The sequence below is a fragment of the Micromys minutus genome, assembly GCF_963924665.1.
Source record: "Micromys minutus genome assembly, chromosome: 7".
Classification (NCBI taxonomy): domain Eukaryota; kingdom Metazoa; phylum Chordata; class Mammalia; order Rodentia; family Muridae; genus Micromys; species Micromys minutus.
In genome coordinates, this window is record NC_137976.1 from 38043844 (window position 1) to 38115359 (window position 71516).

At 40.6% G+C, this 71516-nt stretch overlaps 4 protein-coding genes and 1 pseudogene across 9 annotated transcripts; 3 read left to right on the plus strand and 2 right to left on the minus strand.

Annotated features, from left to right (window-relative positions):
* Window positions 1-214: 214 nt before the first annotated feature.
* TRMT10C (tRNA methyltransferase 10C, mitochondrial RNase P subunit) lies at window positions 215-4000 on the plus strand. Of its 2 annotated transcripts, none has more exons than XM_080919659.1 (2): window positions 215-504; window positions 2464-4000. In XM_080919659.1, the coding sequence occupies exon 2, from the start codon at window positions 2485-2487 to the stop codon at window positions 3715-3717; it is 1233 nt and encodes a 410-aa protein (XP_080775785.1). In that variant the 5' UTR covers window positions 215-504; window positions 2464-2484; the 3' UTR covers window positions 3718-4000. The 2 variants fall into 2 exon arrangements, with proteins under 2 accessions (XP_080775785.1, XP_080775786.1); XM_080919660.1 differs by having other exon boundaries at window positions 215-435.
* Window positions 4001-7883: 3883 nt separating this feature from the next.
* PCNP (PEST proteolytic signal containing nuclear protein) lies at window positions 7884-21491 on the plus strand (the record flags this gene model as incomplete). 4 transcript variants are annotated; one of them, XM_080919318.1, is made up of 6 exons in its annotated part: window positions 7884-7968; window positions 13212-13426; window positions 15332-15406; window positions 18187-18269; window positions 18531-18586; window positions 19655-19793. In XM_080919318.1, 5 exons carry the CDS (start codon window positions 7905-7907, stop codon window positions 18565-18567), a joined length of 474 nt encoding a protein of 157 aa, XP_080775444.1. In that variant the 3' UTR covers window positions 18568-18586; window positions 19655-19793. The 4 variants fall into 4 exon arrangements, with proteins under 4 accessions (XP_080775444.1, XP_080775442.1, XP_080775443.1 ...); XM_080919316.1 differs by lacking the exon at window positions 18187-18269 and having other exon boundaries at window positions 19655-21491; XM_080919317.1 differs by lacking the exon at window positions 18187-18269 and having other exon boundaries at window positions 15335-15406; window positions 19655-21491.
* A 7443-nt stretch (window positions 21492-28934) lies between these two features.
* Window positions 28935-55576, minus strand: ZBTB11 (zinc finger and BTB domain containing 11). The gene is made up of 11 exons (XM_080919315.1): window positions 55011-55576; window positions 49960-50195; window positions 48384-48615; window positions 41303-42144; window positions 40779-40955; window positions 38578-38823; window positions 36442-36586; window positions 35084-35201; window positions 31730-31888; window positions 31460-31635; window positions 28935-30974 (listed from the first exon to the last, which is right to left on the minus strand). The coding sequence occupies exons 1-11, from the start codon at window positions 55318-55320 to the stop codon at window positions 30457-30459; spliced, it is 3159 nt and encodes a 1052-aa protein (XP_080775441.1). The 5' UTR covers window positions 55321-55576; the 3' UTR covers window positions 28935-30456.
* A 2475-nt stretch (window positions 55577-58051) lies between these two features.
* RPL24 (ribosomal protein L24) lies at window positions 58052-63174 on the minus strand. The gene is made up of 6 exons (XM_080919449.1): window positions 63124-63174; window positions 62940-63015; window positions 62406-62516; window positions 59875-60011; window positions 59266-59329; window positions 58052-58176 (listed from the first exon to the last, which is right to left on the minus strand). The coding sequence occupies exons 1-6, from the start codon at window positions 63126-63128 to the stop codon at window positions 58096-58098; spliced, it is 474 nt and encodes a 157-aa protein (XP_080775575.1). The 5' UTR covers window positions 63129-63174; the 3' UTR covers window positions 58052-58095.
* Window positions 63175-69539: 6365 nt separating this feature from the next.
* LOC308422515 (large ribosomal subunit protein uL3-like) lies at window positions 69540-70749 on the plus strand (annotated as a pseudogene). Its single transcript has one exon. The product of its transcript is annotated as a large ribosomal subunit protein uL3-like (transcript).
* The last annotated feature ends 767 nt before the right edge of the window (window positions 70750-71516 follow it).

The following is a 71516-nucleotide window of genomic DNA, read 5'->3' on the forward strand; positions in this document are numbered from 1 at the left end:
AGCAATAAATAGGGTGGCAGGCCATCGGTGACGTGCCCACAAGTCGACTCATAACGTCATTTTCACAGGGACTCACAGACAGCCAATGAGCGAGAGGCGCGGTGGGGGTGGGGAAACAAACTGCAAATCCAAGCTAGACGTCAGAGGCAATGCCCTGAGAGGCGGGACATCCGGTGGTGCCGGACTTCCGGCGGCTGCAGCGGAAGCCCTTCTCTTGTCTAGGTCTCGTGCGGTGGAGGACATGGTGTGCTCGCGGATCCCTGCAGCCCTCCAGTTCCGACGTCCTGCTGTTCCATCCGGGGCCGCTCTGGGTACCTGTGGGCTTCTCTCTGCCGGTGCTCTGTGGTTGGGTAGATTCGCTGGCTTTCCAGGATGCAGGTTGTGGGACATGTGCACTAAGAACTACAGGCGAGAGGAAGCTGTGATGTTTAAGTCGTAAGTACTTCAATACCTCAAGCAGAAGCCGCGATAACCAAAATCGTCTCCAGTATCGCGCTTTACAGTGTAAGTTTTCGGGGGCTGCAGAGGTGGTTCAACGTGCTCTTGCACGGGATTTCACTATGGTTTTCAACACCCTCGTAGGACAGCTTATGAGAGATACAGCCTGCCTGAGTCTCTGGTCCCATGCCTTGATCTCTCCGGGCACCGGCGTGGCCTCGCACACAATTAACCCCATTCACATACGCACACACAGAACTTTAAAACTTTTTAAAATGTTGGTTGTTATAATGAGTATGGTGGGGTAGCACTATAATTCTAGACCTCGGGAGGCAGAGGCAGGAGATCTATCTGGAATTTGCCAGCCTGCGTTGAAGAGTGGAGAACGTATAAAAAATTATTTTTAGGTTTTAATTTCTATGGTATTGTAAAAGTTCCTTTCTACTAGTTACAAAGGCAATTCTTAACTATTATTTTATGCTTGCAAGGTCTCATGGGATGAAAAGGCCTACAGTCATGCCTGACCCAAGATAACTTTGTCAAATTCAGGGCCTGAGGATTTTAAGTTAAATAAGATTTCTAAAAAGTCTGATACCAGTTTTTATTTTTAATTTTTTTAAATATTTAACGTCTGAATGGTTTTGTTTTTTGAGACAAGGTCTAACAGTATCTCTGGCTGTCATAGAACTTAATATGTAGACCGGGCTGGCCACGTTTAACTGTATAGGCACAGTCGTTATGCTAATAGAATATAATCTTTAGTTTCTAGTGGAGAAAACAAGCAAGTATTATCATGGGGACAGGGTGTTACAAAAAAAAAAATAGGACTCTGCTCTAAAGTGGAAAACGATGTACATCTGAGAAGGCAGGCAAGTAAAGGGTTATATTGCAAAAAACCTGCTTACCCCACATCAGTGAACTTGGCTCTGAATGGAACACAAAGTTATGACTGTATTGGGTGGGAAGGAGTGGGGCTATCTGTTTTAATCTGCTGCTTTGTGTTTCTGTGTTGGAAGCACAGAGGTTTGTGTGGCTGCCCTTTAGGTTTGTTTTGTTTTGTTGTTTTTAAATCAGGTACCATCTTATGCAACCTTGCATTTTACCTCCATTGTTGCTTTCAATAAAGGATCTCAAGATTGGATGTGCGTCTGAAGGTTATAGCATCTTGTTCTCAGCCCTATAATTGCCATATAACTTTGCTGTGTAGTTACATTGGTCATCTAGGCCTGTTAGTACAACAGAGCTAAAAAGGGTATTTGAGTCAACCTTCTGTTTAAAAATATGTTGAACTTACTATATGAAATACTGTGGAGCAGGCTGTAGTGGTGCATAGCTATAGGGCCGGTTATTCAGAGGCTGAGGCAGCTCACCCAAATCAATGATGAGTTTGACACCACCCTGGTCAGCATAACAAGACCCTTGTCTCACACATTAAAAAAATTTTTTTTGACCGGTAAGTGATCACAAGCTTAGGAGTTGAATTAGTGGTGTGCAACATCTAAGGTTTTCAAAGGTTTCCCTCTGCACTTCAGAAATCAGTTGCTCAGTTGTCTTCTGCAGCCAATTAAGCCGACCAGGTTCCTTTCCTCATGGAATTCTGGTGTGCAATGGTTGCAGACAGCATCCTCCTTGGTAGTGTATGCAGCCTGTTGAATGTGCAGGTTGCCCAAAGGGACCTTGGAGACAGTTTTCAGGTGCATAGTCATGAGTCATTTCAATGCTGTTTCCAACCTAGGCTCTACACAAGTATTTGGGCTTTCTGGGAAGTCCCAGGGCACAGTGGGCAGTGGAACATTGGTCAGGTCATCAGTCTATACACACCAATCTGTGACCCTGTTAGAGCCACCTTCAGCTTTTCTGACAGCCAGAAGATACACAACCTAGACAAATGGGGCTTCTCCAAGTTTAGTGCAGATAAATTTAAAGTCATGGTAGCTGACAAGCGGCTTGTCCCTGATGGATGTAGGATCAAAATATCCCTAATTGTGTTAAAATCTTTAACTTAGTTTTATTTTTCTTTTATAGGATTCCTCACATTTCTTGAAAATGAATGTAACTGTTCGTTTCTTAAGACCTTTTGCCAGATGTCTGGCCCCATATACCTTTCATAGGAAGAGAAGTGATTTATATTCAAGAGTTCTGCAGCGATGTATGTCTTCCAAAGTACCTTCTTTGTCCTGTCATAATAAGGACAGTACATCGCCTCCTGAGCAACTAGAATTGGATGGGTGGAAAATTACAATGAAATCTAGCATTCAAGAAGATGGTGTTTCAATTGTCTCAGACAAGGATGAAGATTCTCTAGCTGCAACCAGAGAATTAATTGAGATGTGGAGATTGCTTGGCAAAGAAGTACCAGAACATATTACTGAAGAAGAACTCAACACCCTTATGGAATGTGCTTCTAAATCAGCAAAAAAGAAATACTTAAAGTATTTGTTTGGTAAGGAAAAGATGAAAAAAGCTAAACAAATAAAGAAGGAAATGAAAGCAGCAGCCAGGGAAGAAGCAAAAAGGGCCAGGTTGCTAGAGACCATGGGAGAAGAACAACAGGACTTCATGTTTCTTCGACTCTGGGATAGGCAGATCAATATTGCTCAGGGTTGGAAGGGTGTCCAGGCTATGCAGTTTGGACAGCCTTTGGTTTTTGACATGTCTTACGATAATTACATGAAACCAGCTGAACTGCACAATACTGTTTCTCAGCTTTTAGAAAGTGAAGGATGGAACAGAAAGGATGTTGATCCTTTTCACATTTATTTCTGCAATCTTAAAATAGATAGTGCTTATCATAGAGAGCTAGTTAAACGTTATAGAGAAAAATGGGACAAATTGCTCTTAACAGCAACAGAAAAGTCTCCTGTCGATTTATTTCCAAAGGACAGTATTATATATTTAACTGCTGACTCTCCCAATGTTATGACTACCTTCAAGCATGATAAAATTTACATAATTGGATCGTTTGTTGATAAAAATACACAGACGGGAACATCCCTAGCCAAGGCTAAACGGCTGAAACTAGCAACAGAATGCCTTCCATTAGATAAATATTTACAATGGGACGTTGGTAACAAAAATCTCACCTTGGATCAAATGATCCGAATTTTGCTCTGCCTGAAAAACACTGGTAACTGGGAAGAGGCTCTCAAATTTGTTCCCAGGAGAAAGCATACTGGCTATTTAGAGGTTTCTGAGCAGTCTCAGGAAGCTTTTAGGAAACTGAAGAAAACAACTTCATTTGGAAAAAGCTCCTTAAATGCACACAAGTGGAAAAGGTGACCTAAGTGAGAAAGCAGTAAGAAGTAAACATGGGGGAAGTACTGTTAAGGGATGTACTTATTCCTAAATGGAATTATCTCTTAAAGGCAGTTTTTTTAGATAAACAGAGGTTTGCCTTTTGTTGTTTGCTTTTTTGAGACAGGATTTCTGTGTAGCCTAGTCTGTACTGTAACAAAGCCAGACTAGGTCTATCATTAAAGATTTGAAAATACATTGTTTTATTTGTTGTAAAAACAACCAGAAGTTTATAGATTAACCTAGAACTGAACACAATAAAAGTTAATAGCAGTTATTTTTAATCAATTCTTTGAATATCAGACTTTATTGTCCTTTTTGGTTTGAGGGTTGATTTGGGTTTTTTGTGAGTTTTTCTTTGGGGGGAGGGAAGGCATGTATCTAACCTATGCCAGCTTCAACCCTGATTTTCTCCTTCCATTTCCCAAATGATAGGATTACAGGCATTATTACCAGTACTGTCTCCATTATACATACTCTTTTTCAATGTTAGAAATGGTTCTTTAATGAGAAAATAGATGAAAACTTTCTAAATTTGAAGTTGTAATTATGAAATTAAAGCCTTTATACAATACATATTACAGGCACCAAGTTAAGTTATATTGCCTAACAATCTTGATTGTCCAAAAATTGGCTTGTTAGGTGATTTCCTAATACTATCAAAATTGAGTTTGGAGGTAAAACACATTTTTTAGGACAAATTTGTGTCCAGACTGGGATGATGTATCAGTGGTCTCTTGCAGAGAACTTTAAGTTCCTAGCAACATTTTGGGTGGCTTACAACCACCTGAAACTCCAGTTCCAGTGAACCTGACACCTTCTGGCCTCAAAGGGCACCTGTACAAAATGTAAACAACTCATGCAGGCATATACCCACATGAATATGCTGAAAAAAATACTTGGTTAATACATAGAACTTACTGTATGGATAGCATTTCTAGGAAATACTGTTTCTCCAGCCACAAACTGTTTAAGCATGTCTTAGAAGTTGTTTGAATAAAAATGACACCCACAGATAGGTCCTTGGGAGTGGCGCTCTTAGGTATGGCCTTGTTGGAGTAGGTATGGCTTGTTAGAGGAAGTGCATCACGGAGGAGGTAGGCTTTGAAGTTTCAGATCTCAAGCCATGAAAACGTGGCAGTCCTGTTTGTGGATCCAGATATAGAACTCCATGCTTCTTCCCCAGCACCATATCTGCCTGCATGCCAACATGCTTCCTGCTATGACAACAGACTAACCCTTTGAAACTGTAAGCTAGCCCCAATGAAATGTTTTCCTTTGTACGAGTTGCGGTGGTCATGGAGTCACAGCAATAGAAACCCTCGTAAGACGGTTACATTTTCACTTTTTATTTACTTGATGTGTATTTGTGTGAATATATTATGTGTGTCTGTGTACCCTGCCCCAGAAGAAAACTTATCCCTTGCTGTAGTTACAGGTAAATTGTAAGTTGTCCAACATGGTTTATGGGAACTGAACCTGGATTCTGATGGCTCAGCTATTTTTCTGGTCTCAACCACATGGTTTGGATTTGGGGTCTTACTGGGAACCAAGGCTTCAGGTTAACAACACATTGAAGGCCAGCCAAGTTTACATGAGAAAACAGCAATCTAGGGTAATATATAACCTCCCCCCTCCCTGAGAAAGGGTATATGTTTGGCTTTGAGTTCACTGGCATCCACCTGCCTCCGCCTCCCAAGTGCCAGGTATTAATGGCTCAAGAAATGTGAGAATCTTAAATAATATCCTGTAAAGCCATATAGGAGAAATGGTGACCCAAACAGGAATTAAATACTGCTATAGGATAGTTTCCTGGTTACTTACATATGATTGTGTGCTAAATTAGTGAGAACTTCAATTTAGATTACAATGTCCTTACTAAACTAGCACATCCTCTACTTGAAGCTTGAGTTACTCATTCACAAAGACTGAACAGCTTTTCTTTAGGTAACTTCCAGTACAAGGTGCTATGAACAGTGGTTGCTTTTTAATTTTTTTCTGTGCATATATGTACATGCAGGTATGCATATGTGTGTAGATTAGCTGTTTTATTTTGAGATGTCCTCACTAAAGCTCAAGGTGCCTTTGAAATCAACCTGCCTATGCCTCCTGAGTATGGGATTAAAAGCATGGGCCACCATCCCTGGTGCCAATTTAGTTTTTGAAATGGTGTCATTGAACCTGGAGATGGCTCTTTTGGCTGGACTGGCTGGCCAGCAAACCCCAGAGGTCCTGTCTCAGCCTCTCCAGCACTAGGATTGTAGGCATCCCAGCTTTATGGGAATACCAGGATCCAGACTCTGATCTTAAAATAACAGGATGATTCAATATAGCAACTACCTTACCAACATCCACGTTGTTCTGTTTTAGTTTGGGGGGCAGGCCCTCATGTAGCTCAGGCTGGCTTTGAAGTGGCTGTATAGCTAAGGATGGTATCTTTATCCCATGATCACCCGTTGAAAAGGTACTAGTATTGTTTGTTTGGATACAGGTTCTCATGCACCCAGGTTGATCCTACCTCCACTTCCCAAGTACTGGAATTAGACATTGTCACCACTTCATTTATGCAGTGTTTTGCATGTCAGGTAAGCATTTGGCCCACTGAGGTACACACCCACAGCCCATTGATACTTTACAGAGAAGTAAAAGCAGGTCTGTGGACAACTAACTCTGTTGCTTGGAAGACAGATTAAGCTATATTCTCTAACACTGAGTATCTATTACAGGTAGTAATTGGCCAAGTTTGGACAGAAGGCTGAGTAAGTACAGAGAAAAAGAAGGAACAGATGAGGCTGTAACATACACATAATCCATGGATTTCATTCCATGCTAAATGAATCTACTAGTGTCTAGGAGGGGCAGGACTTAACAGGAGTTTCCAACCTGAAAGAGAAGTGGCCTGGAGTGGTTACTGTTAAGTAAAAGACAAATGAAGGTGCTAGCAAAATGGCAGGGAAAGCTACAAGACAGTTCTTGTTCTATTGTTTGTGCCTGTGTGGGTTAAGAAACAAGACTGGCACTCCCTTTTACAAAACTCTCACAGTGGGATACTTTTACCTTGAAAGAATAGGATGATTTAACCAGTAGACAGTTATGGGACTAAAGAAAATTCCTCGAAAAGTACCCAGAAGTGAATTAACTTCTAGTTCAAAGCAATTCTGAACGTTGGAGCTGGGCTGGAGCCTATTTTAAACGTGGAGAAAGGATGAATAGAGTAGATCCAAGGCCCACTGACCTCCAAACTGCAGTAGACCAAACCACCTTTTTCCCTCGGAAGGACAGCTCCTGCCCTTGAGAGTGTAGCAGGGATTTTTTTTTTTTTTTTTTTTTTTTTACACGAATGTGAATATATGCAAGTGAGTGTAAATGAACTCTTAAAGACTTCAAGAGGGTGTCGGGTTTCCAGGAACTGGGGGAGGGGGCAGCTATAGAACCCAACTAGGAATTGAACTTATGTCCTCTGGAAGATCAGTAAGCGCCCTGGACTGCCATGTATACTTATTTCTGCTTTTAATAATGTTTGCTTGCTTGCTACAACTCTCACGCTTTTCTTTTTTTCTTATTTACTATATACACTAGCTGTCTTCAGACACACCAGAAGAGGGCATCAAATCTCATTACAGATGGTTGTGAGCCACCATGTGGTTGCTGGGATCTGAACCACTGAGCCATCTCTCTAGCCCTGAATTCTTCATGAGTGCAAAAACCGCAAAAATTTCCGCTACAATTTTCATACGTGATCTTCCATAAATTGCTTTTCGGTGTCATTACACAAATGAAAACGATAATTTCACATTGGATTGGACTGGAGATTAAACGATAGTGCATGAACGAATGGTGTCAACACTAGACGGCGCCCGATAACTGCTGTTTTCTCCGTAAGAGCACAACCCCGTCCCATAAAATGAAGGACCAGCCACGACCACCCCTGAGCATATAAAAACTTGGGATTCCGCGGCCACCAAGTCCGCACTAACCCGGACGCACCACCGCACAGCACAGTCCCACCCCACTCCTGCGCGCGGCAAGCCAGTGGCGTCACATCCGCTTCTGCCGCCTGTTTCAGGACCGCTCTAGGCTGCGGCCTTGTTGGCCCGCCCGAAGCTTTGTGGTTACTGGGCGGAGACGTGACGTTCTTGCCCGGGCTGCAGGGGGAGGCCGCGGCGGGGAAGATGGCGGACGGGAAGGCGGGAGAGGAGAAGCCTGAGAAGCCGCAGCGAGCCGCAGCCGCCGGAGGTGAACACAACCCCAGCGTCGCGGGCTGCGGGGGCTACTCCGGCCTTTCTTTGGGTTTCCCGGGGTGGGGGGGGGCTCCACGGCATCTCCGGAGCGGGCGGAGCTGACGCTCGCCCGGCCAGGGGCTGGGCCCTGGTGAGTGCCGGGCACGCCCGGTGTGGCCCGCGGGGGGGATCGAGGGCCGCGCCGAGAGGCCGCCAGTTATCACCGGGCCGTGAGAAGGGAGGTGGGAGACTGAGCTTGGGCTGGTTACAAACAGCAGAGAGCTCAGGGCCCGCTGCGCATCAGGCCCCGCGCGAGCGCCGAGCCGCCGCCGCGGGCACTGGCAGCATGCCGGCTTTCCGAGGGCTCCGGCCTCTCGGTTACACGTAGTTAATTAGGTTCGATGCTTTCTTTTCGCGGAGGAGGTGGACGACCCCAGCCCACTCTTTGCTATATTTTCAGACACAACATTTATAAACCCTGCGATGGCAAAAGTCGAGGCGATGCGGCGGGGGTTGGGGGTGGGGGAGATCTAGCTTAAGCAGCAAAAGCTTGAAATTAGGGTTTGATTCGCTTTCTTTACAGTATCTTTCTTAGCCTGCTAACGGTGCAGTCTATGTCAGATTAAAAAATAATGTCATGGTAGAAAGGTGTGATCTTCCTGTAATTTGTCGCGAAATTAAACTCAGATTATAGCTATCTTTTCGTTTCTCCTATCACCGTAGTTTTTGATGGTGTGCATAAAGGAAAAGAAATACGTAGTCTCTTTTCTCCCACGCCCTTTTGTCGTAAGGATAATTAACACACGTGAGCGGATAATAATGTCGTGTTTAGAATGTTTTAGCCTTTCGCTGGTCTAGCTTTTCTTCGGTCTTATCCCTGAAATACTTAAATGTGAGAACATATAGACTCAGGATCGCATAAAGGCAAAAAGTAGGGTCTCCCAAGTTTAATTGCCGAAGACCCTCATCCCGTTTGAGCTAGGATCTCATTTAGCTTAGGTTTCCCAAGTACTGGAATTACAGGTCGTGGCCACTTTGTCAGGTCTCTTTCTCATTTTGCTTTTTAAATAAACTAGTAAAATAGCTAATGAAAGTATTTTAATTCTTACTTTAGACCTCCTCCATTATTGTTGAAAGTAGTTTGAGGAAAAACTAGCCTGAAGTATCTTGGGTGGCCTTGACTTTAAGATCCCTACGATTTGACTGAGAAAATTGTTTTAAGGTACTGCTAAAATGTACCTTAAGTGTCTAAATAAATCCATGTGTAATGTACTTCCCACCCTTTCAGTTGAGGAACATTCTGTCTTGTGAATGATGTTTCCATTTTAACAGTGTTAGGGGTTGTATAGGTTATTTTGTTATGTTGGTAACTTAAAATAGCAGTCCTTTTCTACATACTGTGCCTCATTTTGTATAGCTCACTTTCATGTCAGACATAATGGGATTATACAGAGGAATCTTAACGGAAACATTCTGCCCATAGATAGGATTAAATCGATAAGCTTGAGGCACGTATTCAGCTCTCTTGGAAAACTTTGTCTTGAGTTGGCAACTTTTCTTCTGTCACACAGTCCACAGTGTTGGAAATATGAGTAGTTTTCCTACCCATTTAATCTTGTTATTGATGCTGGAGATTGAACCCAAGGCCTCATTTATGTTAAGGATGAAATCCACTGCTGTGCTCTATTTTAGTAAACAGACTACCTCCATAATTAAACTTAACCTGTCTCCACTACCTCTTTCATGTCAGTCTACTTGGGGAGACTCTTTTTCGTATTTTTTGGTTAAGGTTATGTAGCTCTTTAACTTAAGTAGCAGTTTAGAGAGATTAGAGACAAGCAACTTAATGTGTGATCATAGCCATTTCAAGCTATCAAGGGTTATGCAAGAGAGACTTCAGTGATATGTATATTTCCTGTGTCAAGATAGCTCATGGACTACCTGTTCTGTCAGAGCTGTTTGAGTCCTTGTTTTGGTTTTGGTTTTGGTTTTTTCTTTCTCCCCAGATAAGCTACCAGAGTTCACATGGCTCATGAATGGTACCTTTGTGGCATTGTCCCATCAAAGCTAGTCAGAAAAAGAGAAAAATTACATGGTTTAGTTGGTATTAGCTTACACGCTTAGAGTGAATACAATGTAGACAGAAGTCTTCACTAAAGTATTCTTTCATCTAAAAGCTAGCATTTTGTATAATGCTGGCTTACAGATTGAAAGGACTTAAGCTGGAGAGATGGCTCACTGGTTAAGAGCAGCGAATGCCCTTCCAGAGGACCTGGGTTCAATTTCCAACACCCATATGGTAGCTCATAAATGTATGTGACTTCAAGAGCTGACATGTCCTTACAGACATACATGCAGGCAAACACCATTGCATATAAAATAAAAATAACTTATTTTTAAAAATCAAAGGGGATTTTAAAATGCTTGTTTATTCATTGTAGTTCACAGTACTAAAGATATTCACAGTATTTATCAGTAGTCATTGAACATTTGTTTTCCATAGTTTTAAAATACAAAATGTCTTAATAAGCTAAATGCTGAATTCCAGCAGTTGGAATTCGGAGGTAGGAGTATCCCTCAGAGTTCAAAATAGAGGTTTGAAGTACTCTTGAACAACATTAATTACACAGTGAGTTTCAGTCCAGCCAGCATTGCATGGTGACACTCATTCTCACAAAACAAACACAAACAAAATGTCTCAGTAGAGATCCTTGATTAGAAGTTCCAAATGCTAAACGAGTTTGAGTTTAAAGAACATTCAGTACTTAATGAATTAAGTGTTGATATTCAGTGATAAATTTCAACACTCATATTTGCTTGAAATAATTTTCTAATGATCCATATTACAAATATTTAATTACAAATGACAAATTACAGATATTTTAATAACAGTCAGTAATATATTTTGTCTGCTGTTTTCCCATTTTAGTCCATTGTTTTGTTTGCTTTTTGCTTTGTGTATTTTGCTACATAATTGCTAAGGTTATATGAAGACAAAACACCAACCTATGTGCCTCATCGAACCTGTTCATACTAAGAAATGAGAGCCAGTCATACTGTTCACCTTCCTCACTCCCTGCTCTCCATATCTCTGTGAACAGAAGATGCTATTTAAATACATTATTTTAAAGATTGCTTACAATTATTTTTGTTGTTTTTGAGACAGGATCTCATTGTGTAATTCTGGCTAACCTGAAACTCCGGGAAATCCTCCTGGCCTCTGCCTCTCAGGTGCTGGGATTAAAAGCATATGCCACCACATCTGGTACACAGAATTATTTTTAATCACATGTCTGTGTGTAGGTGTGAGCACATAAATCCAGGTGGACAGGAAGGCCAGAAGAGTTGGATCCCCCAGAGCTGGAGTTACGGGAATTGTGAGCTTCCTTTGTGTGGGTGCTGGGATTCTAACTAGGGTCCTCTGGAAGATGAGTAAACTCTCAACTGCTGAGCCAGCTGCTGATAAATTTTTATGTCTTCATATAAGAGTACAGAATACAATGGTAGATGCCAGTTCCTGCTTAAATATATTTAAGATTGCAAGTAAAATGCACAGGACAGAGTCTCTAGTCCAAGCTGTCTAGAATGTCCTTTAGTCTATGGTGACCTTAGACGAGTCTCCTGGCTTGTCTTGAGTGCTGGGATTACAAGTCTAGGCCCACTACCAGTTTAAGAAATTATGTTTTAAGTTGGGTTCTCAGTTACTCTTTCATTCTTTTAATTCAGATACTCATGTGTAAACAAATGAATGGCACCTCAGGACTATTCAGTGCTGCTTTTGCCTCCTGGAAATCCCCAAACTAAAGCCCTAATCCAAAGAAAGTAGTTTATCTATTTATTTAATCTTTAGCAAATCAGATACTCTATTCAGAGTGATTGTTATTGATTTAACATGGTGATACAAGCCCATGGTTCCTGGTACCATGGAGATGGAACAGGATGTGTACAAGTTACAGAAATGCCTGGCCTTGGGCAATATAGCTAGACTTTGTTTAGAAATGAATGAGAAAACTATTCAGGCATATAGGCCACTTATAGTACTTAATAGTTTATACAAGGCCCTGTGTTCAATCCTTTGTGCATGAATTTCTAACTAACCTAAAGATGTGTCATTACCAAACTGCATAGATTTAGACTTGAAGTCTTGAGTCTTTGATTCTTTTACTTGTCAGTCACTGTGTTTGACACTCCCCCAACCTCCATTCTAGCTTTGCCCCATTTCTTATTGAACTTACCAAGGCAGTCACTTACAGGGTGTTCTGTTTCTCTACAAGTAAGTTTGAATTGTCTCAGAATGTATCCTGTAGGGTAGAGCTGGAGAGGGAAAAAAATGGAACAGTCCTTTCAGTCTTTTCAGTATGTTCTTAAATAGTCTTATTTATGAACAAACCTAAGATACTCAAGACATGAAGTCATTATTGACTTAAACACAAACAAGCAAAATTGTTGAAGACATCTTGATTTTTACATGTGTATATATCTGTGTATTTTCTTGGAAGTGAAGATTAGGTCTTGATTCATGAGAAAATATGTAAGTGAAAGTCTGACTTTGAATATCTCTTATAGGTAGCTTAGAGCAGGTGCTAGACCAGCTTTCAGAGTAGGGTTAACTCTCAAAAGATTACCTTGAAGTCGAACATAATTTAGCTACGGATTAGCCAGGGATCTAGCTCAGTGTAGAATGTTTGTCTTGTATACACAAAGCCCTGGGAATTATTCAGTATGGTGAAGGAGGGAAGAAAAGACTGTATAGACTGAATGAATTCTCGGTGTAGTTTATCAGTAGTTATGTTCATGACTAGAAGTTTTGTGTGATTAGCACTACATTACTGAAAATATTATAATTTATTAGTCAATTCTAGATGTTTTGTATTGCCATATAATTATGTATAAATTAGTTTATATAATATAATTTGTTGGTTTTGGTTTCTGAACATCAAAATTCCATAGATGTAACCAAGATTAATGTACAATTAATAAGGTAATGTTTAGCTGGCGGGTATTTACTTTTTGTGAACTCTGTGTTTATAATTTTAAATTGCTCTGTATTTTATGCTAGTTAATTCATGGGAGACTCTTGTACTGCCACACAATCTCAGTTCCTGCTGTACACTCTAACAAGCAGTGAAGAGACTGTTGGGTCAGTAGGTGACAGCTGCAGAGGTATCTTCCTTGTAAAGATGGTTTTTGAGGTTGCTGCTCCCATCAATCTGCTCAGTAAAAATAGCTCATCTTGGTAAGTTGTTTCGACTTCACCAGGACCTGAAGAAGAAGCAGAAAAACCTGTGAAAACTAAGACTGTTTCTTCCAGTAATGGAGGGGAAAGTTCCAGTCGCAGCGCTGAAAAGCGATCAGCTGAAGATGAAGTTGCAGACCTCCCAACAAAGCCTACAAAGATGTCCAAGTTTGGATTTGCCATAGGTAGTCAGACGGCAAGGAAAGCATCCGCCATCTCCATTAGACTCGGAGCAAGTGTGAGTTGTTTTGTTTGCTTTTGTAATGCTTCTTAAAGATTGGCTTCATCAGTCTGTTCTTCTGAGTCTGTGCGTGCAAGCGAGCATGTGTGTGTGCATGTGTTATATAGTATATATAGTAAAGCAAGTGTTAATAGGTAAACTGCTATAACTGGCTATGACTTGTAAGTCAGAAAATAATGACCACATTAGGAGAGGCCTATGAATTCTATCAAAGCAGTTGAGTGTAAAGAATGCATGATTTATAAAGTAATCACTTAGAACCTTTCTTAGTTGAACAAAATCTTTGAAAAATATTTGGGAATTTTTAAAAATCTTAACACTAGCATTGTTGTTTGTTAGACTTCTCGGCTCATGTGGAACCGTGTTGGTTTGGTGTGGTTTGTCTCACCTTGTGGTATGAGCCGAGAAATCTAACAAACAACAAGCACATTAAAGGTGATACTGTGTTGTGCTGTAGCTCTGTGGCAGAGTGTATGCCTAGCACTCGGGAGTCGGTGCCTAGCACTGTGTGCCCCAAATCATAGAAATCGCTATAAATCAGCTCTCTGTAACATAAAGGATTAATGTAGTAAGTTCATCCTGGTTAGAATTTTCTGTTTCTTAATTCGTAAAGGTCAGATGAAAATTGTTTTCTTTATGCCACAGATGTTCATTTCAGAGATTTCTTAAATGTACAATTTGAATTTTCATTTTCTCACTAGAGTCTGTGAGCTTTTTTCCTAAAAAACAAAAGCAGCCATTTCTCAGAACTCCAAACCCCACCATGGAAAAATTTCCCCCTTTTTAAAAAGAAAACCTGAGTCTAAACAAAAAGATTATGCTATTTTTATTACATTAACATTTTTCTCTATATCCTCTGGTTCTTGATTTGTAATGTTTGAAAATCACACAGAACTAATTGCATAAGTACTTGATTTATTAAAAATAATATTTTTATTTTCTCTTTTAACAGTTTAAACATACATTGTATGTTTATACAGTATCTTGATCATACCCTATTTAACTTTTTTTTTAAACACTAAACATGTACTCATGTAATTCTAATCTGCTTGGGCATTCTCTGAGTCCAGTTCCTTCTTTTTCTAAAGTCATTAATGGGATTTAATAATTATTAAGTGGTTGAATTGGGTTCAGGAAAGCTTCTTTAGTAAAGTTTAAGTTCAGGAAAACAACAATCAAAGTGAGGTGTTAGAACCAAATCATAAAGGACTGCATATCATAATAAGGAGTCTCAAGACTAAAGCCCTTTGACATCTTAGGAACATCACTAGTTTGAGAAAGGATGCAAAAGGGTGTGAATGAGTAGTGTCCTCTCTCTTCCATGTTGAACTGAAACCAAGGACTCATTATAAATGCTAGACCGTCTCTGTCACTCACCATGGCATATGTTATTTCTAGTAATTGTCCTATTGGGTAGTGCTAAGGGTGAGATAGGAAGGCCGTGGGTTAGTATCATGGACAGAGGGAAAGAAAGTGTTCAATTAGGATCTGAGCATAAGGAGCTTGTAAGGCAAAGGTTTTTAAGCTCGAGGACTTAAAAACATTTATCACTGGTGTTGCAGTGGAAGGGACAGTGAGAAGAATGGAGGCTGACCAGGAAAGATCAATGGTAGACAAAGTCAGTGGGATGCTGCCTGCCTTCTAAAGGCACTGTGGTCCATGCAGGATGCTGTGGGGCAGACAAGATCTACTGGATATATGAAATTTATAAAGTAAAAGCCACCTGCTGGTAATTCTTCAAAGGTATAATGGATTTGACCAAAATATTGAGTTCTTTACTGTGTATGCTTATTAAGACATTAAAGTGGATAAAATTGAATCTTGTAAGAGCAATTATTAATTTATTAAACAAGGCTCTCTAAGTTTTATTTGTGATAATTCTGTTAAATGTTTCTTCTTCAGAAGCCTAAGGAAACAGTTCCAACTCTTGCTCCAAAAACTCTTTCAGTAGCAGCAGCTTTCAATGAAGATGAAGATGTAAGCTAATACCTATTTTATTTCACTTTACTTTACTTTATTTTTAAAGACCGTGTGTGCATGAAAGGCATGTGTGCCGTGCAGGTGGAAGTTAGGACAGCTTTTGGGCATCAGTTGTTTCCTTCTATCTGGGGTCCAGGAAATGTCTCCGGGCTGACAGAAAGGCTTACATGGCCAACTGTTTGACATATATGCTGTCCAGATGGCCCTTATTTTTACTTTAACTAGTACTTTTAAGATAATAGCTAGATGGAGAGATGGCTCGGGTTAAGAATATGCGCTATTCTTCCAGAAAACCAGAGTTGGATTCCTGATACCCATATCAGGTGGCTCACAAACACCTCTAACTCCAATTACAAGGGACCTAGGTCCTTTGGCTTGCAAAGGCACCTACACACATGCAAATACCAATACAACACACATTTGTACGTGCATATTTAATTAAAAGTAATACGCTTTTTTAAAAGAGAAGAAGAAATTAATAGAAAATTAGAATTTGTACTAATGGTAGTTAAATTGATAATAGTAAAATAGTATTGGTACAATTTCTTTGTAATGCCTAAGAAAATTGTTTTTTTTTTCTTTTCTGTGTGTGTGTGGTGCTAGGTCCTGCGTCTAGTGCCTTGTAAATGCCAGGCAACTGTTGTACCACTGAGGTACATACCCAAAACTAAAAATTTAATTTGTGTCTATTGACACAAATATATTGCTATAAGATCCACGTCAAATGCTTATAATAATACATACTAGGAAGTATGAGTCACTTAAGCGTATGTGACCATGCCTGGCTCTGCACATTTTCTTTTTAACGTTTGTGTGTGTGTGTGTGTGTGTGTGTGTGTGTGTGTGTGCACACATCTGTGTTATACATGTTCATTCAAATGTAGAGAGGTCAGAAAACATCTTGTGGAGTTAGTTCTTCAACTCTGTGGGTCCCTCAGATTGAATATAGGCTGTCTGGCTTGGTGGTGAGCACCTTTACCCACTAAGCTACCTCACCAGCCCTCTCACACTTGACCTTTATCGCTTCTTTCACAAACTTTATAGTTGGTCTTCAGGGATGACCTTGTGCTGTGTGTGCATCTGTAGCAGGGATAACAGTGTAAATAATTCCACAGAGCTGAGCGTGAGCTCCAGGTGTCTGCTGTGCTGTCGTTCTAGTTCTCTCATGCCCCGTATAGCGTCCAGCTTTTCTTTATGGAAGACATGGTCTCACATCTCAAAAGGACCGGCCTTGAGCTGGGTATGCAGCTAAGGATGCCTCTCAATCAGGTCCTCCTGCCTCTGCCTTTCCTGCATGGGATCACAAATATGCACTGCTATATCCACTTTCATTTCTGTTTCTGTGTAGCCCTGGCTGTCCTGGAACTCTTAGCCTCAAACTCATATACATCCTCCTGCCTCTGCCTTCCAAATGTTAGGAACAAAGGTGCTGTGCTTCCTTGCCTGGCCATTCCCAGTTTTTATGTGGAGGAACAAACCTGGCTCGAGCATTGTGTATATTAGGCAAGCTGGGATTAAAGGCATAGGACACTGTATCTGACCATTTTGTTTGTCTTGTCTTGGAAGCAGAGACTCTAATAGCTGAGGCTTGCTCCTGAACTCACTAGATAGCTGAGGATAGTCTTGAACTTCTGATATTCCTACCATTCTACTATACCCAACTGAGAAAACTTTTGGTCGTACAAGTCCAGAAGGAAAAGATAACGTAGAAAGTGGGGAAAGTATGTAAATAGGAACTGTTGTTACCTATATTGAGTAGCGCTTTATGTGGGCTATGTTAACATGGCGGCTGTGTTTTCTCCATGTGCTCCTTCGCAGTGTGTATTAATTCATCTTTGCAAATGGAGAGTTATACCTAAGTAAACACGGCCTTAGGCTAGAGCTTTGTTGCTCAAAGTTATACATCATGATTCGCTGTCTTCCTTAATTTTCAAGAAAAATTTTAAAGATGTTATTTATTGTATGTATGTATGTGAGTACACTGTCACTGTCTTCAGACACACCAGAAGAGGGCATCAGATCCCATTACAGATGGTTGTGAGCCACCATGTGGTTGCTGGGAATTGAACTCAGGACCTCTGGAAGAGCAGTCAGTGCTCTTAACCGCTGAGCCATCTCTCCAGTCCCCCCACCTGTTTTTTAAAGACAGAGTCCACTCTATCTGGTCTGGAACTCACAAAAATCTGCCAGTTTCTGCCTTTACCTCCTGAGTACTAGCACCTGACCCTTTTAATTTTGTTTCCTTTTTGTTTTATTCTTTGTTATGGTTGAAAATATTTTAGTGAAAGAGGCTGGAGAGATGGCACAATGGCTAAGAATGCTTTCTCTTCTCTAGGACCTTAATGTTCTAGTACCCACGTCTGCAGCTGTAACTGTGGCTCTGTCCTCTGGGGCACCTATGCCTATCCCTACACCCCCACATACACAATCTTAATTTTTCTGTTGTATGTATTTTGATATTTTCTTGAACCATTAACATCAGACATGTAGGCAAATGCCATGTCTCGCCAGTGTGAAAAGTGTCAGTGAACATGAAGTTCATATGTCTCTGAGTAATTAGCATATGAGTTACTTTCTCTTTATCCTACCCAATATAGTCTGGTTTAACTATGTGTGTGTGTGCTCTGAGGGCAGGTGCCTATACACATGTGCATACACATGTGAAGGCCAGAGCTCAGCATCAGGTGTCTTTACAGTTAGCTTCCACCTTTTTTTCCTTCCTTTGATTCCCTTCCATTCCCCTCCCCTTCTTTCTTTCCTTTCTGTTTTGAAGACAGGGTCCTATTGGCGTGGAACTTGATGATTCAGTTAGACATGCTGGCCAGCAAGGCCCTAGGATCCTTCTGTCTCTACCTTCCAGGTACCAGAACTATAGCCAGGCACCACTATACTAGCAGAGTTGGGGATTGAATTCAGGTCCTCATGCTTATTGACTGAGCCGTCTCCTCAGCCCCAAGATTAAAAACAATATAGTAATTGTTAAAGTAAATGTTGAGGTTTACTACCTTACTCCTTTTATGGCATAAAAATATGTTATAGATACTTTAAAAAAATTAGCTTTCTTAGGAACCAAGTGAATTGGTAATTAAAATGTATTCATTTCCATTTCCTTGTTCTTCAGAGTGAGCCAGAAGAAATGCCTCCAGAAGCAAAGATGAGGATGAAGAATATTGGAAGGTACCATGCTTTCATAATTATTACAGAGCTGTAGGGAAAGCAAGGGGAAGAATACATATATTACAGATTTTACACAAACCTATACTGTGCCCATATGAGAGCTTACAAAGAATTAAAATCTAAATCTATCCACGATCTCTTAAATCCATAGTCCCAGTAGTGGCTCAGCCTGTGATTACTAGGATGTAAATAAATCTGATACTATTACCAATCAAGAAAAAATGCACATGCATACCCTTTTTTATTGTGTTTATTTTTGAGACAGTCTCACTGTAGCTCTAGGTGTCCTAAAGCTTAATATATGGACTAGGCTGGATTTGAACTCGAAGAGATCCACCTGCCTCTGCCTCCAGAGTTCTGAGAGTAAAAGTGTGCACCATGCCACATACACATCTGAAACAGGCGTTTACAGAACATTGACACTACATGTTTCTCTTTTACATATCTTTGCATTTTTGTTTCATTTTTTCAAATGCCTGAGATAAGCCACCAAATTAGTTTTTAACCTTATTTGTGGGTTTTAGGTCACTTCTCTTGCAACAGGTTTTCTGTTTGCTGTGGTGCTGGAACTGAACCCTTGCCCTGGTATTCCTGATAAGAATTCCACCGCTGAGATGGCTCCTCCGACTCTCAGCAGTAGTGTTAGAGCCATAGCGGTGTCTGTTCTTAAGTGTATGTTATCATCCCTCATCTGTGTGAGGACTCAGTGCTAGAGCTCTTGGCTAGGATGTGCTTGTCTCTAGGCTCTCCTCAGCCCTGCAGAACACCATGGTGGGCAAAGGGGAGGCAGAGCTCTGCATTCCAAGCAGGCCTGACTAAAAGAGACACCATCTTGAAAAGTCAGGTTAATAGAAAACCCCAGGTTCCCCTCTCTGCTCTAATCCTCACTGTATACATTCTGAAGTGAAGTCTTAACCCTTTAGAGAAAGGGCATTCAAAAGACCTCTGCGTGGGCTTCTGCTACTCAGCCTGTATTTATAATGAGCGCTAAGCAAATGTATATTATATTAATACATTTAAAATAGACCACAACAATAATTTGATTATATTGAATTTTTTTTAACACAGGGACACACCAACATCAGCCGGACCAAACTCCTTTAATAAAGGAAAGCATGGCTTTTCCGATAACCAGAAGCTGTGGGAGCGAAATATAAAGTCTCATCTTGGAAACGTCCACGACCAAGACAATTAAGTGAAGCGTTCTGAGATTGGGGTGTGGGTGGGTGCAGGTAGAAGGAGCAGTCTCCTTTCTGTAAAGAATGGTGTAAGACTAGCTTTGGAGCCGTTTTTCTTTCCTCTTTTTTTCTTTTCCTTTTTTCTTTTTTTCAAAAAGATTGAGTGGTACACTAATAAATGAGAGTTTGCAATTAGAGGTAATTTATGTTTTATATACAGATTTCAAGACATTTGCTAATTTTGTAGTTTCACATGATTAGTTTCCAAGGCTTACAGATAATAAAGAAATCAGAAGTGGTACCTTTCTAAGAATTGCATATTTTTTTAGACACAACTATTAGCACATTAAGAGGGAAGCCAAAAGTTATTGCGTACTTCAAACTGAAAGCAGTTCCTCTCCTGACTTCTCCCCTCTCACCCGACTGTCTGGCTCCCTGGATCAGCCTTACCGAGAGGGAGTATTGGACTGAGAAGACAATGTTACTGGACTATTGACTGAAAGTAAATTTAGATAGAATTAAAGTAAACCTTTTCCTATGGGCATTTCACGTGTTCTGGGCCATTGTCTGCTAGTGCTGCTTCGCTATCAGTGGTGCAGGCGCTTTGCTCTTTAAACATTTCTTTTTCATTAAAAATTCCCATATGAAGCATTGAGTATTATAACTGGCCCACTTTACTGGAGCTTGTCTCTGTTCAGGGTTCTTCAAAGGGCACTATTTGCTACCAAAGTAAGTCAGTACTTGGAAGGTGCTTCTCCTGGTTTCCATTCTAGTTCTATAAGCACTTCCACCAGAACCTGAGGCAAAGCTTAAGGAAGCTGTTTCTTTTAAAGAAAAACACCACCAAAAATATCAGTGTACATACTGCTTTAAGTATTTGGCTGGCTTTTACTTTTTAAAAGGTTTAAATACCAAAAAGAAGGTCTAACATTGTATGAAGGCAGAGGCGGCAGCACACCTTCTGTGACTTTTGAAGCATTTACGTTACTAACTTACTAGATCTGGTTTGAATTGAATTCACATTGATTTCTTATTCGTACAACTCCATGGCTTATTTTAAGTATATACATACTTAATATTTTAAGTATATACATATGCAAGTATATGCATACTTACATACACATCAGTGGTTTCAAAAGCACATTTAGTGACTGAAATAGGACAGAAATGCTTCTTCAGACACATTTCCATTGTCTCTCATCGCATACGCTCTTAGATTTCTGTATTTAGGGTGTTTGTTTTGTATTTTTGTATTGTATATGGGCTTTTTAAATGTGACAGTTAATGCATCTTTAATAGTCACAGACAAAAGAAATGATAAAATGTCCTTGAAAATTACAATGTTATTTGGGGGCTGCTTCGGCGAGTTTTGTGGGTGGTGATTATTCACTTCAGCAGTTCCTAATGTAATGACTTCCAAGAAGCAGCCTGCGATATTCCTAACACTCCGTTCACTTCATTTTAGTTTACTTAACAAGCCCCAAGTAAAACGATGGAAATGTACATAGCACTATTAGTTCATACATGATTTAAGTATATCAAGATACATAAATTTAACTTTTATGTCTGCAAACTGTCTATTTGTCCACTTTACTGTTTGTTGAAATAACACCTCTCCTACATATTCTTTACTTGACTCAAATAACAAGTTAACCTGACGTCAAGATGGAGAGAGACGACTGAGCTGAATGTCTTTACTAAAATTACAATAAATTTTGTCAAACTTGGTGGTAGTCTTATTTTCTAATTTAATTTTTTACTGTGCCTTTGAAAAAAACGTTTTAAAAAGTATTCTGTGTATATGGCATGCTGGTAGGATCAGGGAGACACAACAGATTGTGAAGATATCATTTAGAAGCGTGTTCCCAGAATCTTTTACATACTGCTTATTAGACGAGTTGTTAGAGTAAGTGTATTACTCTGCCTTACGCTGGTCTGCAGATATTCTGTCCCATTTACAATGTACTCTGTCCGAGAGGAACTGCATTGCCAGCTGCTGAGTTCTTTAACTACTCTTCCTTTTCACATGTACTTACTGTGAGTGCCTATGCATATGGGCCACTATACACATGTAGGTAAGCGCACAATCCAAGAGTTTCTCTTTTCTCTCCCTACACTACATCTGAACTGTGATTCCCCCCCCCCAACACACACACTCCTAGTACCTCCCCTCTTCCTCAGATCTATTCCCTGTCTCCCTACAAAAAAGGAGCAGGCCTCTTAGGGATATCCTTTGAACGTGGCCCAATTGTCAAAGGATCATTTTTTTGAGGGGGAGAGTAGGGTTAGGGTTAGGGTTAGGGTTTCTTTGAGTAGCTCTGGCTGTCCTGAAACTCGCTTTATAGACCAGCAGACTGGCCTCAAAATATATCCATCTCTGCAGGGATTGAAGGGCGCTGCTACCACCACCTGGATGTCTAAAAACTTAAAAGGAGTGATTTAATTAAAGGACTAAACCTAAGAAATCTATGATATAGAGGCATCAGATGTAGGAAGAGAACACTTATCCTTGGGTTAGCAAAAAGGATAACAGAGAATAAGAAAATGTAAGGGCAGAAGCTGGAGACAGCCCCATTTTGAGAGTACTTGCATAGTATGCAAAAGGCTTGGGTTTGACAGCCAGCAAAACCCAGACTCTACTAATAATGCATTTGTGGAATCCAGGAACTTTGGAGGTGGAGCAGGAATAAGGAAAGCTTTTTTCGGGCAGCCTGGTCACTAGGACCCATCTTGGTCAGGAGGTGGTAATACTATTTTTATTTCTTCCTGTTTAGTCCTGTTTTATGTTGACCCTTCATTACTTGTGTAGCTGGGAGAAAACAGGGTTGACCTAAAGTGATTATCAGCTCTGAGCTACAGTTTACTTTCAAAGATATAAGAACTTTGAGCAATGGCCTTGAAACACATCATAATGGCCAGCCCCCTAATTACCACACATAAAAACAAAACTGAACATTGTTTAAAAAATGTAAGCATCTCACACATCTCAAGTTGGTCCAACAGCTAAAAGCTGATGGTGTCCTTGAACTCTTGAGCTTCATGCCTCCACCTGCGAAGTGTCGTGATTACACTGCATCTATATAGTTAATCCTGGAGACTGCCCAGGACTTCATTCATAATAGGCAAGCACTCCACCAACTGAACAGCCAGTACCCTCCCATGCACATTTCTTGGCTTGGCTTAGTTTCTTTTGAGACAGTCTATTAAGTACTGGCAGTCCTGGAACTTGCTGTGTAGACTAGGCTGGCCTCCAATTTACAGATTCCCCTGCTTCTGCCTCCCAAATACTAGGATTAAGTGTGCTTAGCCCGTGTGTGTATATATATTATACATTTATATTGATGTGCTATCACTCAAAATCGTGGGTTTCTGCTTTTCAGAGATAATGTCCCATCTTGGGGACATTTTATTCATATACCCACTAAATTCATATTACTGTCTTAGGTTTCTATTGCTGGGAAGAGACTTATAAAGGAAAACATTTCATTGGTGCTGGCTTATAGTTTCAGAGGTTAAGTCCAATTATCATCATGGTAAGAAGCATGGCAGTGTCCAAGCAAACATGCTGCTGGAGGAGCTGAGAGTTCTTGGTTCACAGGTGGACTACCACACTGGGTGTGGTTTGAACATAGGAGACCTCAAAGCCTACTTCCTTCAACTAGGCCACACCTAAGGTGCTGCTCCCCATGGGTCAAGCATTCAAACACATGAGTCTGAGGGGCCCTTTTGTATTTTTATTTTTTATGATTTATTTATTTTATATGGGAGTACAATGTCCCTGTCTTCAGGCACACCAGAAGAGGGCATCGGATCCCATTCCAGATGGTTGTGAGCCACCATGTGGTTGCTGCGAATTGAACTTGAGACCTCTGGAAGAGCAGCCAGTGCTCTTAACCACTGAGCCATCTCTCCAGCCCGAGAATGGCTTTCTAAAAGAACTGTAACATTGAAGTCTTTGGAGGAGAGCCCTCTCTCACATTCACTGCTGGACCACCTGCTCTGGACTTCATCCTTTCTCACCCAGTGTATACTGGGTCCAGACACTCCTAGGAAAGAAAGCAGACCTTAGAACTCTGCTCCATCCTTCTCTGCCTGATGTGCCACAGTGCCTGGACATACTAAGGGAAGATGCAAAGAATGGAACCACAGTAGTCCAGATAAGAGACATAGTAGCAAGTTCAGGAAGTAAATTCAAATTTGCTAGGCCTAGTGATGTACACCTTTAATCCTGGCACTCAGGAGGGTGAGGCAGCAAGTTCTTTGTGGCCTTTCTAAGGCCAGCCAGAGAAAAATAAATCCTGTCTCCAAAATAGAAAATGGGGTTGGAGACATGGCTCAGTGGTTAAGAGCACTGGCTGCTTTTCCATGGGGCTGGGTTTGATTGACAGCACCCACATAGTGGTTCACAATTCTCTGTAATTCTGGCCTGTACCAGCACCAGGCATGCATGGGGTAGACAGACATTCAGGTAAAACATACACATAAAATAATGAAATTGTTTTAAAAATCAATTTTAAAAGATACCAGTTTTCTCAAGATTTATTTATAGTCACTGTAAATATAGGCAGAATAGCAGTATGTTTTTCTTTCAGCGATTGCGAAGACAATTCTAAAGTGTATATAAGGGAATACTAAAGGCAGAATGAAATAGCAAAGGGGGAGCTTGGCACATGATGCACCCCTTTAACACTGGCACTTGCCAGCCAGCCAGTGGATTTCATCAGTTCTAGGCCAATGGGATCTATCTAGTGAGTTCCCGGTCAGCCACAGGGAGGGCTACACAGTGTACATCGTGTCTCAAGACAACCCTCCCCTCAGAAGCAGAAAGACTGAACTCAGATGTCAAAAATTAGCATAAAGACTGTTGATGCTCGGAGATGGTAAAAGCAAAGCTGAATAGCAAAAAAAAAAAAAAAGCCTATCCTTGTGTGGGCACCTCTATAGCTCTCTCTCCCCCTCCCCCTCTCCAAATACACACACACACACACAACCAAACTGGGTCTAATGGTGGTGTACACCTTTAATCTCAGCACACGGGAGGCAGGTAGATCTCTGAATTTGAGGCTAGCCAGGCAGGACTTGCGGAAGTACTGTTCGTTTGTCTGAAGGGTTTTTATTTATTTAATTTGAGACAGAGTCTAAACAGGTAGCTCAGGCTGTCCTTGAAATAATTATTTAGACCCAAGCTGGCCTAGAAGTCAAGAGATCTTGCCTATCCCTGCCTTCCAGTTAGGGGACTAAAAGATGACCACCATGCCATGCTGAGATCATTGGACTTAAAGGCTTCTAATAAACTGTGAGATGACTAGGTCCATATAAACCGGTGAGCTCCTTCAAAGTGTAAACCAGGCAAAATGCTCACCAGCATAATGCCTCTGCCTCTCGTTGCTGAAGAATTCAAATTGCAGTTTCGCACTAGGGCGGTCACCATCTACACAGTCCTGGAAGGTCCAATCCTCAACATAAGGATAATAGGCTTTGGCTCAGTGTTTGTGCCGCTAGAACAATATACCAGAGCAGTGATTCATGGATCAGGCAGAAGAGCCTACAAGCACCTAGTCCAGCTAACAGCACACATTTCTTCATGACCTAATAATTATCTTCCAAAGGCTACAATGTTTTATTTTCATGTCTGTGCACTTGCTACCCACGGAAGCCGGAAGAAGGCACTGGGTCCTCTGCAAACACATGACAGATGATTGTAAGCTGCCGTGTGGTTGTTGGGAACTGGACTCTTCGCAGCTGAGGTATTCTCCAGCCAAAAGACTACAAGTTAAAAGGCTACAGTGTTGCTTTCTGGATCCAGGTTCAACATGAAAGATGGATAACAGGAAAACACACAAACAGGGCAGGCTCTAACGGAGAAAAGCTCATACCCTTTGAGAGCAGTTGAACAAAAGTAGCAACAAACTCCAAAACTTAACACTATAAAAAAATGGTACACTGAAATTTTCTTAGTACTTTCACCACACACACACACACACACACATACGTCAACATGTGCTGATAAATTTACAGCATCAGCAGAGTTGAAGTTTAATTTAATATACAAAATAGAAGGGACTTCAGGTTTAATAGAATTGTGAACAGAATATATAAAGATAGTTTATATAAACAAGTGCATCAAAGAGATGGCTCAGTGGTTAGGAGCACTGGCTACTCTTGGGACTCAGGTTCAAATCCCACCACCCACATGGCAGTTCACAATTATCTTTAACTCCAGTTCCAGAAGATTCAACACTCTTCTGACCTTCATGGTCATCAGGTATAAAAGTGGTGCAGACATATAGAGAAAAAACAAAATAAAAAAATAAATCCAGGTACACAGAAAATACAGACACATACCCATACATATACATAAAATAATACCTAAAGCAGTAAACCCCAGAGATGTAAGTTAGCTCCAAATCCAGATTAAATGACCTAGAGAAATTCTATAGTCAGGAGAGACTGAGGCAGAACTGTTAGTTCAAGACCAGCTTGGGCTCCAGAGCCTACTTGGTCTATAAACACACATGTATCTGTGTATACACACAAATGTGTCAGAGGGTTAATTTCTACTAATCTTTTAAGTTTCACATCACTTCAGCAGGGATCCAAATTTCCTTAACAGCAGTGATAACAGAAATGATGGAATATAGCTCAGTTGGTAATTGCCTAGGATGTATAAGGCACTGACTGGGGTTTAATCCCCAACACCATATAAGCTGGATATATTATAGTACATGTCTCTGATCTCAGGAGGGCAGAAGCATCAGAAGTTCAAGCTTATCCTCAGCTAACACATTGATCTCATGACGAATCTAAGCAACAGGAAACCTTTTTCTTTAAATACTCAGATTTGATCAGGAGACAATCTGATCACAAAACAATGTGTGTTTCTAAACAGAATCACCATAGGTAAAACACAGACTTTCCCAAATGGTGACATTGTAACTAGGCACACACTTGTAACCCCAGTATCCAGGAGACAAAGGTAGGACAGATGCTACAGGTTCAACACCAGTGTGATGCTTTGCATGTGCTTGGCCCAAGAAGTGGCACTAGTAGAAGGTGTGGCCTTGTTGGAGGAAGTGCGTCACTCTGGGCCTGGGCTTCAAGACACTCCTCCTAGCTGCCTGAGGATGCCCAGTCTGTCCCTGGCTTCCTTTGGATCAAGATGTAGAACTCTCAGCTCCTCCTGCACCATGACTGTCTGGATGCTGCCATGCTCCTGCCTTGATGATAACGGACTGAACCTCTGAACCTGTGAGCCAGCCCCAATTAAATGTTGTCTTTTATAAAACTTGCATTGGCAATGGTGTCTGTTCATAGCAATAAAAACCCTAAGAAAACCAGTCTGTTCTACACAGGCAGTTCAAAGCTGGCTGAGAGGACAGCATGAAACCCTGTTTTGAAAACAAAACATGGACCAGAGTAACTGTGGAGTGGGTAAGAGCACATTGGGAGTTTAGTTCCCAGCACTCATGTTGGGCAGCTGTAATCCCAGGGGGCCAAACTTCCTGTCCTCTTCTGTCTTCCACAGGCACATAAACGTTGTGAACACACACACACAATTAAATCTAGAAAAATCTTTGTGCGCATGAAGGTTTCCAGAAGACAACAGTAGTCAGTAGTATCCCTGGGAGCTGAAGTTCAAGGTCATGAGTTGCCTGATGTAGACAATAGGCACTCAGGTCCTTTCCAAGAACAGTATGAACTCATAACCGATGGGTCATATCACCAAACCCCTAACTCTTTGAAACTCTTTGAATGCTTTTTTTTTTTTTTTTTTTTTTGAGACATTTCTGTATGTAGCCCTGGCTGTCTTGGAACTTGCTCCGTAGACCATTCTGGCCTCAAACTCAAGAGATCTGCCTGCGTCTGCCTTAAAACTGCTAGGCTTAAAGGTGTACACCCCCTGCCCCAACACGTAATTGTATAAATTCAACTCATCTAAAGTTGGCAGTTATTTGCTTTCCCATTAATTTTGTCATAAAAGCAAACTTCTGAATAAGAAATTTTAATATAAAATTATTTCCCCTAATTAAAAAACATTTTATTTAATGCGTGTGTGTATAGTTTTGCTCATTTCAGACACACCAGAAGAGGGCATCAGATCCCATTACAGATGGTTGTGAGTCACCATGTGGTTGCTGGGTATTGCACCAAAGACCTCTGGAAGAGCAGTCAGTGCTTTCAATCACTGAGCCACCTCTCCAACCCCCAGTGGTTATACATGTGTTTAATTTCCTTACTCTAAGACTGGGAAGATCACGGTGTAGGTAAAACACAAGAATGAAGACCTGGCCTTAGATTCCCAGAACACACATAAAATCTGAGCATGGTAAAGTACATGTTTTATACCAGTGCTCGACAGGATGAGGAATGAGAGTATTCATGGGGATTTCAGGACAAAACAGCAAACTCCTGGTTTTTTGTTTTGAAGCTATTTGTTTATTTATTATTTATATGTATTTTGGTGTTTGGCCTACATGTATGTCTGTGTAAGGGAGTCAGATTCACTGGAACTAGAGTTACAGACAGTTCTGAGCTACCATGTGGATTCTGAGAATTGAACCTGGGTCTTCTGGAAGAGCAGCCAATGCTCTTAACCACTGATCCCTCTCTCCAGCCCAAGCTTGTGGCCTAGTGACATCCTTTTAAAGAAATGAGGTGTAAAGTCAGCAATATAACTGTATGCAAACGAACCTGCCGCAAAGACTAATGACTTGAGTTCAATCTTTGGGACCCGCACGATGAGAAGAGAATCCAATCCAAGAAGTTTTTCTCAGATCTCTACACATATGTCATGCCAAGTGTGTGCTCTCACACACACATGCACATAGATAGATAGATAGGTAGATAGATAGATAGACAGACAGACAGACAGACACAGATAGATAGGTAGGTAGGTAGGTAGGTAGGGTAGAGAGCAGTGAAGGAAGACAGCAGGTAAGGTAAATCCCTACCTTCCATACTTGCACAAACAGGAGAGTACATAGACACACAAAACAATAAATTTCCTTACCCTTTATAACATGTTAAACAAACTATCAGGTACAGATCGAAAACGATATCAAGCTGAACTCCAATGCTTTGCTTTTAACAAGACCGAACATCTTTTATTTACATATTTCTGATATACATTAATAATCTTATACATTTAACTACGTCTAACAGTGGTGAAATTGGAACATAAAAGACAATTTCAGATTTTAGTTGTATTGAAACTTTTTTACTAGCTGATGGACATGACCAAGGAATAGCCTTTATGAAGTTATGAGCTGCACATAAATTCACTTTTAAAACTGAAAGCCACACAGCTTTAAAACCACGACAAATTTGCAAATGCACACATTCCATATGCAAGAAGATGCATGCAGCACTAACACATTTACTCCTTAACCTTAAAGCCATTTTCAAAGTAAACTGGAATAAGCATTCTAACATTATATATGTACATCAAGGCACATTCATTTCTTGTGCTTTAGGAATGATTAACATATAATCTATTTTATATCTTAATTATATACCTAAAGAAAGCTTTCAATACCCAAAAGCTTAATTTTAACAATCATAGTTTGAATGATAGTCTTCTACAGAGAGATGTGGCATCTCCCTATGGTTTTTTTCAAACTCTGACTATTTGACAACTCAGAGAAGTTGAGAAATTAAAAAAAAAAAAAAAAAAAAAAAAATCAAACACATGAATGAGTATAATTTAGCTTTAAAGTAACTTTTCAGAATACTTCCAGCAATTTGACAGTGTCATAATCAAATTTTTATGTAATATAATATACTAAGGGCTGCACTGAAGAATTCAACATTCTAAAATTATGTGAAAGTTATATGGCATCCATATTACCACTATAGATGAGTAGTTTTTCAACAAATTTAAACAAACATGATACAAAAGCTAAACACATCAAACTTAACTTCTTCACTAACTTGTTTACTCAGCAAAAGGAACAGGGCTGACTTTTCACTCATAGTCAGTGCTGCGGAGCAGGAGCGCCCAGCAACCGTGGGCTATGAGCGCTCTTCTCTCGGCTCTACGCCTTGAAGAGACAGGACAGTAAGGCTCTCATGGCAGCTCGTGCATTGTAATGGTATTCTAAAGTTAGCTCTGCATATGGCTCTCCCATACAGATAAATAAATTATACAAACTTGATTACAACACAGAACTCATTTAAGTGCTTTAAGATAGAATAGATTCTTGACTTAGAAACAGTTAAAATAAATAGTAAGTCAAGAATATCTCTAAAGCATTTTTTAAATGTAATATATTTATGCATCTTACGGATATTCTTTTTATATTAGATTTTTTAAATTCACAAACAGCAACTAGTCACAGAACCTCTGTATTTTAAAAAGACAACAGAGAAACACTAACTGCAGCCTTTTAAATTCAAAATATGTAATAAAATAAAGTCAAAATATAAATGAAACTGCACATCTTTAAATAGCACAGTTATTTATAAACATTAATTCATAAAAGGCATACCATGATCAACTACTTCCATCCAACAGATTTTTGTTTTCAATTTCTTTACAGAAAGTGGACTTTCCTGCAGAACTCACTGGTCAGACAAGAAGACTAGTGATGTCACCAGCAACCCAGAGTTCTCCATCTGAGGTCTGCATGGCGGTGACAGGAACTGTAAACGCGCCCTCCGTGAGCTCCACAGGCTGGCCGTTCGTCGCGGCCTTCACTCAGCTTCTGGCATGTGTGCTACTTCCACCTCAACAGTCTGGATGGCTTCTGCAACTTCAGACAGCTTCTGCCCTTGCTGCTGTGCCAGCACGTAGTTAACCACTTGCATAATGCTTTGGTCAGAGAGGGTAGACACCGATGGACACTCCTCGGTCGCTGCCACAGCTTCAAGAACTTCCATAGTTTCTCCTGTCACCACCACAGTCTCAAGTTCTTGAGGCCCACTGCATTCTTGTTCCTGCATGTCTGCAGTTAAGATGCTGACAGCATGTTCCACTTGCGTTCCTTGGTTGTGAAATTGCAGAGTGTCTTTTTCCAGCATAATTTTGCAAGGCACATAGTCTCTGTGGAATTTAGTCATATGCTTACGAAGTGTTCGAGCATCTATGTAGGCTTCACTACACACAGGACACACGTAGGGCCGTTCACCAGTGTGTGTTCGGACGTGACGTTTTAGTGACCGGGCATCAGCCCATGCTACTCCACACGTTAAGCACTCAAAAGGCTTAACTCCTATAGGAAGGAAGGAAGGAAGGAAGGAAGGAAGGAAGGAAGGAAGGAAGGAAGGAAGGAAGGAAGGAAGGAAGGAGGGAAGGAAGGAAGGAAGGAAGGAAGGAAGGAAAGAATAAAAAGGAAAAAATGAGTAAGATGCCACATTCGTAGCAATTTCACTTTATTACTGTCATATCTAGTTAGCATCTGCTAATTTTCAATGGTCTCAAAGGTTTTTTTGCACTACACTCTCTAAAGGTGTCCTAACAGAGCTACTGCTGAACAGCAGTGAGCCTGTCAACATCTTCCTCTTTCACTGCAATCTTACATTCCTAGGATAAGAGCCTCCAAAAATTAAGTTTTCAGACCAAGTATCACTTCTGTTACCTAAATAAATCTTTCAAGAAACAAGATTAATCTACAAAGAAAGAAGTAATACAACAACAAACAAAAGAGCTGACAAGTAGGAATGCCTTGGCTCTCTTCTATCAGATATGGTACGTTACCTTCATGGTTGTTCATGTGTCTCCTGTACTCTCTCAGCTGAGTGAATTTTCTCCCACATTGATCACACACCCTTTCCAGGTTTTGCTTTGCTCTTCCTTTCTTCCCATGAGTGGCCTTCTTTACATGTCTTCTGAATAAAGCTTTTTCATAAAATTCTTTGCCGCATATATTACACCTAAAAGAGAGAAGGCCCAAAGTAATAATGGACATAGAATCACGGGAAGCTGGGTGTTTCTCACTGGGTTTAGAGCCTTCTGAGATTTACTCACCTGTAAGGCTCGGTGACAGAATGGGACTTCACATGGGAATACCAGTCTTTCTTCCAGCTGTAACACTTGTCACAAAACTGGCACTGAAATGGCTTTACACCAAGATGTTTGTTCATGTGCTGGCGCAGATCTCTAGCTTCAAAGAAACTTTTTTCACATCTATAATACAGTTAAATTACCCAATTGAATCATCTTTAAAACAAGTCTCCAAGAATTCACTATATTCTTATATTTGAAGCTTCACAAAGTTACTCCAAATTTAAAACATCACAGAGAGAAAAAGATCCAATTTTTAGTCTTGCATCAAGGATGCAAGGTTTACATTCCTTTTAGAATACTCAAAATGCATGAGAAGGCTTCATGCAGAGTTCCCAAAAGTCATCACAAAGTGGATTTATTGTCCACCTCTCTTCCGCTCCCTCTCTTTGCATCCCCTTCAACCCCTTTCTCTTCGAACCATGTTGGGAGGGTAGGCTCCATCATTGACACTAGGAATGAAGCAATGATTCAGGCCTAATCAATGACAGTAACAGCATTCCCTTCGCAGCAGCAATCAGCTTAGGGATGCCAAATGACTTAACTGGATCCAATCAGAGGGAAACTTGGGGCTTTTACAGGAACTACCAGAAAAGACTTGACAGTTTGGAGGCTGAGAGGATGAGGAGTTGAAAGCACTGGCAGACTGTGTCCATATGGAGCCTGAGAGAAACCAGATACTAATCAATCTGCATCCAGCATAGACTACAGCACGCAGTCCTCCAGACTTTCCTTCCATTCAATAGTTAGGTTGGATTTCTTCCACATGTAACAGCAACAACAAAAAGTACTAACCAAAAACTGTACCTGGGCCAGGAACTGGTGGCACACCGTTAGTCCCAGTACTTCAGGAACAATGGCAGGCAGATAGATCTCTATGAGTTCAAGGCCAGCCTGGTCTACACAGAAAGTTTTGGGACAGCCAAGGCTATTTAGACTCTGCTTCAAAAACAAAACAAAACAAAATTTCCACCCCATATTTGAGAATTTTTTATTTTTGTTTTTGTTTGTTTGTTTGTTTGTTTTTGGTTTGTTTGCTTTGTTTTGAAACAGTTTTATTTTGTAGCTCAAGCACATCTCCAACATGCAATTATCCTGCCTCAGCTTAAATACTGGGAATACAGGTATGTGCCACCATGGCCAATTCTATTGTCACTTTAAAATAAGATTATTTTCAGTCAAACAAGCAAACATAGCAGAGTAGGAAATGGCAAAAACTGATTTGTCCATAAAGTGGGGAGCACTTGGCAGTCTAGGGACTAATCTGGATTGTTGGCATACCCCTTTAATCCTAGCATCCAGAAGGCAAGCAGATCTTTCATGAGTTCCAGGCCTGCCTGAATTACCATGGAATTCTAGGCCAGCCAGAGCCTAGAATAGTGTAGAGTGAAATCCTGTTCTAAAAAATAATGACTTAGGAGAGCCAGGTCTAAACAGAAAAACCCTGTCTCAAAAACAAAACCACAAAGACAAAAACAAAACTTATAAGGATCAGCAACGGTAAAATGGAGACAAGCAACTACTGGGGCTGCAGAGCCTGCTCAGCAGTTGAGGACTCAGGAATTCATCCCTAGCACCCAGAACAGCTCACAACTGTCTCTAAGTCCAGTCCCAGGGAAAACAACATCTTCTGACCTCTGCATGCACCAGGCACAGTCATGGTGCACACAGGTGCATGCAGGCAAACACCTCTACACATACAATAAAAACAAATACATCTTTACTAAAAACAGTTACTATCTAAGGTTCTGTGGCATTTAGAATTTACTGACTTCCTAATAAGAGTTTCTAGTACAATAAGGATCTATAGCTGAAGATCTGTAACTGGTTTGTGTTTGTTTTGTTTTGTTGTTATTTTTGAGAAAAGGTCTCATTATGTAGCTCCACCACCATGGAACACAGAGACCCTGTGACTAAAGGTCTGCACCACCACACTTGCCTATTGAATGGCTCACTAAAGGAGCCTATCTTTTCCTTTTATTTATATCCGAACCTTCGTGTAACTCTGGGTTTGGAGTAGAATTGTTTGTTCAGAATATTTAAAACCAAACATATTAGTTAGTGTCTGTTTCCTAAGGGCAAGGAATACAATTTATCAAAATGTAAACATCAAAAATATGAGACTGAGATTCTCTGAGGAATAAAAACTTAGAAAATTCTTCACCTTTCTGCAAATCAATATGCATAAATACACATGAAGAAAATACACTGAGATACAATTTACAAAGATGCTGTGCTGTCACTGGCTGACCTGAGTCTGCACAACCTGAGAATGTATACTCAGACAGCTGACAAACTATTAGGCTGAGTGCTGGAAGAATTCTAGAATTAGTAATTTTATTTGAACAAATTATGAATGTATGAAAACTTCCAGCCTTGTGATGATAGCACATGCCTTTAATTCCAGCACTCAGGAGGCAGAGGCAGGAAGATCTCTATGAGTTTGAGGCCAGAGTGAGTTCTAGGGTAGCTAGAGTGAGGGAGCCTAAGGGCTTTTCCAGTCCCACACCCTCCTTACAACTCCCCTCCTGCCTGGGGACAAGGCTAGGCCAAGTTCCATTCTCCACCCTCAGGAACATTTTTGAGAAAAAAATTCTCAGAATGCACTGACTGGCCCCCTGAAAAGCCCCAGGTCATGCTTGCTAGCCAATAGATTTAAAGGTCAATATGCTTAGACAATAAATTTGAATTGTAACCTTGCTGATGTATACTGTGCCTCTAAAAAGTATAAAAAACTGTTTTTAATAGCCATTGGGGTTGCCACAAGGGGCCGATTGAGGGTCAACCCTGACGCACCAGGAAAAATAAACCTCCTGTGTTTGCATCGAACTCCATTCTCATTTCTCACTTGGGGGATCTCCTGGTAGTTAAGATTTATTCCAAGTCTTACAAGAGAAAAGAGTCTCACAAGAGAAACCCTGTCTCGACCAAAATAAAAGTAAACAAACAACAACAACAAAAAACCTTCAAGGTGATTAGCTTTTCATTTTATGAACTTCTATTTCTAAAAATGTTAGGTAATCTTGGAAAGTGAAAAGAGTCCTAAGAAAAGAGAAAGAATATAACAATGCTTCAAGGAACCTCCTACAAAGGAGCTCTCCTGGTTGTAGACCTCTGCCTTACAGTCTCCACCTCTAGATAGGACCTTGAAAGTCTCTTTAAATCACTGTTTTTAAAAAATGTCTTAAACAGTAAGAGCTAGGTGAACTGATGACTCAGTAAACTGAAATTACAGTTTATCTGTGAATGTTTTGTTGTAATAAAAGCAATATTCAAATAACTGAGGTTACATAGGGAAGGTACACAGTAAATACTTACTGAGTACAATGATAGCCTCGAACCTCAGGCTTTGGCTGGTGTTTCTTAAGGTGCTTGCTAAGTCCAGAACCCCTGTGAAAAGACTTTCCACAAACTGAGCAAAAGTACTTGGACTCTCCTGTAAGAAAGTGGAAATCCAGGTTATAAATACAGTAATTAGGTCATCTTTTCAACATAATTCATTACATTTCTGGTGTAGTGCTTTGGTCTACTGCTGCTAGGCTTCTCAAGATGTGGTTGCTGCCTAGAGCAACAAGTGATGTATGAATCTTGTTCCCTAATTTAACTGGCCAATAAAAGGTTAGAGCCTATGATTGAGGAGTGGAGAAAGAAAGGTGGAACTTGAGGTTCAAGTGAGAGGGTTGTGCAGGTAGAGGGAGAGAAGGAAGAGAGACAGGTGGAAGAGACAGCCACGAGAGGATTAGACTATGATCATGAGACCAGGAGAAACAGCAAGTAACCAGGGAGAAGTTAGTATAGCACTAAACCTGCCCAGTGTAGGCTTCCAATTTGTAAACAAAATACCTGGATTGTTTGTCTTTTATATGGGCTCGCTAGGATTATGAATTCTTTTCACATTCTGAAGTTAAAATTTTATCAAGACAAGATATTTTACAAAAACCTGGAAAACACTTTATTAAATTTTCTTTTCCCTTTCAAAACTGTCAAGATATATTTACAATGTTTCGGTAGTTTTCTCTCACTGAGATAAATACCTTTGCAGGTGAGAGCTGAGTTACAGCAGTCACAGCATTCATAGGAGAGGAAGGAGGAAGAAGACAGGGACTCTGGATGGAGATAAGGAAGTGGTAACAGGAGAGGCATTCTAAAAAGATGTAGAGGGCACTCTCTAGACCAGGAGGCATGCCTGCCTACCAAGCTATTATTGTTCTCTCCACCTCCGCCCAGCCTGCTCTTCCCATTCCGTGCAGAATGGGGACCTATACTTGTGGCAGCTCTCCTGACACAGCTGACAGAAACAGAAAATTGGGACCAAGAGTAGAGTCAGTGCTAGGACAACCTGATGATGTGATTTAGAAGTCTTGGAGGCATGGTGGTGTATGCCTCTACTCCCAAGACTTGAGAGGTAGAAGCAGGAGGATCTCTGAATTCTAGGCCAGCCTGGACTATGGCATAAGTTCCAGGTCAGATAGGATGAAGCATGGGTAAACAGCACTGGCCATCCCTACACTCTTGCTTTACAGCACACCTGAGCATGTGTAGGAGAGGCTCAGTGGGTAAAGTCCTGCCTAGTGGTATCATGTTTTGGGAATATAATGTTCTGATATAAAGTATAACCAATCAACATCATACTAAATTAAAACTATAAATATGTCAATACATTTCTTTTTTATTACCTGTGTGAATGCTCATATGTTCCTGAAGACTCCGTTTGGTTACAAATGACTTGACACACAGTTCACACTGAAACTGCTTTTGTGACTGATGTAGACTTTGATGCAATTTTAGACCATGTTTATAGATAAAAGTTTTTCCACACACCTAAGACAGAAATGTTTAAGGCAGCAAAACAATAAAGATTTAATTCCTGATGACTGTGGAAAAAACTATCATTGTAAATAGAAATGTTAGATGAAGCCACAAATACTAAGGATCTTAGCTAGTTGAGCCCTTTTCTTATTCAGAACAACTGCCAAAAAGTGCGTAACAGTAAGCAAAAATCGTTGTGACACCCTTGCCAGCTTGGCAAAAATACATATCTTAGAGAGGCGTGAAAGCCCAATAAGAACACTTTTCATCTTCCAAAACATCACTCAGTTTCCCCAATCCACTGGAGATATTTTCTTTTTGAGCACAATGAATGCAGCAAAGTCAATATCTCTGAGAGGCTTTACTGTCTTATTTTTATTTATTTTCCATGGAACACACATTTTAAGTAGTAGTATACTGAGCTTCAACTAATACTTAGTGCTTAAATTTATGAGTAAGCAATTCTTAGAACTTAACCTCAAAAATAAGAAGAAAACAGTGCCTGACAATAAAAACAAAACAGCCTGTCCAAGAGCTAGTGATCAATACTAAAGACTGTTTTCATATAGTAAGATGTTTGACAAAGAGACCTGTCTGTGGCTGGGCAGTGGTGGCACACACCTTTAATCCCAGTACTTGAAAGGCAGGGGCAACCAGATCTCTGAGTGTGAGGCCAGCCTGGTCTACAAGGTGAGTTCCAGGACAGCCAGGGCCACACACAGAAACCATCTTGAAAAAAAAAACAAAATAAAAAGAAAGACCTGTGGCCAGAAAGGTCATAGAGCTGTGGAGACGTTCCACTGTCATTTCCTAGACTGATAAAATTTCTAACTATTCTAGATACTTATCCTTATTTCTGTAGATAAGTGGAGCTTCTCTTTACATGGATGCTATTACACAGATCCAAAATAGGTAGGTCAAAATGAAGAGAATAAATGACCATGGGTTCCCAACCACAACTGAAAACTCTCAGAAAAGAGGAGGGTTAGACCAGAGGATGAGGATATCTACCCTGAAATGGTGTCCTCTCCATCTATCAGGGAAGCTGCATTCACGGACTCTCAACACATGGTTGCCTGAATTATCTCCACAATCATGACATCAACCAACAAGCCAAAAAATAGACAGGGGAATTCCATATGGCTCTACCCCTAGACCAAGAGCTATGGGTAGCCAGTTGCTGATGAGAGGAGGAGACTTGGTCTCCTTCAGAAATAAGCACCACATAAGGTGCCCAATTCCAAGTGGCCAGACATGGACACATACATGTACATATGAATAAACTTAAACGAACCCAGGAGGGTGTATATACAAATATACGTATGCTTATAAACAAAACATATACATATCAAGAAATAGTAATTAAAGAAGCAATCACAGGTGAGGGGGGTACCAAGGAGGAGTTGGAGACAGGAGCAAGAGGGGCAGAAGTGATATAGGTACAGTGCTCATGTATGAATTTCAAAAAAAAAAAAAAAAAAAAAAAAAACAATTAACAAAACTGTACTGGTTCCACAACTGTTTGATAAATAAAACATTGCCATGCTTATATGTAAGGCTATTGGTGTTACTCAAATCAGTTCCACGTTCCAAACAGCCCATAGCTGGATAATCACAGGATTCATAAACCAAGAGTTTGGCTTTTACTTACCTGTAATTCTCAGTAACAGCCGAGACTGCTTAGGAAGGTCTTTTTCTGAGCAACATTTGCTTAAGCCACACATTTTTTTCCACTAAAGGTTACTTACTAAAGGCTAAGGGGATGAATGGGATGAACAGCTCTTCTCACCAAAATTTTCAATTTACAGACACCAAAATGTTCAGTTATAACTTCAGACAGAAAATTAAAGACAGTGAGTCATACTTAATGTAGGCAGCAAACCAAAGATGAATTGCCCTGACATTTTGCAAGCTTAAAGATTTCAGAATACATATAAAACCCACCTCACCACTACAGTGAATCTCCAATCTTATTAAAAGTAACCAAATAAATAGGTCTTTACCTGGCATGCATGGGGCTTTACACCTGTGTGCTTTAGCATATGTATGCGGAGAGAGTACAATTTAGGCAATGTCCTTCCACATATAGAACATATAAATTCTCTTTTGGTTCGTCCCTTCTCAGCTGATGCTCCCGATGCTTCATTAGATGTGGAATTGGACGAAGATGAAGTGGGTGCGTCTTTTCTTGTATGTCGTATCAGGTGTGCTCGTAATGAGGCACTGTACTGAAACTGTTTCTTACATAACTGAAAAAGAAAACAAAAGTTCTTCCTATGTAAAATATTAAGTGAAACCAAATGCACATTTTAATTTTCCAATTCTAGTTATAACTATAAAAATAGATAAATACATTGTTTAAAAGGCAATATATACAGAAACCACACACTTAACATGCATACACAAAAGACATCCAAAGGTGTATAAAACACTGTCTCAAAACAATAAAAAAAAATTAAAACTAAAAACAAAGTCTTCAAGTTAGATCACTTTAATTGCAGACCACATGTGGTGTAAAAGCTGCCGTTTCCTCACTGTGCTTTCCTCCGCTGGTGTGCATCTGACACTGTCTTCATTACTCCCCTTTCACTGTGACAAAGGGTGCTAAGCAGCAGCACATACCCAAGCTCTGAGCCTCCTGACCGGACCTCATGTGAGCACACACTTCCTTCAAGCTCTTGCTGCCCTGACTTCCTTACTGTGACGGACTGTTCTCTTCAACAGCAAGACAGAACAGCCCTCTTCCCTTAAATTACTTTTCTTAGAGTATATATCACAGCAAAAGAATCTAGAACATTATCCTATTGAGCACTTACTTCAGAACCCTCTCAAAACATCACAGTATTTGTATGCAATCTGCCCATCTACTCCCCAAATCTCTAGATAACTTATCACACCTAGTACTACATAAATGTACATAATTAGTTGTTAAAACACTAATATCAAGGAATAAAAAGACCTGTATATATTCAGTACTAGAAAAAATTATAAACATTTAAAGAAAAATTAATGTTTACTTCTTAAAAATATTATTTTAAAAAATATTTATTATATATAAGTACACTGTAGCCATCATCAGACACACCAGAAGAGGGCACCAGATCTCATAATGTCATTACAGATGGTTGTGAGCCACCATCTAAACTTCAGATTTCTCTGTTTGCAGAGAAAAATGTTTTGTTTTAAAGTTAATGCTTTGAGCTCTAACACTGAGGAACTTGAATAAGGAAAGACTAGAAAGATTAGTATTCAGTAAGTAAACTTTTCATTACACACTGTCCTCCCCAGAGCAGTTGTGATACTTTTCACCTCAAGAGAAAAGATATTCCTGGCAGTGTAATTCTCCTAGTCCCAAAGTAATCAGCACCATCACGTCCTGAGACTGTGATTGAGTCTCAGATTTACTGGATATCTAGTTCAAATTTAATGAGTCACTTTATACATTTACTAGCAGACAGAATTTAGTTGCCTACATCTCCTCTTCTACTACTTTATCTTCCTGTTTTGTTTTTAAGGATTTATTTCATGTATGTGGGTAAACTGTTGCTGTCTTCAGACACACCTGAAGAGGGCATCAGATCTCATTACAGATGGTTGTGAGCCGCCATGTGGGTGTTGAACTCAGGACTTCTGAAAGAGCAGTCAGTGCTCTTAACTGCTGAGCCATCTCTCCAGCCCTGTGTTTTGTTTTTACTTTTTAGATTAATTTATTTTTAGGTGCACTGAATCTTTTGCCTGCATGTACGTATGTATGTATGTGCGTTACACACTCCTACAGATGATAGTGAGCCACCATGAGGGTGTTAGGAACTAAAGCTTGGTCTTCTGCAAGAACAACAAATGTTCTTAACTGCTGAGCAATCTCTTTAGCCAAGTTTGTTGTTTGTAAGAACAATCTTTTCAATGTCCTCTTTCTGAGGAAGCTCAGATAAAAAAATATTCAGGTAGGGCAAGTAAATAATATAAATCAGAATCTTTTAGCAATATAAGAGCTGTGGGCTGTGATCCCAGCACTTGGAAGCCTGAATCAGGATTACCTCAAGTCCAAGGATAGCCTGGGCTACACTGCAAGAATCCACCTTAAAACAACAACAACAATAACAGCAACAACAACAACAAAAGTGGTCAGAATAACAGAGCACTTGGTAAGATGGACTCCATGTATGATTGTAGGATCATTTCAGTTAGGTTTCTGGGTACTTACCGGACATTTGTAATCTCTAGCTCTTTCATGTTTCAACGTGTGCATGATAAAGGCATATCGTCTTGGAAAAACCATTCCGCATTCCCCACATTTATGAGATGTTTCTTCGGTACTCTCCTTAGCATCCCTTTTAGGTTGTTTCATCTTTTTCCCTCTTTGAACTAATTTCTGGGCAACCTAGGCAGACAGAAAACACAATCTAAGAAAATGTTTGTTTTCTCTTCTTTTTCAAGGCATGGTCTTGCTATGTAGCCCAGGCTTGCCTGATACTAACTATGAAGCCTAGACTGGCCTCAAACTCACAGCAATCCTCTTGCCTCACATGCATCACCATATCCAGCTACAGTACCGTTTTTAAAGTCATGGGGATGACATATATTTCTAATATACTTTACGTAGTAAACTGCTTCCCTGCATGTCTCCCCTTCCAAGAAATTTTTACTATAGGCCTAAGTTTGCTGCTAAAATAGAATGCCATCAGGGTTAAACAGCAAAAAACAAACCAAACAACACACATATCATACCTGCTGAACCGCGGACTTAGAAATGGCTTTTCGCTTCTGTAACTTTTTCTCCATGCCCTTGTGTAGCCGGATGTAGCCCCCTTCATTAACAGACCGCTGCCTAAGCCTGCTCCTGTAAGTATCATCATCTGGGCCTGAGTCTGTCTTTTCTGTAGCTTCAACTGGAGTTTCCTCATCTTTTAAAGGTTGGTCAGTGCTCTGACTGTTATCTGGGAAGTCTTTGGCACAGATGTCCTCAGGTGATATATCATTTCTTATATCACTGTCCTCTTGGCAAGTGTTGATTACATTCTCTTTTGAGATTTTAGGATGAACATTAGCAACTATGTCATCTTCTCTGATGACTACAGACTCAAGCTCTGGTTGGTTGCCTTCTGTTGCTAAGCTGTCGGTTGCTATTTCAGGGAGGGGACTGGTTATACATTCTACAGGAGACACACGAGCTTCTGCCTCTGGAGAAACCTGAGGTGCAGGCTGCTGTCCTGGCTCCTCATTCTGCTCCGTTTCTGGCAGTTCTCCATTTACCAACAGTACAATTTCACAATGCCCAAGTTCACTTGACAAAGTTGTGGTTGCTTCATTCCTAGTGCTGGGTGGTGTTGTAGTTCCATTGTGTGCTGCTAAGTCCTGAGTAGATGCAACTGTTTGAACTTCACCTTTCTTATACACTGTAAGTTGCTTTTCTTCCATTAGTTTATGTACACTTTCACAAATTTCTAAAACTTCTGACATAAAAAGGTGGCGAGCTAAGACAGCTACATCAGCCATGCTACAAAAGTCAAAACTTAGTACAGAAGTATAGGCAAATTCCAGCAAAGGAAGGAAGCTTGCTTTACAGAAACCTGTATGAAATAAGAAAAGTCAAGGAGCAAAAAAAGTCAGTCTTCACAAAACTACTTTGCAAGAATAATATAGATTTGTGACAAGGAAAAAAAAATAGTAAAAAGCCAATTATTACCACGTAGTCTACAATTAACTATCACTCGGCTTTCTTTCATTCTGGTTGCTAGTAAATAACCTCGACTAGCTCACAGCCATGAGCTGAGTCTCTAAACCACTAATAAAAAAGAAAATAACAAAAGACTTACTACCTCAAGAGTTGTTATAAGGCAGCCATTTTCAAACTGTACTCCTTAGAACCCTGGGGTTCCTCAATTCCCTTCAAGAAACAGTAGTTGGAGAATAGAGGGTAAAAGGGAAAATGGGTAGGAAAGTGACTAGGTAGGGACCAAGCAGCCTGTCCCCTTGCCTCTCCTCATTTATTAGATATCTGTATAGGTGACGCATGAGAAAAAACATACAGTACTTAACTTAAAGCAATAAAAGTTGTTACAAATCAAACAATAGTGGAAGAATTCATCACACTGGTAACACTGAATATCCTAAGGTGAATCTCAGAAAAAAAAGACTTGTTTGAAATAAATGACACAGAATAGACAATGACTAAACTCCTTAAGGGATAATTTGTCCTTAAAAGTAACCAAAAAAAAAAAAAAAAAAAAAAAAAAAAAAAAAAAAAAACAAAAAAACAAAAAACAAAAAACCTTTTATTTTTGGATTTTGTGTTGAGAAAGGAGCTCACTATATTAACCAGACTGGCCTTAAACTGGAAGATACAACTGCCTCAACCTCGCCCATTAAAGTCATGTGCCAACACATCCAGTTAAAAGATAAAATCTTATACACAGACTCTATATTTCACTTCAAGTTCTACCCAATATCCGACAATAGCACCGACGTCATCTTTCTCTGCGGCTGCATGAAATTCCATTCTGTGCACACACCACATATTTACACGTTTCTCTTGAAGGCCATCTAGCCTGGTTCCATTTCCTACTTATTATGAATAGAAGCAATAAACAGAGATGTACAAGTGTCTAAACGTAGAGTCTTTTGTTTGCATTATTTGTTTCTTAGAGACAGGATCCCTCTACATTACCCTGGTTGTCCTGCACCTGACTGCATAGACCAGGCTGGTCTCCAATTGACAGAAGCCTGTCTCTGAGTGCTGGAATTAATGGTACACACCACCCTGCCCTGCAACTCCATGAGTATATATATGTTCCATCTCTAGTGAATAGTTCTTCCCTCCGTCCCACCAGTACCTATCACTTTCTTGATAACTGCTATTCTGACTTGGGTGAAAAAGAATCTCAAAGCAATTTTCAAACTTTTAAAAAATGTATAGGTGTTTTGCTTGAATGTAGGTCTGTGTATTACTTTCATGCCTGATAGAAGACTATAAGAGGGATCAGATTCCGTGGAATGGGAGTTTCAGATGGTTGTGAGGTGCTGTATGAGTGCTGAGAACTGAACCTGGGTTCCCTAGAAGAGCAACCAGTGCTCTTACTACTGAGATGTCTCTCCAGCCTCTCAAACAACTTTAATTCAAATTCCTCTGAGGGTTAAGGATGCTGAACACTAGAGTTCAAGTATTTATTATTAGCCTTTGTGTTTCTGCCTTTGAAAACTGACTAGTGCATTTATCTGCGTATGTCAAATGATGTGCATGCTGATTTTTGTAGTTCTTAATAAATCCTAGTTATTAATCTCAGTATAATATGAAATTGTCAGAATCTTCCTTCCCATTCCATGTTGTCTCTTCACTCTTGATTTTTTCCTTGGCTTTTCAATTAATTTCATGATTTCTCATTCATCAGTTCTTAGTGTCACTGCCTGTGCTACTAAAGTCTTTTTTAAAAAGTCCTTGCTTCTGTCTGTATCTTAAAGTGTTTTCCCAGCAGTTTCAGGTCTTACATTAAGATCTTTGATTCACTTTTAATTAATTATTTTGGTGAGAGATATGGATCTAGTGAACAATATGGATCATGAGCAAATCCATTTTGCCCAACACTTTGTTTTATTCAATGTATGTTTGTCATAAGCAGAATTCTAACTATGTAGTGTAGTGAGTTAATGTTGCTTGTATTCTAATGTTAATACTGTGTCCTCCAGACCTAGTTGTCCCAAAGAATGTGTACATAGACCCACTTGACCTTACCCCCAAGTTATTTCTGATTGGTGATGACAGCCAATAACTGGGCAGGAGAGACATAGGTGGGTTTTAGGGTTCCTGAGCCTGGAGAGATAAGGGAGAAGGTGAAAGGAGGCCACCATGGATTAGGTGAGGCATGAAAATGGGGCCCTGAGAAAATGAGGCCAATTAGAGTTAAAACATAGTAAATAATAACTTGGAATTATTGATAGAAAAGTAAATTCTAAAAGCATAGAGGGTGGGTATCTGCCTAGTTCTTGTGCTGTCTAAGGCTGTAATAAATAATAAAAAGTTGTTTATCTTTTATCTGGGAACAGAATGATCAAAGTGGGATAGAAACCTTGAATTGGGACTAAAATGCTCTACAATAAAGGCCTGTAGGGCGGATATGTCGATACCTCTAGCACTGCTCTTTCTGCTGAAAGGACAATATAAACCCTATCTGCCTCCATTTAAGGACCAGGCCTGATTTCAAAATTGGCCATAAGGTACCAGCTTTAGGAATAGAACATTAAGTCCCAAAACTAAGTCATAAGACAAACACTAGCCCTAGGAACAGACCATAAAATCCAGAGCAAGATCATAAAATCCCCTTCCAAAGAACAGCCTGGGGATAACTACAAAAATGAGGAAATATCTCAGAATGGGCCATCTGCCCTGAGCAGTCTATTCATCAGATGGTTGAATGTTCATAACACAGGAATGTAGACCACTGACAGCTTGGGACCCCACCCTCACGCCAATGAAATTTTAGATTTCCTAATCCTTCTAGAGAGTTCACCCAGCTCCCCAGAAGAAGGCCTGCATGCCTTTGTCTAGGGTCACCATTTCAAAGAATGGTTGACCCTGCATGCTGGTTGTTTCTGCAGAATAAACACTTTGTTTTTGTTTACTCTCTGAGTCTGGAGTCTTCCTTCAGCGATTTTCAGACCCTTACACTGCTTAAGGATTGTTTTTGCTACTTGTGAGTGTTTTGGTTTCCATAAAAATTTTAGGGTTTTTCTAAAAACATAGCTGTGTGAAAAATGTCATGGATTTTGACAGAGATTACATTGAATCTGCAGACTGCTTTTGGAAATATAGCCATTTTTAAAATATTCATCCTGCCAACCCCTCTGCACGGCAGTTCTTCAGTCTAGTGTCTTCTCATGTGTCTTACACAGTCATCCAGGGATTCTCACCCTCGCACCTCATACACCAAGTGTTTATAGGCATACTCTCCACACTTGGCTCTTTTCATATGACAGCATATCCTCCTAAATCACAGAGATAAACTACATTAAAGGAGATAAACTGTTAAAGAGACTTAATAGAGACAAAGAAAATGTTTTTATTCAAGTATGTAAAATACATGAACAGAGAACATACAAATTATTAAATCATATACTACTAATAACTGCATTTTGATCTAAGTTCAAAGACCTAAACAGGGACACTGAGTTGAAAGAAAAATTTCCCATGGAGGAAATAACATGGTTCCAAATGACAAAATGTTTTAAAATGATTGATATGTGTTCAAAGTAACATTAAAAGAAAAGAAGTTAAATCATTTAGATTCATCCTGACAAGAGATAATCGACAGATAATTGCACTTTGTTTTACCATTAGCTATTTCACACTCACATACACACACACACACACACACACACACACACCCTGAAACATTTTTATCAAAAACAAATAGCTCTACTAGGGCAAGCTAGCAGGTTGGAAGTAACTTTTATGTGACTTAGTAACAAAAAGAGTCAGAATAAAATAAAATTTTAAAAGATGGCTCAGCAGTTAAGAGCATTGTCTGCTCTTCCAGAAGTCCTGAGTTCAATTCCCAGCAACCACAAGGTGGCTCACAATCATCTGTAATGGGATCTGATACCCTCCTCTGGTGTGCCTGAAGATAGCCACAGTGTACTTATATACATAAAATAAATAATTTTTTTTAAGTGCCCAAGTCCACAAAGTAAACAGCTTCAAACCTGCAGGGGGACACTTTCCAAGAGTAAGAGATGGGGGGCCCTGCTCTCAGGACAAACCTGCAGTAAAAATCAGTAGCAATGATTGTCAGTTTGAATAAGTTGGAGGGCAGCAGCTGGGCACTGCCATGACAGAGAGCCTGTATTAAAGCTGAGTTCTCGTGGACACCTACAGACAAGAACAATTGCAGGCTAGGAAGCCTCAATCTGACCAGATTCTACCAATTATTCAAGAATACTAATACCAATGATTCTCAAAATGGTTTATATAACAGAAAAAGAAGAATCACTACACCAAACTCATTCTATGAAGCCAACATTACCCTGGCATAAAACTGGATAACAATGTGCAAACAAAACAAAGAAAGAAAAAAAAAACTGTAGACTAATTTTCCTGGTGAACACAGATACAAAAATTCTGAGCCAGGCATAGTGACACATACCTTTGATTCCAGCACTCAGAAGGCAGAGGGGCAAGGATCTCTATGGGTTCAAGTGAGTTTCAGGACAGCCAGAGCTACATTTTTTAGAGACTCTGTGTCTTAAAAAAATAAAGGGGAAAAAAACAAACAAACATAATCTGAACAATACTGTTGTAGGCTGAACACATTAAGAGATCAAGTGTAAAAAATGTATCTTTGACTGCAGCACTCAAAAGGCAGAGGAAAGTCAGTCTCTGTGAATCTGAGTCCAGCCTGTCTATACAGTGAGTTCCAGAATAGCCAGAATCACATAGTAAGACCCTGCTCCGCCCACAAAAAGAAGACATTGATGCCTTGTGAACCAATTGGTTCGATTCCAGGAATTCAAGATTTACTCATCAAATGCAAAGCAATACAGTAACAACAGACAATACAGCAAACAAGCACAGCACAGCTATGACTGAAACAGGAGAGCAGAGCATGCTAGCCCATGTCTTAGCATTCAGGAAGCAATGGTTGGTGTGATCTCTGTGAGTTAAGGTCAGCATGTTTCATACATAGCAAGTTTCAGACAACTAGGGCATTATAGAGACCCCTGTGTCTAAAACAGGAAAGAAAAGAAATAAACCAACCACATAATAATCTCAATTGATAGCAGAAAGGACCTCTAGCAAAGTTCAACATACTTTCATGATAAAAGCCCCAAATAAACTAGGAATGAAAAGAACATATCCAAGGCTCTCTGTCCACAACAAACCTATAGCCAAAACTGAACAACTGGAGGACTATCTAGGAGATCAGGAGTTGCTGTACATTCTCCATTCTTTCATAGGGTAGCAGAACTACTGCCTAAATAGCTCTGGTAACTGAAAGCAGAACAGATTTTGATACAATCACATTCATTGCGGAACTAGACAATTATAAATTCATAAGGAACACACATCACCGAATAATAACCAAAGCTATACCAAGCAGAAAGAACAATGATGCAGCTTATCTTCAAGCCTGCTCTTAGAGCCTCACAACGCAAGACATGGGCTGGCACAGATTCCTGCAACCTCAATGGACTTACCGAAACTACAGGTGGAAAAGAGCTGGGAGAAGCAATAGAAAAAAAGACATCTGATGAAGACCTGTACATACGTGTTCACTAACAGGTACATTTACCACACACACATTACACATACAAGCACAATATATAAAATCACATGTTCCACAAAACAAGATATTAAGTAGGTAGTTTCAAAGCATATTTTCTCTCAATGTAATAGTAACGCTCAGTTGTCTATTTTTCTCCAGCTATTTCATTTCAGTTCCAGAAATAATTTTGCTACACTTCCCCAACCTAAGAGGCAGTGGTAAGAAAAGACAGCCTGCCTAACAGGCATGCTGCCTACACCTTCAGTCTCAGTGCTTGGGAGGCAGAGGCAGACAGATGGATGAGTTTAGAGGCTAGCCTAGTCTATAGGGTGAGTTCAAGGACAAGGACAGCCAGGGCTACAAAGAGAAATAAGACAAAGAAAAATGACAGCCTTTGCACACCAGTCTTAAAAGCCTTGCTTTAAAAGGGCCTTTCCCTTGAGAAAATGAGCCTCCATTTTGACATCAATTCTGTTTGTCTGGAAGACACATATCTATTTATCTTCTAGAATATACTTATTAACTAACAGCAAAGGGTATTAGAAAAATCTTACCAGAAAGGTCCACGACAGCCTCATGACTAGAAACTGCTCCTTTCTCAATAAAAAGGTCTCGAAAATATTCACTATTAGCTGACAGAACAGACTTATGAGCTTTGTACTCTTCCCCTTCAATTAACAATGTGACATCACAGAACTGGTTGGAAAGTCTCTGCTCATTCAGCTGTTTCAAAACTGCCTGGCAATGTTTTGGAGAAGACCGTTTCACCACTCCTTTGGTGTCAACCTGTCAAAATATGTTTGAGATAAAGGTATATTATAGCACCTACATATATACTCATTACTTTCAGCAAGCAATGTTATTCTTTGCTATCTATATACATAAAATACATTACTATGTCCTGCCTTTTTAAAAGACAGGGTTTCCCTATGTAGCTCTGGCTAACTCTAAACTCATCATGTAGATCAAGTTGGCCTAGAACTCCTGCCTTTCTCTGTCATTCAAGTGCTAGGATTAAAGATGTGAGCGCCAGCATCAAGCCACAATGTTTTACTTGATCCTACAAAACAAAAAACAAAAACAACTAACCTCCTTTTTGTTGCCTCTTCTTTCTGGTCAAAACTTAGATGACATATGACACTAATTAATATAGCCAAATGAATAAGTAAACACAACCAAAAACCTAGCCAGGATTTAGGCATGGTTGTAATGCCTTCAATTCCAGCTTTTGGGAAGTAAAGGCAGGTGCATCTGAGTTCCAGGGCATCCTGGTTTATACAGATAGTTCAAGGACAGCCAGTAATACACAAAGAGACTGTCTCGAGAGAATAAAAACCTAGAAAGGAAGACAGGGCTGAGACTCAGTTGGTAAGAGTGTTTACGTAACATGTATGAAGGCCTAGGTTGGATCTCAGCACCTCCATAAACCACAATCTGTGGAACATGTCTGTAATCCAGCACTAACATAGAGGCAGGAGCAACTTCAAGGTCTTCATCACCAGTGTAACTAGTTCAAGGCCAACACAGGCTACAGGAGACCCTCTCTCAAAAAAACCCTACAAGCAGAAGTCCTACCGTCTAATTCTGTAATATTCTGTAATAATATTCTATATACCTGTGTCAATGTATCATTACAAAAATGAGAAGTTAAAATTAGGATACTAATGACAAACACATAGGACACTACATTATGAAGCATTGTGTTCAGTGAAGAGTAACAACTGGTTACATTTGGCATTCTTGGCTCATAACATAGTAAACAATAACATGTCTTACATAATAAACTTTACTGTAAACCAGCAGTTCTCAACCTGTGGTTACTGGCTTCTTTCATGGAGGTCAAATATCAATTATTCTGCATAGTAGATATTTGTATTATAATTCACAACAGGAACAAAATTACAGTCATCAAGTAGCAACAAAAATAATTCTATGGTCAGGGGTCAACACCACCTGAGGAAGTGTATTAAAGGGTCTCAGCATTAGGAAGGTTGAGAACCACTGTTTTAAACAAATACATCCCTTTCAGCTTCAGTTCCCACAGTCAACAGTGTTGAGATCTTACATAAACAAGCAAACAAATAACAAAACACCTTGAAGACTGAAAGGTGGATAGAAAGTACCACTTACAAATACAAGTTCGTGTTTAGATACTGGCTTCTTTTTTGAGGATTTGGAGGCTGTGGCTGGAGGTGAAGTAAAGTTGCTCAGATCATCCTCTGACTCATTACTTTCTTCTCCAGATTCAAGGTCCAATCCCAGTTCTTCCAACATTTCCGAAGCATCCGATATTGGACGGGAGCGATCAAGCTTCTCCTGACATTTGCTACATTGTTTTATGTAATCTTTAACTTGCTTTAATATACCTTCAGTCAAAAAACAAAACAAAGACAAAATTAACATCAAATTTAAGTGTTCCTACTTAAAAATTATTTAATGTACACACTAATTTATGTTCAGATGTTCACTCATACCTATTTAAAAACATAGAGTAAATTCTTCAGAATGTGAGATTATAATCAAAATTATCTCGAAATGTAAGTATATAAATGTTGGTTTGTTTCCACATTGAGAAAGACTTTCTTGTTCACTACCAAGTATGCAATTTACTCTGGCATAAGATGATTATATATCCCTGTCCATTTCTATATTACAAGGTATCCATGAAATAAAATAGTTATATACTACATAATTATGTTTGTTAGCCATGAATCAAATATATGACAATGCTATTGTAATATAACCCATACTTCTAGATTCATGTAAGTACAGTCTATGTTCACAAAACTACAAAATCACCTAATATATATATTCTTGTTGTTAAATATACGTGAAACAAATACTCAACTATCTTGACCTATACAGAGTTAATATGGCTCAAATTATAAAGAAAAATAATTTCTCCAAATTATTTTTTAATTGCCATTATAATTTATGCAGAAATAAGTCTATTGGGCTGGAGAGATAGCTCAGCAGTTAAGAGTACTTATTGCTGGCCTGGAGAGATGGCTCAGTGGTTAAGAGCACTGACTGCTCTTCCAGAGGTCCTAAGTGCAATTCCCAGCAACCACATGGTGGCTCACAACCATATGTAATGGGATCTGATGCCCTTTTCTGGTGTGTCTGAAGACAGTAACAGTGTATTCATATATGTAAAGTAAATAAATATTTTTAAAAAGGAAAAAAGCTTACTGCTTTTCCAGAGTGCCTGAATTCAGTTCCCAGCCCATCAAGAAGCAGTTCACAGCTGCCTGTAACATCGACTCTTATGGATCCCTCTTCTGGCCTCTGTGGGAGTGCACACCCACATGAAACACACACACACACACACACACACACACACACAACAAATGTGTAGGTTCCTATGTGTAAGAGCAATTTTTACCCCTCTGAATTGACACAATGTCAGTCAGTTGTCAGAGACTTTAATAGGAATTATTTCTCTTCAGTTTTCTTCCAGACCTTAATATACTCATCAAAAACACCCCCCAAAACCAAACAAACAGCACTAAGCTTGGTACAGTAGGGCATGCCTGCAACCCCACTCAGCCAGAGATAAGATCTCTTTAAGTTTGAAGCCACTCTGATCTTCATAGAAAGTTCCAGGACAGCCAGATCCACAGAGACCCCTCCATCTCAAACTAAACTAACAGCACAGAAAAAGTATCAGCATATTTTATGAGGGCATCATGTAATCACTGCTAAGAGCATGTCTTGAGGCAAAGACAGTTAAGATGACAGCTGGATGCTTTTCTGATGTTTCTCATAAAATAACTATTAATTACATAATGAAAAACATTTAAGCTACATATAATAAAAACTGAATTTGAGGTATTTATATCTACATTGTGCTTAGTCTTTGTCTCTTTATGTTGGTGCTCCAAGCATTTACAGAGCTCCACCTCCCTTTCATACTCTTTGTGCTAGTTTCTGCATTTTTCCAACAAGGTTGCTTGAGATAGTTCTTTGGATGTCAAGTTACTAATAAAAGATTGTTCACAGAATATAGAATTGTTCATAGAGAAATATAAATTCTACATTGAGCACCCTCTGTAGCCCAAAATTAAACAAACAAACAAACAGCCTGGCTCTGAAGAGATGACTCAATAGTCATCTGAAGAGCACTGACTGCTCTTCCAGCGGACCAGTGTTCAATTTCTAGCACCCACAGTGGTTCACAACTCCCTGTAACTCCAGTTCCAAGGGATCAAATGTTCTCTTCGGGCCCTCATAAGTACCAAGCACACAAGTGGTACACACATACACATGTTAGCCAAACACCCATACCTAAAATAAACAAACATTTTCATATTTTTTTAAAATCTAAAACTTTTAAGTATCAACATGATGTCACAAAATTCCCACCTGACTCCTGTGATGGGACAGGCATATGCAGACACACTAAAATTGTTTAAAACTACCTCAAGGTTAGGGGCTGGAGAGATTGATCAGTGGTTAAGAGCACTGACTGCTCTTCCAGAGGTCCTGAGTTCAGTTCCCACCAACCACATGGTGGCTCACAACCATCTGTAATGGGATCTGATGCCCTCTTCTGGTGTGTCTGAAGACAGCAACAGTGTACTCATACATAAAATAAGTCTTTAAATTAAAAAAAAAAAAAAAAACCAAAACACTACCTCAGGTAACTGTATAAACATACACATATTATAAAACATATATGATCTTTTGTGTTTTAGAATAGAGCTGTTTCCTCAAGACATCTCATTAAGAATGTATATAATATATGCTAACTTGAAAACAATTAGAAAACTTCTAGTCTAGCCTGTCATAGAAACACCATTGTCTCAAACAAAAACAAAGAACAAAAACCTGTTCCTAAGCACTTCTGTTAAACATCCTTAGTGAGGACTCATTTAACAAACACAGCAACTCTCTTCTTGCTCTAGAAAAGAGTTTTGTTCGTTTTCAAGACAGGGTCTCATTGTGTAGCTCTGGCTGTCCTGGAACTCACAGAGATCAGCCAGCCTCTGCCTCCCAAGTGCTGGGATTAAAGGAAGGAGCCACTATACATGCTCAGGGCTTTTGCTTTTTAACCTCAGAAATATAACTTAGGATAGGTTTATAATCCCAAGTATCTCATAATAAATTGAACATATCCTTAAGTGTAATACATATGAAATCCATCCAATTTATCAAACATCACAGCTGTGTAGTGCACTGTTGAGATTGGACATTTACCAGTTATCACCTGCTGACTGGGAATTCACATTATGCTGCATGTGCAGATATTACTGCCTTGGGGAAGGGGGAACAAAAAAAATCATACAACAGGGGCAAATAGTATATGAAATTAGTAAAGAGAGACCCTAATACTCTTTCTTAAAAAATTTAGACAAGGTCTCACTGGGTAGGCCAGGCTGCCTCTGCCTTTCAATATGAACAATAAGCAGTCATGAGTCTAGTTTTTACTCCTCACAGTTACATCTTGGAAATTTAATTCCGAGTTCTTGCAGGGGTGGACCAGGCTGGCCTCAACTTTGCAGTGATTCTCTGGCTTCTCCCTCTGGAACAATGGAAGTATTGGTATCACAGGCCTGGCTTAACTCAGACCCCTCCCCCCCAGATCATTTACTTATTTGTTTTGTTTGGTTTTGTTTTTTTGAGACATAGTTAACCTTGTCTGTACTGGAAAGATTCTGTAGACCAGGCTGCTCTGCCTCCTAATCCCTTGGATTAAAAGCATACACTACCACATCCAGCTCATTTCAGGCATTCTTTAAAAAGACAAAACAGGGGCTAGGAGACCACATGAACTGCTAGGGAAGACAGCTAGTAGTTTCGAACACTTGTTGCTCTCCCTTTCAGAGGGCCAAGGTTGGATTCCAAGCACCCATGTGGCAGCTCACAACCACTCATTGCTCCAGTTCTAGGAATTCCATCTGATCTCTGTGGTCTCCATTTAAATACAAGCAAAACACTGCACACATAAAATAATCTAAAAAAAAAAGTATAAAGAAAAACTGTACAAACATTCTCAGCACCTACACCGTGTCTCAGAAACATCTGTAATATAATCCAATGCCCTTTCCTGACCTTCGTGGGCGGCTGGCACACACACATTCAGGAAAAACATTCACATACATACAATTTTTTAAAAATTAAAAAGAAAAAAGTCAAGATTTTCTGCTCTCATATGCTTCCAACGGGATCAAAAAGTGTTAGCGTCATTATATTCTGACTCCCAAATAACCAATTAAGTCAGATCTGGTGGTAAAGGTCTGTAATCCCAGCTAGTGAGGCATTCAGATCTTCAACTCAAGGTCAGCCAGAGTAACTTAGTGAGATCTCACCTCAAATAGTGAAATAATCAGTTGACAAATCAGTTACCTTATCTTTTCTCAGCATACACAGTGTAACATTTCCCGGGGCCATTTTCACAAAATAAAAAGAACATTAAAGCCCTGGGAAACAGGATCTCGTATCATCACCATGATTGGTGCGTCAAGGACTGTAATCTCAACACGTGAGAGGCTGAGGTGGGAGGCTTGCCACACTCAAAACAAGAAAAAAAAAAATGCGACAAAAGTGGCATAATTCTTCCTAATAAAACCTCTTATGGTATATGTCCCATCTCCCAAGAAAAATAAGCATCTGGCCGTCTTTAAGGATGCCTAACGCTCTAAACCAAGACTCATGACGACTGCGCACCGTTACTCCTAATAACCACATTATTCCTATTCTGTGTCGCAGTTGAAGAACCAGAGAGATTTGGACCAAGACCAGTGGCTAAGTCCGAGCAGCACTCACTGGAGACTGCAGCCAGGGTTAAGCCAGTCAGCCCTCTAAGGCAGAAGGGTAGGTAGGTATGCCTCTGCCTCCAGGTCTCCCACCATCCCCCAGAGGCCTAAGGGGGCGGGCCCAGATAGGCCGCGCCACGCCCTCCGCCCGCTGGCCCGGCCCCGAGGGAAGCCCCCGAAGCCCCACCCCGGGCGAGGGTCCGCCCCCAGCCTCCCGGGCCTCCTTCCTGTGGGGAAGTGCGGCTGCTTTCGCGTCCCCCGCCCGCCCGGCTAGGTCCCGCGGCCGCCGCGCAGCCGAACGCCACCAGGCTAGGGCACAGCCGTCCCAGACTTCAGGCTCGCGAGTGCGCACGCAGGCCTCTCCTCGGGCCATGCCCCGCAAGCCTGCGCCCAGCCGCCCCCTCGCCCCGGGCCAGCGCTCACCTCGCCACCAGTACGTCTTGGACAGGTCATGCCAGGTCTGATGCCGGGTGTGGTGAGTGCCTCCAGGGCCCAGGTGTGCCGCCTCTATGAGGCCCTGGCGCCGCTCCGGCTGCAGCACTACTTCCAGCTCCGCAAACGTCTTGCGGTGCCGCTGCCGCCGCTGGTAGTAGAGAGTCCCGCCGCGCACTACGTAGCAGGCGGCAGCCTTGCGGATTTTACGCTTGACATTGCCCTCAGTGCCCGGTGCATAAGGCTCTCGTTCGTTCGTCAAATAGCGCAGGATGGCCCGATAGCTTTCCTCACTTGACATCGCTGGTGGCAGCGCCCTTAGGGCGCCTGTCAGTGGTAGGAAAAGGGAGACAGCGCTCTGGCTCAGTAGAGGTGCAACAGCAGCGGCAACACTTTAAGGAGAAAAGGCTACGCCTTTGGTGGGCGCTCTTCGAGGGCGCCCGCAGCGCGAAGGAAGAACCGACGACCTGGTAACCAGGGGGAACTGCACTTCTGCAGCGCGCGGGATCCGCTGGCGACTGACAAAATGGCTGCTGCACCACCGGAAGTGACGCGCGCGTGGGGCGGGGCTAGTGCCCTGATTGGAGTACTCTCGGTTTCTGGCTCTGAGGGAGCCGGCGGTGTGACGTCAACACTGCGGGAAGAAGAGGGTAGTCTCTCTCTGGCGGATACTAAGGTCCTCAGCAGACATCTTAAGTCCTGGCAGTTTCCTCCCCCACCCCCTTTCCTTTCCCACGCTCCCTGAAAAGCCACGTGTTTGAGCTGTTCGGTGTTTGTTTCCCTGAGACCCTCCCGGTAAACGGTAATTGAGTCAGTTTTTCTACTTTGAGACTGGATATACAAGATACTGCCGATTTTGAAACTGTAGCAGTTGTTTGCCACAGTCTGAGCGAGCTTCTAAGCCAAAGACCGTCACAGTATTATCAAGCATTAAGTCCTTCGGTGTTATGAATTATCCTCTTAAGAATTATCTTCAAACTACCTAAGTAATTTTCTAGAATCATCACCATGGACGACTAAATAATCCGGACGACTATGCAGATCCAGATTATTTAGATGACTAAATTACATTTACCCTTACTGGTCTCAATCAGCTGTAATGCCTGGACACTGTTGAAGTTAGTTTCCAGGCTTCCCAACCCAATGACTTTAGCTGAAGTAGCTACTTTTCTTTTTTTCTGCCTGGAAAATATACAGGTAAGTAGGTGGCAGTGTGCTCAGAAACCAGTGATTATATTGTTTCCATTGTATTATTAATGGAAATGAAGAGTGAAAATGGAGAGCATCCTTCCCAGGCTTGTACGGGGTGTGGCTTTCTACTTTAAAAAAAAAAGTTAAGGAGATTTTTTAATAAAACCTTGAGTATATACGTAAAAGGATGTGGTAAGTACAATTAAGAACAGGAACTGTTACTAGTCAGTTATTTTTTTTAAAGATCTTACTGTTTTACCAGAAGAGGGCATCGGATTTCATTACAGATGGTCGTGAGCCACCATGTGGTTGTGGGGATCTGAACTAAAGACCTCTGCAAGAGCAATCTTTTTTTGTTTTCCCTAAAGCCAAACTTTAAACTTGTATTTCTTGTCCTTTGTGGACCACATCGACTTCTTCAGACTGTCCTGTTTGTGTCCTTACAAAGGCCTACATTCCATGTACTTTTTTACACAAATTAATGGCTGAGAAAAAGATCTTGCTACTAGGCTGGTATCAAACCCTTTTCAATCCTCATACCTCCATTTTTTCCCCCCTTAAGATTAAGGGTGAGTGCACCCTTGCTGTCTTCAGATACACCTGAAGAGGGCATCAGATCCCATTATAGATGGTTGTGAGGCACCATGTTGATGGGAATTAAAACACTGAGCCAGTGTTCTCCAGTCCCATATACCTCAAGACTCTTAATGCTGAAATTAGTTTCACCCGCTTCCTTACTTTTGTTCCCACATTAGCAGGCTGACATATTGGGGGATGGAAGCTGGGTGATGGGGAAGGAGTCAGCTGAGGATCTCATGTACTACAAAGTTAACTGAACATCATGCAGCCAAGATAACCTTGAAGTTTGGAGGCCTCCAGCTTAAAGGCTGACCCTATACTCAATCCTACTTGAAAAAAAGCCTCAAAATATGACTTCATAACACTTAACCAAGAAAACATGTACAATATACCATATTTAGGCAATATTGAAAGCTAAACACAGCATACAACTGTAGCCAAAGCACTCAAGTACAAAGGATTTAAGGTTAGAATGGTACTCTTATCTAATTAAAACGTGTAGTGGTGCCAGGCCTTTAATCTCAGTACCCAGGAGGTAGGGAAGTAGGTGAATTACTTAAGAATTCCAGGCTACAGTGATAGACCCAGTCTCAACAGAAAAAATGTCCAGCTGTATATATAGGTACACTCCTGTATAATACTGACAGGTGGAAAGACTGTCTTGAGACTCCAGAGGTCTTGAATCTTTAAGCATGAGGCAGCAGTGGTCTTCACTGAAGCTCTAAACTTAATGGTGAGGTACTAATCATAGAAGTCAAATTCAATATAAAATCAGTAAATGCTAACAATTTAGATAAAACAAAATACAACAAAGACTGAAGCTTTGCAATGGAGAAGTAGTCTTTAATGCTTGCCATATGCATGTGACTGGGTTTGATCCCTTGTACTGAAAACCATAAATTTTTAGGAATGATTAAGCAATTTCATGGAATCAAGGCTGGCCTTGAACTCTTTTCCTGTCTCCCAAGTGCTGGGATCATAGCTATACTCAAAACACAACACCATATTCTGTTTCCCATCTCATCAACTAAGGCTGCATTAGAAGGCATCATAGCTGAGATATTCTGGAACTTGAGATCTACTTGCCTCCTGGGTGCTAGAATTAAGTGTGCCACCACGTGAGTAAGGAATAAACATTTTTAGCTGGAGATTTAGATGTAGGAAGGAACTCGGGCAAGCTAAGCATACAATGTGGCAAAAAATGCCCCACCCCAAGTAAGAGTATATACTTTAGTTGAGAGGAAAAAAAAAACAGCACCACCTAGAGTTAGAGACAGATCTTTATTTTAAACTCTGATCTACCAATTTAGCGTTTCCCACCAACTCTGGGAGCAGAGACCTTCACAGGCTTCACAATCTTTTGTTTAGGTGCTGCCTTTGTGGGGGCCTGTAAAAGATAATATCACATTATTCAATGAAATTGTTACCTTGCTTTTACTGTTTACATTCTTTACATACCTAAAATGTCTTATTAAACCTAACTGCACTATCAATTTCAAAGTACCTCATTTTTAAAGCTCACTTCTACCATAAAATATTGTTATAGATTGGACAGTAAGATACAATGTGGGATCTTGAACCCACCAATTTGGGTCTGTGAATGATATCCAGGTTAACTTTGATCCTATCTGGATCAAAGTGCTTGAACTGGAGGCTCACACTACTTGGCACAGCCATTTAAGAATGATGTAGTTGGGGGGCTGGAGAGATGGCTCAGTGGTAAAGAGCACTGACTGCTCTTCCGAAGGCCCCGAGTTCAAATCCCAGCAACCACACAGTGGCTCACAACCATCTCTGAAGACAGCTACAGTGTACTTGCAAGGGCAGTACACTTTTCTTTCACCTTATAGGTCCCCAAGATCAAATTAGGGCTGGGACAAACTGCCTTTACTAGCAGTCATCTTGCCCACCTAAGAATGAAAATTTGACATTAATTCTCTGGCCTTAAAATTTTTTTTTTGAGACCAGGTCTCTGTGTAGCCGTGGCTGGCTTCAAAGATCTGCCTTCCTCTGCCTCCCAAGTGCTCCTATTAAAAGTATGAGTCACCATCGCCTAGCTCTGGCTTTAAATTTTCAACTAGAAAAAGCTGGGTAAACTCACCCTGTTGTACCATTACTATAGAATTACTTCAAAACTGTCTGAAAACACAAAAGCCAAGCCGAGCACACAGGGAAGCACACCCCATCCTGACTAGGCAGCAGGATTGCTCAAGACACATCTCATTGATAGCTCCAAGCCAGCCTGAGTTATACAGTAAAAACATCTCAGAAAAAGAAACCCACTTACCCCCCACAACCAAAGCTAGCTTTGATTTCCCCTAACACATCTAAAATTAAAAATCTCTAGAAACCAGAGATTTCCATGTAGAAATTAGCTACAACCATTTTCGATAGAAACTTGAACCTGCACTTTGCTAACCCTTGCCTTAAGGATAAAATTTCCTCTTTTAAGAAAACCAAGATCTCCAATAGTTACCTTGGCAGCAGCCATTGCTGTCTTCTTTGATGCCTGCTTAGCCTTTTTTGCTTCCTTGGCAGCCCTGTAATGTCATATAAATAACATTAAGCAAGGCACTTTACTCTTTAAGAACACAACCTATTGGTACAAAGCTAGAGGTTTTTTTTTCATAAGTTATAACTACACTGTAGTAAAATTCTGAGGGCATCAGATCTCATTACAGACGGTTGTGAGAAGCCAGAGTTTTAAATAAGTAGGATCATCGTAATTGTAAAACCCAGAGACATGAACACCCACCTACACTTACATAGGTGGTGAGGTTGCAGCAGTTAGATCACAAATTCAAGGCCAACAAGGGCTTCATTGGGAGAACTTTACAAACAACCCCACAAAAAAAAAAAAAAAAAAAAGAAAAAGAAAAAAAAAAACAGATCCAAAGAGTTGCTAATAAGTTCCATTATCCAAGTCAGCTAAACATTAAATTGTACAGTAACTACTGAAGTTTAACAAATCACTTAGAGTATAAGCTTACATTAACAGCCAACAGTCCCATGAAATTGGGCTTCTGTACCTACAATAACCACCTAAACTCAGAAAGCTGAAATTTCATGGTAGAGCTATTCTTACCTTATGGCCTGCTCTCGCTGAGCTTTCCTAACTTCTGGCTTCTGATTCCTCTTGGCCATTATATCAGCAAGAGATGCACCAGTGATGGCTCGCTGGAACTTGACTGCACGGCGGGTTCTTTTCTTTTGAATTTCTTCCTACAAAACAAAGGCTATGACTTATTAACCTTACTCAATAAAGTAAAAATTAAAGTCAAAGAACTTATTTTGAGGGAGGCATTCTGGGACAGGTTTTCTCTTTATAGTCCTGAAACTCTGTAGACCAGGCCTATCTCTGCTGCCCCCAAGTGCTGGGATTAGAGGTGTGCACACACTACCCAGCCCCTTGGTCTATTAAATTTCATACTTAACAAGTTAATTCAGGTCAATTATACGAAATAAAAATTGCCTTCCAAGTTATGAACCATTTTAAGCTTGTATCACAAATAACAACCACTTTTTACTACATAAAAAGGACAAAAACCTTGAACTTTTAAGGATGGTTTACTTAGGGAGTTGGATGGTACTTTAAAAATAATTTTAGGGGCTTGACAAATGTCTTATCAGTTAAGAATACTGACTGCTCTTACAGGATTCAGGTTCTGTTCCTGGCACCCAGATAGTAGGGCACAACTCTAGTACAAAACATCTGACACCGTTTCTGACTTCAGCAGGTACCAAGCACATACATGGTGCACTTAATAATAAAAGCATGAATGCAAATAAACATTCATACACAAAAAATAAATCCAAAAGCAAAACATTAAAAATGTTTTTGAAAAACTGATTACAGCAGACTGAAGAAATCTACTTATGAGTTGGGCTTAGGCAGAGAACATTTGTGACAAGGAAACTACGAGCTTTAGTATCCAGGAATCCAAGTTTGTGTTCCATTCTATACTATAGTCATTATGAGAAACAAGCTCCCACAATGCAACTCTAAGACCAAGAACAAGTAAATGCTCCTGAATTGTCTAAGTGGATATGTGTGTAAAATTACCCTTACACAAAAAATAAAGGCGCCATTCTCATTGAAAAGAAAAATTTACTCAGATTGTCTTAACAGCATTTCTCACTCCAAATTCTTCTTACAACAATTAACTCTCCATTCCTCTCTATCATTTCAGTATTTATGAACCTATTTTAGGCACCTCATAAAAGTGAAACTATGTAGTTATCCCTTTGTCTAGCTCAATGGTTCAAAACCTGTGGCTGTCTCACCCCTTTGGGGTTGAAGACTGATTCACAGGGTTCTAACACTACCAAACAATAGTCATTGGTTTAAAATAGCAGTTTTTAACCCGGTTTTGAACCCTGGGTCACATATCTAATTCCTGGTATTTACAAGAATTAACAGTAGCCAAACAAGTTATGAAGTAGCAATAGAATGACTTTATGGGTGGGGTTTACCATAATAAGAGGAACTACATTAAAGGGTCAGCAATAGGAAGGCTGAGAACCATAGGTCTAACCTATTTTTTCAGTCTAAGAGGTTCTTCAAAGCTAGCTGTCTTTCACCCTTCAAAGGGGAAAATATCACAATGTATATATTTATGGCCGAATATTCCTAACCAAAAACTTGGGCCTCTGAGGAACAATCACCACAAATTGAAAATTCCACATTGGCTTCGTGAAAGGGGTTGATGTCAATTATTGGGTCTGGGAATATTGCCTTTTTAAAAAATCACTTTCAGGGTAGAAAAGAAATGGAACTGCTTTTTAGCCTTGGGTCCTGTCACCAACATACACACCCACACACATACATACGTGGCCTCCAAGTCAATTCTCTTGCCTCCGCATTGCAAGAGTTCAATACCAAACTAGTTGAATACCTGATTTCAGTACTTAGAATGGAACTGCCAGATGTTAGAATTCAAAAAAATTTAAGTTTGTCAACCTGATCTACAGAGTAACCCTGTCTCAAAAAACAAAACAAGTAATATTTTGAGTCAATCAAAAGGTTTAAACCCCGTATCATTTTACTCTAGGATTTTTGTTTCTCTATCACCCACCCCCCATTTATGCATCTAAAAGGATCTAGTAAATATAAGTGATTCTTCTTTTCACTAACTCTACTACCTGTTCTGCTTTGGGAAGGTCTTATGTAGCCTAGGCTGACTTTGTACTGATCCTCCCGCTCCTACCTCCCAAATCTACTAGGATTGCATGTGTGGGCCATATACCCATTAGACATGTTTCACATCTGGTACCACTTATTAATTAGAATACCCAGCTAGAATCTACTTAATAAGGCTCACACTCGCAAGCCTCTAACGCCTAGCTGTTGTCCTACCACACCTCACCACATCAGAGCAACACCTAACATCCTAAGGGCCTCTTCAACCCAAATGAAGTTTACGGAGGGGAATCCTTTCACATTCAACAAACAGCTCTGAAGCCTATGGTACACAGGCAACACTAACAAGTTCTCTTATTTTGTTTGATGGTTTAATTTTAAGACCACATTGCATAGTATTGTTTAACCAAAATTTAACATGGCAAAAACCGGACAGTGTAATTTTAAAAGAGGTTAGCAAGCTGTATTCCACTTACCGACTGTCCTTTCTTGTGTTTTCTTCTGTAGAGGACAGTCCAGTTTATCTGCCGAGGATTCCTTTTGGACAGGAATGCAGACTCGCATTTTGCATTAAGAAACTGGAAAACCTATAGTTAACAAATTCAAATTAGTCCTTTTACATAGAGACTGAGATTTAAGTCCTTATACAGTTTAATCCTACTCTCATCTCAATATATAAATATAAAAAGGAAGCAAATTGTCTCTGTAAGACAAATGACAGGTAAGTTGGTGGAATCAAACGTTTCGTCTTTTCTCAGGAGCAGACAAATCTACACTAGTCGCCGAGGGTCGGGTGGCGCTATACTCGGAAGAAATCTGTCTGAGCCCTCCAAAAGATCTGAAGTCCATTTCCCTACCCCATAGCTATTAGTTACACAGAGCACTCATTTCCAGCCTGGGTTACACTCCATCCATATTCACCCAGGCTTCCCATCCCACATGGGATCCCCGGGCCCTTCGCGAAACAGCCGACCGTCCTTTCACTCCCAGCGTCCGCAGCCGGCCTTTACCTTCCCGTCGGTCCTGGCGTAGCGCCGCCCGTGTCCCGGGTAGATCTTGTACCCGCTAAAACTGCACAGCTCGACCCTGTAAGGAAAAGCCAAAGCTCGTTAGGATGTGCATTGCAAAAAGGAGCCATCTCCGGGTGCTCTGCCTCAGGATGGAGACGGATTGGGATACCGGGCTCCCGCTTACTTCATGGTGGTAGATGTCGGCCTGCCGGGGGAAAGATGGCGAAGAGAAAGAAAGAATCATGGGAAAACACCTTATAGGGTAGAGGGAATCTCCTCCCTAAAGTCCCTTCCTGGACCCCGGCGCCCAGTGATGATGTCACTTCCGAGAGCCGGGTCTCCGTTTCCTAGCAACACCTTTATAAATTATTGGCGGGGAGTGTGTTTGAGATCCAAGTCGGTTCTTAGCTTGGGTTCTGTGTCATTTTATTCCCCCCCCCCTCCAGGCTATTGTTCTAGAATATAAAACCAGCATTTCGCCGGGAATTATAAACAAAAGATAAGGGTGTTTTACGTGTCTTTTTCCCTCTTTTTGAGGCCGCAGACAAATACCTCGCAGGTAAAACGTGAAGGTCATATTTTGCATTTGGCTTATGGATTATTCCTTGAAACAAAATTAAATCGTAATGGCCCAGAGATGGCACGAGTGGTACCCAAAACCCTGAATTAAATCCCCACCTCCAGAAAAAAACTAATATTTGAACCCGCCACTACGGGGCAAACTTTTAATCCCAGCTCTCTGGGAGGCACCCGCAAGCTGGTTTGCTTAGTAAGAGATCGCCAACGGTACATAGTGACACCTTGTATCGAAAACTAAAAATAGTCACTTGTTCAAATACATAGCCCACTCTTGTAATACCAGCACTCAGGAACTAAGGCAGGACCACCATAAGTTTGAGACTAGCTTCCTGCTTCCACCTCCCAAATCTACTGGGATTACGTGAGTGGGCCACATGTCCATTTGATGTGTTTCACATCGGGTACCACTTATTAACTAGAATACCAAGTCCAGGTTTAGTAAGACACTCTGTGTCCTAGATAGTTTTAACCTACTTGAGAGTCTCAATTGAGGCATTTTACAGATTAGACTGTCCTGTCCTGCTGACATGCCTAGAGTTATTGTCTTAATTGCTAGTTGATGGAAGAGGGCCCAGTCCATGGTGTGCAACACTATTTCATGATTCCCCGGGCAGGTGGTCCTGAGCTGTCTATGAAAGCTGGCTGAGAGCTAGCTGGGAGGCAGTATCCTGCACTGTTTTCTTTTTTCTTTCTTTTTTTTTTTTTTAAGATTTATTATTTTATGTATACGAGTATACTGTACCTGTCTTCATGCACACCAGAAGAGGGCATCAGATCTTATTACAGATGGTTGTGAGTCACCATGTAGTTGCTGGGAATTGAACTCAGAACCTCTGGAAGAGCAGTCAGTGCTCTTAACTGCTGAGCCATCTCTCCAGCCCCTCCTGCAGTGTTTCTGTTATACATTTTTGGCTATGAAGTAAGTTTCTCCATAGGAAGTAGTGCTGTGTGGAATAGCAAGCTGATCTGCCTCCATGTGACCACTGAGTTCTGTTCCTTCCTTCTGTCAGTGATGGGCTGTCGGCTGAAATAAACTCCTTCCTTCCCTGAGTTGCTTTTGGTTGTTGTATTTGTCATGGTAAAAGAATAAAACTAAAATCCCCTGCCTCAGAAAATAAGGCATAGAGGCTGGTGAGATTGTTCTCTCCGCCAAGGCTGACAACCTTCATTGGATTCCTGGGACCCACCCACATGGTAGAGGAGAAAACCAACTCCTAGGAGCTGCCCTCTGACCTCCACATGCATGCCTCCTCCTAGGAGCTGCCCTCTGACCTCCACATACATGCCTTCTCCTAGGAGCTGCCCTCTGACCTCCACATGCATGCTTTCACACACATGACATGCTCTGTTTTACCAACAACAAATAAACAAAATGTAAAAAAAAAGAGGTTGTAGCCCACTCCTTTAATCCCAGCAGAGAGAGGCAGAGATCTCTGTGAGTTCAAGTCGAATTTGGTCCAGTTCCAGGACAGACAGAGATACATATATGCAGATAAGTCCTGTCTCAAAAAACAAAGACGTAAAAAGGGTTTTTTAATTTTTGTTGGAGCTGTTGTTGAGATTGGATCAGCTGGTAAAATGCCTGCCCAACAGGCCTGATGACCCAAGTTCAATCCCCAGAACCTAAAGGTAGAAGGCAAGAAGGCAAATAACAGTTTCACGTAGCTGCCCTCCGACCTCCGATGCTTGGTGTGGCACACATACTCTTACACAGGCACAGAGACACTTCCTACACACAGAAAAATATTTTTAAAATGTAAAAACATAAAGTGCAGATTCGGAGAGGAAGATATCCAAAGAATTATCACAGACCCGTGTGTGGGTGAGTGCAGCCAGCACGCACACCACTCTTTTATAGCATCAATTTTAGGAAATATAGGTGACAAGGACACATGCAAATTGTCTCCACAGGAATGCAGCTGGCAGTGCCTACTGTGTAAGAAACAGGACAGCAGTGGTCCCACTTGCATTGCAAGGGAGAAGAGATACACATAGGGATGGCAGCATTCATGATGTGTAAGGCTTGAGTACTATCAGTGGAGATCCTTTCTCCAAGGGGTTGAAAAGGATGCCCTTAGAAGAACTAGAATATAAATATACTAGCTTTCTTCTCAAATGTATTTCTTCATCTTAAACAGCATTTATTTGCTTTTGAATGTTATATTTTCTCACACCAAGACAGAGGAACTACAGCCTTTTCTGATGCCCAGGGACCTAACAAGTTTGCTCATCCTCGACAGCTGACTCCTGATATGTCATCTCACTTTCTCAGTTTTGTGTTGGTTTTATTTTTATTTTTCAAGGCTGGTTTTTCTGTGTAACACCAACTGTCCTGGAATTCCTTTGTAGACCAGCCTGGCCTGCCTCTGCCTCCTAAGTGCTGGGATTAAAGAAGACGTGAGCCACCATGCTTGACTATAATCATCATTGTACTTCATTAAGACTTCAAGGTAGCAAGAGCAGGGTATCAAACACAATGGGTCTGTCCTTACTGTGACGCTTTGTGGAACTTCTCTGGTAGTTCTATTTATAGCTGGCTCTGCTTGTAGATTAAAAGAAATTAAAGAGCCTTATCATTAATCAATGACAATGTATAAATCTTATTTAAGCCTCAATTTGAACAAACACAGTAGAAAAATCATAGAAAAACATCTACTGTTTGAGGCCAGCCTGGTCTACAAATTGAGTTTTAGGACACCCAGGTCTACACAGAGAAACCCTGACTTAGAAACAACCCCCCCAAAAAAAAACCAAAAAAACCCCACCCTCCAAAGTACAAAACAAAAAAGTCCCCCCCAAAACAACAACAACAAAACAAAATAACAATACTACCAACAAAAAACAGCAGTAGCTCCTAGTTGGGAGCTAGTTGGGAGAGACAGTGATTTGGTAGGGAAGGCACTTTCTGTATTAATGGTCATATTCCACATTTCAGTGGGCTCTGGGATAATGACAGTTTGTCTAAACTTGGGAAATTTTCATTTAAAATTTGTCCATTTCACTGTAGACCAGTTTTACTTCTAAGTGCTATATGGGGTCTCTTAGCATGAACTTTAATGATATTGGAGTTGCCTAGCATGCCTAAGGCCCTAGCTCTGCAAAAATAAAGATAATTAACATTAAAAAAAAAAGGAAACTAGATAATTCTGATTACTGGTAAATCCAATGCACACTGACCTATTTCAACAGAGATGCAGCGGCCTAGCTCTGCAAAAATAAAAATAATTAACATTAAGAAAAGGAAACTAGATAGTTCTGATTACTGGTAAATCCAATGCACACTGACCTATTTCAACAGAGATGCAGTGGCCTGTTGAAAACATGATTAACTAATAGAAGAGTAGATGCTTGATAAAAACAAGTATAAAGCCATTAGTGATGAAATAAAAGGCATAGGTATATAAACATTTACTCTAAAACTCTTTCATGGTCCATATCTCAATTAACTAAATAAAGGAAGCCCTCTTCTGGAAGAATCTGATATTACAGATTGGCTTTGAAGGGCAAACATGTGAACAAGAATGTTTGCTTGGCATGACCTGCTATGAAATGCTTGTCTATTGATTTTAGCAAATGAGTTGCTCATCCTCATGTGCCCAGCCTGTCCTTTTTGCTTAGAAAGACTTTGTTTTTTCACTATCTAAGGTCTTACTTCCTCTAGAATAGGGAATGGCAAATGCCTTCTGTGAAAGGCCAAATAGCAAATACTTTCAGCCTGGTGAGCTAAAAGGAAAAATTGAAGATACCATGTAGGTACATATATGACAAGAAAAAAGTTTACACAACATTCTTACTGACACTATTTCTATTTTTAAAAGATTTATTTATTTTATATGAGTACAGTGTAATTGACTTCAGACACACCGGAAGAGGGTATTGGATCCAATTATAGATGGTTGTGAGCCACCTTGTGGTTGCCGGGAATTGAACTCAGGACCTCTGGAAGAGCAGTCAGTGCTCTTAACCATTGAGCCATCTTTCCAGCCCCAACACTATTTCTAATATAATGAGTACAACTTTTCTTTTCAATTTTAACCTTAATTTTTCCTTTATACAAAGGAGTTTTGCCTTTGTATATACACACCATATGCATGTAGTGATCACAAAAGCCAGAAGAAGGTGTCAGATCCTCTGGGACTGTAGTTACAGTTATGAGCTGCCATGTGGGTGCTGGGAATGAAAACCCAGGTCCTCTGGAAGAGCAGTTGGTTCTGTTAACTATTAAACCATTTCTCAGGGCCCAAGAACAGCTTTTGGTAAAAACAAATCTGCTAGCTTATGACATGGATCATTAGATAAATTTCAGGCTGCCAGTCCTGAGCCCTAAGGCCCACAAAGAGGAAGTAAAGAATCGATTCTATAGGTTGTTGTCTGACCCTCATACATGTAACAAGGTATATGTGCACACCTATACACATACACACACACAAATACAAATAAATGTGATAAAAATTTTAAGAATTTAAGGTTTGTTATTGCTTGTCACCAAATTAACTGTACGTGTTCACTTGTCCGTTATGATCTGTCATTTCACAAAGTTCATCTTTGAAAAGAATCACTGTGTGCAGATAGACACCACACAATGCTGATAAAAATCTAAGCATTAACTTGGCATTTAACCGTCGTACCCTTTGACATGAGGATGCCGGTTACTGAAGGTCCGGTTCAGACTCCTTTATTTCCTTGACATCAACCTACAGCTGAGGTCAAGAGAAGGCTTTGGCTGGAAACAACTTGTGGCCCAGAGAAAAGCAGAGAAAAGTAGGGTTGATGAAGCTAAAAACCACAATCGCATCATGCCAGAGGTAGGCCATGGTGTAGAAGTTTCAAATGTTTCAGTTCAGAGATTTCAGTTGGTTTTAGGTTATGAAACCCAAGGCTGAAAGTGCAGCTGCAGGAGAGTGCTCTCCGCAACAGGATGTGGTCGGCGGGGGCTAAAACTAAGACAAAATGAAGTCACGTTTTTTGGGGGCAGCTCAGTAACAGACATATGTCATTTAGTGTGAATAAACAAGTTGTGAAGAACATTAGGATTCTCATAGATTTTGTATGACACTGAGATCCACTGTTAATTTCTGGTGCATTGTAATAAAACGGTTCCTTTTTATTTTAGACTTCTTTTTTTTTTTTTCAGAACTACACATTAAATACTTAAAAATGATGGGACATAGCAGCTAAGATTTTCAGTAAAAAAACAAACAAACAAACAAACAAACAAACAAGCAAACAAACAGAACAGGAAAGCATGGTTCCTGGCAAAGGCATGTGTGAAAGACTGATTGGCCTGGAGTGGGTAATGATAGAAACCTCAGCGTTCACCAAAATAGTTTATATTGTTCTCTTTAGTTTTGCCTAATGATAGACATCTTCAACCAGAGGTTAGATCAAAGTTCAATTGCAGTCTTAAGTTTAGCCTAAACGACAGACTTTCCTTTGTATTTGCATTACTTTGTACTGTAAAAACTTGCTCTGAGTAGTAGAGGTGCCCTTAAGGTCCCAGCAACTCTGGCGCCTCAGTGCTGACATCAGGCTGTTTCCTGTTTCTAACAATATTTCTATTGTGATAAAACACCCTGACCAAAAAGCAACTTAGGCAGGAGAGGTATTATTTCGCTTACATTTCACAAACAAAGGTATATACACCATGCTAATGACAGGTCCTCAGGTTTTTTGTGGGTGACTGCTTTAAGTTCCAAAAAGGCTTATTGTGTGATCACACATTTATTGGAAATAATGGCAATTATGGGGATACCTGCACAAATTAAAACTGACAGCGCTCCTGCATATGTATCCAATAAGATGAAGCAACTCTTTGCATATTACAATATAAAGCATGTTATCAGTACACCCATAATCCCACAGGACTGACAGTTATAGAAAGAGCCAATCATACCTTAAAAGAGATGCTGAACGGGAGAGTAACCCTTCCCCTTTGCCCCCCAGGACGGACATGCTTTCTTAACTCAATTTTCTTACTGTTGGTTAAAAAGAAAGAACAGATCAGTGGCGTGTGACGGCGAGATGTCTCACAGGAAATTTTCAGCTCCTAGGCATGGGTCCTTGGGCTTCTTGCCTCGGAAATGAAGCAGCCGGCATCGTGGGAAAGTGAAGAGCTTCCCCAAGGATGACCCTTCCAAGCCTGTACACCTCACAACCTTTCTAGGGTACAAGGCTGGCAAGACCCACATCATCCGGGAAGTTGACAGGCCAGGATCTAAGGTGAACTAGAAAGAAGTTGTGGAGGCTGTGACCATTGCAGAAACCCCACCCATGGTGGTTGTGGGCATTGTGGGATATGTAGAAACCCCACGAGGCCTCCGGACCTTCAAGACTGTATTTGCTGAGTATATCAGCGATGAGTGCAAGAGGCGTTTCTGTAAGAACTGGCACACATCTAAGAAGAAGGCTTTCACCAAATACTGTAAGAAATGGCAGGATGACACGGGTAAGAAGCAGCTGGAAAAGGACTTCAACCGCATGAAGAAGTACTGCCGGGTCATCCGCATAACTGCCCTCGCTCAGGTGCGTCTGCTTCCTCTGCGCCAGAAGAAGGCACATTTGATGGAGATCCAGCTGAATGGGGGCACTGTGGCTGAGAAGCTGGACTGGGCCCGAGAGGCTGGAGCAGCAGGTTCCTGTGAACCAGGTGTTCGGGCAGGATGAGATGATTGACGTCATCGGAGTGACAAAAGGCAAAGGGTACAAAGGGGTGACCGGTCGTTGGCATTCAAAGAAACTGCCTCGAAAGACCCATCAAGGTCTGTGCAAAGTTGCCTGTATTGGAGCCTGGCATCCTGCCCGTGTAGCCTTCTCTGTGGCTCGTGCTGGGCAGAAAGGCTACCGTCACCGAACAGAGATTAACAAGAAGATTTACAAGATTGGTCAAGGCTACCTCATCAAGGATTGTAAACTGATCAAGCACAACGCATCTACTGACCATGACCTGTCTGACAAGAACATCAACCCACTGGGTGGCTTTGTGCATTATGGTGAGGTGACCAATGACTTCATTGTGCTCAAAGGATGTGTGGTGGGAACCAAGAAGCGAGTGCTTACTCTTCGAAAGTCCTTGCTGGTCCAGACCAAACATCGGGCTCTGGAGAAGATTGACTTGAAGTCCATCGACACCACCTCCAAATTTGGCCATGGTCGTTTCCAGACCATGGAGGAGAAGAAAGCCTTCATGGGACCACTCAAGAAAGATCACATTGCCAAGGAGAAAGGTGCTTAATGCCAGGAGTACTTTGTGCAGCCGGTGGGGTCTCATCAATAAAATGTTTCCAAGAAAGAAAGAAAGAAAGAAAGAAAGAAAGAAAGAGGGAGGGAGGGAGGGAGGGAGGGAGGGAGGGAGGGAGGGAGGAAGGAAGGAGGGAAAGAAAGAAAGAATAGCAGCTGAGAGAGACTGGATTACCAAATATTAGTCCCCATATCCATAAGGATATGTTGACATTAGAATGGAAGCCTGCAATAGTGTTAAAATGGCAACATGGTTATACTTATGTATCTACAGGGAACTGAAAAAATATGGTTACCAATGAAACTTATAAAGATTAGATCTGACCAGGTAAAACCTTTTATTTTTATTTTTTTTTAAATTCACCAAGATGAGAGAAACAGTTTTTTTTTTAAGTTTATTTATTTATTGTATATAAGTACACTATAGTGTACTTCAGACACACCAGAAGAGGGCATCAGATCCCATTACAAATGGTTGTGAGCCACCATGTGGTTGCTGGGAATTGAACTCAGGACCTCTGGAAGAGTGCTCTTAATCACTGAGCCATCTCTTCAACCCCAGAAAACCCTTTTATGAGCTGAAACATGACTGTCTTCACAAAGTAAATAGCCCTGGTGATTCACTCCTGTAGACTGTCTCAGTTACTGATTTTTCCAAAATATGAATGCACACACATCAACTTCAAAAAAGCTGGCCTAAATAATTGACCACACAGAGACTTGACAGACAATACATAGACCAGACAGACAACACCTGGACTG

Excerpts from the sequence above, each read along its gene's own strand:
- TRMT10C (XM_080919659.1), top strand. The coding sequence starts at position 2,485 with ATGAATGTAACTGTTCGTTTCTTAAGACCTTTTGCCAGATGTCTGGCC.
- RPL24 (XM_080919449.1), bottom strand. Across the intron at positions 60,012-62,405 it reads AACACAAGAAAGGACAGTCG|GAAGAAATTCAAAAGAAAAG; the intron begins GTAAGTGGAATA and ends TTTGTTTTGTAG. Across the intron at positions 59,330-59,874 it reads CAGCGAGAGCAGGCCATAAG|GGCTGCCAAGGAAGCAAAAA; the intron begins GTAAGAATAGCT and ends ATGACATTACAG.
- ZBTB11 (XM_080919315.1), bottom strand. The coding sequence starts at position 55,320 with ATGTCAAGTGAGGAAAGCTATCGGGCCATCCTGCGCTATTTGACGAAC. Across the intron at positions 35,202-36,441 it reads ACATATGAGCATTCACACAG|GAGAGTCCAAGTACTTTTGC; the intron begins GTAATAAAAAAG and ends ACTTTCTTACAG. Across the intron at positions 31,636-31,729 it reads TCTGTCACCGAGCCTTACAG|GTGTAATATATGCGGCAAAG; the intron begins GTGAGTAAATCT and ends TCTCTCTTTTAG.